General features: G+C 41.6%; 4 protein-coding genes across 10 annotated transcripts; 1 reads left to right on the top strand and 3 right to left on the bottom strand.

Annotated features, from left to right (window-relative positions):
* Positions 1–1,595: 1,595 nt before the first annotated feature.
* Positions 1,596–5,997, bottom strand: LOC307040735 (uncharacterized protein). Of its 3 annotated transcripts, none has more exons than XM_079683861.1 (8): positions 5,965–5,992; positions 5,205–5,296; positions 4,976–5,093; positions 4,526–4,642; positions 3,643–3,834; positions 3,245–3,397; positions 2,774–2,973; positions 1,596–2,621 (listed from the first exon to the last, which is right to left on the bottom strand). In XM_079683861.1, the coding sequence occupies exons 1-7, from the start codon at positions 5,975–5,977 to the stop codon at positions 2,774–2,776; spliced, it is 885 nt and encodes a 294-aa protein (XP_079539987.1). In that variant the 5' UTR covers positions 5,978–5,992; the 3' UTR covers positions 1,596–2,621. The 3 variants fall into 3 exon arrangements, with proteins under 3 accessions (XP_079539987.1, XP_079539988.1, XP_079539989.1); XM_079683862.1 differs by having other exon boundaries at positions 3,245–3,385; XM_079683863.1 differs by lacking the exon at positions 3,245–3,397 and having other exon boundaries at positions 5,965–5,997.
* A 19,396-nt stretch (positions 5,998–25,393) lies between these two features.
* LOC307039196 (general transcription factor II-I repeat domain-containing protein 2B-like) lies at positions 25,394–27,042 on the bottom strand. Its single transcript, XM_079681040.1, has 2 exons — positions 25,640–27,042; positions 25,394–25,516 (listed from the first exon to the last, which is right to left on the bottom strand). Coding segments are annotated over exons 1-2 (1,182 nt in total). The 5' UTR covers positions 26,821–27,042; the 3' UTR covers positions 25,394–25,515.
* A 3,683-nt stretch (positions 27,043–30,725) lies between these two features.
* On the top strand, positions 30,726–35,920 carry LOC307040633 (uncharacterized protein). 3 transcript variants are annotated; one of them, XM_079683670.1, is made up of 12 exons: positions 30,726–30,947; positions 31,863–31,980; positions 32,115–32,227; positions 32,348–32,657; positions 32,783–32,874; positions 33,274–33,315; positions 33,543–33,610; positions 33,694–33,786; positions 33,893–34,203; positions 34,640–34,812; positions 34,945–35,159; positions 35,271–35,920. In XM_079683670.1, the coding sequence occupies exons 1-10, from the start codon at positions 30,882–30,884 to the stop codon at positions 34,738–34,740; spliced, it is 1,314 nt and encodes a 437-aa protein (XP_079539796.1). In that variant the 5' UTR covers positions 30,726–30,881; the 3' UTR covers positions 34,741–34,812; positions 34,945–35,159; positions 35,271–35,920. The 3 variants fall into 3 exon arrangements, with proteins under 3 accessions (XP_079539796.1, XP_079539797.1, XP_079539795.1); XM_079683669.1 differs by having other exon boundaries at positions 30,730–30,947; positions 32,115–32,236; XM_079683671.1 differs by lacking the exons at positions 34,945–35,159; positions 35,271–35,920 and having other exon boundaries at positions 30,727–30,947; positions 32,115–32,236; positions 33,893–34,490; positions 34,640–34,777.
* Positions 35,921–35,999: 79 nt separating this feature from the next.
* Positions 36,000–39,946, bottom strand: LOC307040631 (uncharacterized protein). 3 transcript variants are annotated; one of them, XM_079683663.1, is made up of 5 exons: positions 39,822–39,946; positions 39,009–39,108; positions 37,728–38,469; positions 37,247–37,465; positions 36,000–36,783 (listed from the first exon to the last, which is right to left on the bottom strand). In XM_079683663.1, the coding sequence occupies exons 1-5, from the start codon at positions 39,885–39,887 to the stop codon at positions 36,567–36,569; spliced, it is 1,344 nt and encodes a 447-aa protein (XP_079539789.1). In that variant the 5' UTR covers positions 39,888–39,946; the 3' UTR covers positions 36,000–36,566. The 3 variants fall into 3 exon arrangements, with proteins under 3 accessions (XP_079539789.1, XP_079539790.1, XP_079539791.1); XM_079683664.1 differs by lacking the exon at positions 39,822–39,946 and adding an exon at positions 39,604–39,774; XM_079683665.1 differs by lacking the exon at positions 37,247–37,465.
* Positions 39,947–53,680: the final 13,734 nt, after the last annotated feature.

The following is a 53,680-nucleotide window of genomic DNA, read 5'->3' as shown; positions in this document are numbered from 1 at the left end:
CACATGCTGATGTAACGCAAATGTTTCCAACTTGGGATCAATAAAGTATATCTTATCTTAAGATGATCGATGGCTACTGCCATATTTGCAAAATTTGCCTCTGAACCTTGACAAGTGCATGTTTCAGGCTTATCAATTTACAACAGGAGGGGTCACAGACATAAGACGAGCTGTTAAATAAAGCTCTTCTGACCTTAGCTGCACATGACAGCTAAGGTCAGAAGAGCTTTATTATTTATATTATATTATATTATATATATTATATTTATATTTATAATGTATTAATGCTGCCCATAATGGGCCCCATTTATTAATTATATATTTTAAATGCGAGTGTTTCCTATCCCCTAAACCTCCAGGGATGTACACAGTTTAATACTGGCAACTTATTATTATGGCGAAATATGAAAACGTCTTTTAAAACTACAATTCCCAGCAGAGACGTGCCATAGAACATGTTGCGAAACACACAAGTGTGTAGTTACTACACAGTTACTACATTTGTAGTTCTGGGGACGGGGTGGGGGAGGGGGTGGACCCGTTCAAATCCAGTTTTGGACAGTCTGCCGTGGTTCCATCCCATTTCAAAGTGCTGTTCGACGCTCGGCCTAACCCTCGGCGGACATTCAAACATCCAATCAGAGCTTGAGGACTATCACGGGGTTTGTCCATGGATGGGTTTGTCAAGCGAAGCGGAGAGAATACTTACTTCCGGGTGTAAAATTCTCGAAAGCAAATGAGCTGCTCCGACCCTCGGTCCTGACGGACTCCAACTTGTGTTTATTAATCAAACAAATAAATACACACAAGGATACTTATGTGTTGTTGAGTAAATAACAGTGTGTGGTTTAGAAAAGAATACACAATTAGAAGGAAAAAACGATGAAACAATACAGATTTCAGTATTCTGAGCCCCTACTCTCCCCATAACTGACGGCAACAAAAGTCCTACATTATTCAATTAAAATAAAGAAGTAAAAACAATAAGTGTGGCTTGATATTGAGTAAGAAAAAGGTTGATAAACGCTGTGAGAATGGATCTGAGGAGAGCATTTCGCCGCGATCCCAACGTGTCTATTACCAACGTTCAGGGAGCTCTATGCAAGTCGGTGACGGGGAGGGGCCCTGACCGTCCGTCAACATGTGACGGGTTGGGAGTGAGAAGGTGTTGCTGTACAACAAATCACCTCTGGCTGGAAGAGAACTCTCTGCTCCATAGTTTCTCTCTTCACTGTACATTTGACATATTCAGAGTAATATTTAATATTCCATCTGTCACATAGTTATGTAAATATAATACCTTGCATATCTTGTTATTGCTCATTTGTAAATTCAACATTTATATTTTCTTCTTTATTTCTTGTCTTTTTATTTGTATTGTATAATGTGTTTTAATGCTGCTGCAACGCAAAGATTTCCCAAATTGGGATCAATAAAGTTCTATCTTATCTTAAACCAACAACCAGTGTTCCGGATGAGGATCATCTCTTTACAAAAATATTCAAGTGCTAACCCATATTGTTACTTCTAAATGAATTTATTTCCAAACGCATTATAATGCAGTGTGATGTAAACAACAAAAAGTACCACAGATGTATGCTTAATTTATATTTATTCATCAACCAACCACATCAATAACATTGTTTTTAAAACAATAAAATGGTCCTCTCTGGCAATGGTTTACTTATGTGTTTCACCACAATACAAGTAAAAGGCCACCATAAGGGTGTATGTCTTGACTCTAGAGCGTTGGGGTTAGTCTAACATGAAAAGCATGGACAACAGAACATAAAATCAAGTTATGCAAACGGTTATAACATACAGTATTAAGAAATCATACAACACAACCATTTTTTTATGATTTAACTATGTATATTAAACATGTACATTCTATGTGTAAATCAAATATAACAATCTATAACAATGTATTATTTGGTTTTGAGAACAACAATGAGGTGATTCACCAAATAAACTATTTGTTGTTTATCTCAATGTCCCTAATTATACATCCTAAAAGACTGTGCATTGTACATGTTGATTGAAGTACTTCAATCAATCAGGTTAATAGCTGGAGACCAAAAAGGAAATATAACTGACAAAGCAATTAAAGCAAGTAACGCAAAAGAAACAAAAATGAACAATTAGAGGAAAGCTGTTATTGGCCTGCGGTGTAACAGGTGCAGTCATATAAAGTTAATGACAGGTAAATCCTATAAGAGATCGAAAATAATAATGCATAGGCATCCCATTCTGGGAAAAAAGGGAAAGACCTCCTGCTCTTGGACAATGATGTGCTCACCAAGTTGTATGGTAACCAGCAAGATATACTTGGAGATTTAGGAATGTACATTCTAGTGTTTCAAAAAGGATCAAAAGTGAATGGTTCATTGCTCAGGATGCATTCCAGGGACGCTGAGCATTTTGTTCAATACAATTTAAGTTGTGTACAAGTGAAATGTTTGGCCTGATGCATAGGAAAAGTCATATGGTCAACATATTCAAGGGTGATCTTCCATTGAGGAGTATGAATACAATCTCTAAATATAAAGTCAGTAAAGTATTTACATTTCTGATAGCACATCAATTCTTGGCGGATATTCGTGCTTGAGAGCAGCAGCAATCTTGGGAAATACAGAGAAACAAAAAAGAGGGGCAGATCAGAAACCAAATTTGAGGTAATGTTTAGCGTTAATGAAGACAAAAGTAACAGCAACATGTCTAGGTTGAGGCTAAATCAACAAAGATACTGTACATTAATTCATAAGTAAATTACCTAAATTATGTTTCCTTCTTCATCCTCACTGGTGTCTGGACTGCTTAGGCCACTTTGACTTTCCTCTTCATGTTGAAGGAAACAAGCATCAGGACCTAAAGCAGTCTTGTACTGCTGCAGTACCACCTGCAACCTCTCCAACGCCTCAGCATGCTTCCTTCTTAGGGTGCACCCAAGTCCTCCATTCCCCTTGTCTACATCTGAAAATACACAAAATATTGTTATATGGACATACTATAAAGTAAGATTGCTTCACGAGGCCAGAGCACTTCAATGGAGTATATTCTCTCCCATGTACATATAAAGATGATTGTCACTGTCAAGGGACTTCATTATGTAAAATGGCCGGGTCGAATGGGCAAAGGCCATTATACTCCATCCAATTTCTGTGACCAAGAATTATTTGGGCTGACTTTTTTTCCTTTAAAACTCATACTTTACAAGGTAGGTTAAGTTTTGCTTTCAACTTACCTTCCTCAGCCACCTTATTTTTTAGAGCAACTGCCATGTTCTGCAACCATGTGCAATGCTGCGCCATCTCCCACAATAGGATGCCTTTCTCCTCTTGCAGTCTCCGTGTAAGCATGACTTGATCAAGTATATTTTTCTTGGCTGTAAAGTTAGCTAAAATACAATCACAGTTATGTATATACATGAATCACATTTTCTTTATAGCATAACAATATGTTTAAAACTCCAAACATGTACTTTCAAAATAATCAAATGTATACACAATAAGAAAACTTAAGATATACCCTTAAACTAAATGAACGTTCTAACACTCTACATGATATGTGCATAACTCAGCAAGGTTAACTTTCATATAACAGAACTTCAAATTAATTATTATGAAATATCTGAAAACTGACCCATGCCATGAACTTCCCACGGCCACAGCGCGGACATGATGCTCCCTCCAGAGAGGGAATGCTCCACCGCAGCAACATCTATGCCTCTGGCAGAGTCGTGTACCAGCTGGTTGTACTTCAGTACCTCCTGATTAAGGCGCTTTTTGTCGTCTGCAAGCTTCCTTCGAAGTCGATGGCGGAGCTTGCTGCTGTCTGAAAAAGACATGAAGTAGTGGTCTAGGGATATGTGACAAACTATATTTGCAAGTGCAACAAATATATATAATTCAGTAGGTTGAATCTGCAACCTAAAACTAGAGATGTCCCGATCCGATCACGTGATCGGGGATCGGAGCCGATCACGTGATTTTCAAAAGATCGGAATCGGGAGAAAAAAAATCGGGGATCGGGAATTTTTTTAAATACTTTTTTTTAAATGTTGTATTCAATGTTACAAAACAAAAATGACCATGTTCAAGTCTTAAAGTCATCCTGAGGCCTTAGTTTTGGTTTCAAATTACAGAACATCATGTATGTGTTGCTTCTTTGGGGCTTGTTTTCATAGACCTGGTTGCTTATTTCTCTCAAATCTGGTAACAGAGTGGGCAGGGCGCAGTGTCTAATTGTAGCAGTAAGCTAACGAGTACTGATAAGCTTTATTTTGTTTTGATTCAATGCTGAAAGAAAGAAGCTATATCCATGTTGGATAGAATATCCAATTTAAATAAGAAAAAATAACCTTAAGGGACAACTTGAATGCTTTTTTTTCTCTAAATGCATTGCATAAAGATCGGATCGGGAAAAATCGGTATCGGCAAATTGTCAAAATCAAATGATCGGAATCGGATCGGGAGCAAAAAAAGGTGATCGGGACATCCCTACCTAAAACATTATATTGTTATACCATTCTGTCGGTAAAGGGATTGCTTCCGCTGCCTCACACTCAGGTAAAGCCCCTCAATGCTTTGCTGCAGTGCTGTTTGAAGGAAGTCTTCAGAAGTACCCGATGTTTCTGATGTTCCTGTAGAAATAATATTGGCAATAAAATGTACTGTTACACAACACGTAACGGTTTTGAGAAACAAAATTGTGCAACATATTTAACAGCTTTTAACACAAATTGATGGTACAACTATGGGAACTGGAACATATCAGAGATAAACATGGACACATAGTTGGCTTGCTATTGCTTGAAGATTATGTCCCTGTCTACTGAAATCCAGTGAGGGTCCCATTACGTGGCATGAAAAATCAGCCTTATTGCCTTAAAATTGGCTGCTCTTTAGGATCAAATCTGTAAATTCAAACAGTCATGGACAATGATATGTAGCTGGTGTTATCTCGTCGTGCTTACCAGATGCCCATTCCTTCACGTCGGAAATCCACGTCGACACCATGTAATCTGAGACACAATGTAGCTCCGTCTTGAGTTCCTCAAGACTTACAGTCTCTTCCAGGAGGCTCTTACTAGTCTGATAAACAGTAGACGATGGACATTTATCAAGATTAAAACTTGCTATGATTAACAACAAGCCATGTGCAAATGACAAAGGACACAACAACACCTTTAATAGGAGGCTCACCTTCACATATCTTGTGGAAAGTGCCTGATGAAGGGAGTCACCTTTTTTCCTGTTCCATCCCATTGCATGCATTGTGAGCATGTCCAGTCGTGCTTTTGAAAGTGAAAGCAATTCTAGAACCCTGAAGGCAGGAGAGACTGAAAAGAGTCAAGGGAAGCTTATAAAAGTTAACAGCATTTAATTACACAAAAGATGCGGTGGTGTACAAAATGAAATGTGCGAGTGGAGGTGCTCTCCACATCCAACGACCGGTCAGTACAGGTCAGGGGGTAGAAGAGATCAATTCTTGGCTTGCTCTTCCTGTTGTCATCTGAGGTCTTCTCCTATTGGCCGGCGTTGTCGTGGGGCGGGTCCAATGCAATTCCTGCCTTTTTCTGTAGCTAAATTGCATCATTCTGGCGTCTGAGGTTATTTAAACATTCCCTGCTACACATTATTCAGCGTCAACAAATGAGTGCTAATCCCAGTGTGCTCAGTGTACAACATCACATGTCATTTCACCTTGGTTCAAGGTTTGAAATCGTATGATTCCGCCAGATGCTAAATACTAACCGGAAGTGACGAATTTTCAGAATAAAAGTGTTAAGCTAATAGTGAGAACTTCCGGTTTTTCAGAATAAAACTGATTTAAATCAAATAGTGTATTTAATTCAAATTACACCATATCAACATTGATTTTAATTTCTAACAAAAGCAATAATGAGGTTATGATGTGTCATCTAAAAAAGAATGCAATAATAGGGCAAAACCTTCCACTCACCTGCTTTGGACATGTATTTTGTTGTCAGGGCTCAACGGGACAGGTAGCTGTTGACCTGCTCCACCTCTTCCCCAGCGGTCATCCCTGCTCCCTCCTGGTTCTTCCCACTCCATATAATCTGATGGTAAAAGGTTGCTGGAATTGTTGTGCAAAGAGGCTACATACTACTATACTAAACAGTATAGCTTAGATATTTACTACTTTAGTATTATAAATATAAAAAATATAAATGTACCTGATACAAAAATATTTCACATACCTCGCATTTGGTAGCATGGGCTCGAGCATGCACTACACTCAGGAATGGCTTCATGGTGGTCAGCTCCTGGAGAGCAGGAAGGACACTTGCAGCTTTCTCCATGTACGGCCAGTACTTGCAAGCCACATCCATGGCGAAGAACTTGGCTTTGGCTGGCATGAGTTCCTTTTGAAGATACAGGGGGTAGGCGAATATCTCCCCCCTGTACATATTTAAGGCCTTCAAAAGAAACCCATGGCGACATACAGCCACCTCCATCCCTTCTTCATCCAGCTTAGAAGCCCTCCTTGACGTCTCCCTCGCTGCTGTCCACTGGGAGTCCCCACATGTGCCTCTTCCCTGGGTCTAAGACACACATTACATCATGACAAATCAGTTAAAAGCAATGGAATCACGATCTGCACCATTTGTTCTAATTATCTGATTTTGGAGTAGATGGTAAGGAGAAGTAGCTGAATTTGAAGAAAGTCAGGGTCGGATATACATGGCTATTTTTGTGATATACCTATAAGGCAAAATGACGAATAAAAACTTGCATTTTTCAGTGATCTCTGTATTTTGTCGACAAATGCAGCCACCTTCTGCTACAAAGAGCCCATTAAAAAAGGCGCTGCCATCAGAACTGAGGAAAAAAAGATTAGCAAATATATCCATGAAATATAAACAGTAATCAAAAAAGTTAAGTAACAACATTGTAAAAACAGCACCTTCCACTTCGCCGAAAGCGATACAGCTTCCTGTTTCCATCGGCAGAAACAGCCAAAATCTCCGGCGTGCAGGCAGGGCAGATGAAAGGAGCACCACAGCAGAGCAGGTCTTCCTCATACGAGGCATAGGAGAACTCCAGAAAGCTGCGCTGCAGTGCATCTCCGTTGACAGGTGCAGACTGGAAGATAATTACATATATTGCTGTGATTTTGTCTATTTACGGAAATGTTATAAAGTATAATATGGTAAAGAATATTTACACTTACTCTTCCTCCACACTTTGTGCGATGCTCCAGCTGCTTTGCAAAGGCCTGTCTGGAGAATCCCGGAGAGATGACCTTGAGCTCTTCAAAGGAGCTCAGGAGGTCCAAGGTGTAAAGTGTGGAAATACTGACCGAAGCTGGCCAGTTTCCACTCTTAAGGAGGACTTTCAAGTCGGGGGTCCACTGCTGCTGGCAAGTTTGACAGACATATAGTGGCAGATGCAAGTCATAACGCCCTTGGAAGAAGTAAATAAACATAATTAAGACACATTTTACAACAGTTCCATCTACAAATAGTCAAAGATTAACAGATATTACATGAAGTTTTTACTCCAAGTGGAAGCACAATGCCTCAGCCTACAACAGTAAACATATAACAATAATTCAATAGAAATCCAAATATATATATATATATATATATATATATATATATATATATATATATATATATATTTGTTTACCATTGATGGTAAGTAAAATCACTGGTTTGCCTGGTACCACAGTGAAGTTTGTGCCTTTACAGGAGCAGTTGGGTGCCTTCACAGTTGGCAATATGCAAGCTGTCAAAAAAAAAAGAAAAGCACTAATTACCATTATATGTTGGCCGAAGAGACATGTGAACATCAAAATGCAAGTTTGAGAGAGCATACCTTGGTCATGGGTGTCATATCCACCTTCCACTCTAACAATACACGTTGTTGGACTAATTCGTTTAAAAAAAAACATTCATTAAACTGTCCCTGTTGTGGAGTGGCTGGTTCTTGTGATGAAGTACATCAGTCTCCACAGAACCACTCCTCGGGGAGACACTCTCTACACCTTGGGAGGAAATACAAAATTATTCTAATATCCTAGAATTACTCTCATTTTCATGTGGTTTTTCTCTGGGTATCCAGTTTTCTAACATCCCAAAAGTCATGCATGTTAGCTGAAATAGCAGGGCACTGAGCATTAATACTGAAAAATTACAATTAGGTAAAGTAATTTAAATAAAGGTAAATGTTATCTCACCTAATAACAGCCGGCTCGTGGCAGAGGCCACACAGGGGATGACCAACAGCCTCTTTTTCTAGAAGGCATTGTAGTCTTTGTCTTTGTCGTCATTGTGGTCTCGCTTCTTTCCAGCGCTCTGAGGCTTTCTGCTGCCGAAAAGACCAGGATGAGGCAGAGCTTTTTTGAGGCTCAGGAGGAGGACATGAGGAAAGAATGTCAGAGAGTCTCTCCATATTCTTTTCTGTGAACAGAATGAGAAACTTTAACTGTAAATGACTATATTTAAGATGAACACTAAAAATCAAGGATAATTTCTTTGCTCAGTATGGAACTGGCCAATATCTTTACTGAATTACATTCCTCGTTCGAGTCCTGAACTGTCAGTTGTGTATAAGGTTATTTTCTCTCACTAATACAATTTATTTAAAAATTGATTTTAGTTTTAAACTTAAAGCCATTTTTGTGATTTACCAAATTCGTGTTGTGCTGAAGGTTCGGTACGCAGAACCTCCCCACTGGAAGACTGGAAGCCCTCAGTCGGGGGGGATGTGACTGTAAAACATCACACAGAGGGTTAACAACAGATAACTGATGATTTGTATTATCTACCTATTGTTTAAAAGCTTGTGAAATTAAAGAAAGCATAGTTCTTATGACACCACAGTGGGAATGTCTCCGGCTGTAGTGTCACTATGCGTTTATATATTGGAATTATTGTAGACCCTCAACAAGCAATTACTGTGTTTTAATTCGATTTTCCAACCATTTACTTAGTAAATTCATACAAATGTAAAATAATTGGGATTTCAACCTGTAGCTGAGCCTTGGCGTCGCCCTCCATGCCTCCCTCTCGGCTTGCCACGTCCTACACAGCCCCTTTTAGGGGACTGTAAAGTGTCTCCTACAGAGCGTGCCCGTTTCCTCTCCTCAGCTGCTTTCACTGACCAAGTAACAACTCATGTAAGGTTGATGTTGCTGATAAACTGATACCATATGACAGTGGACAAATAAAAGTAAATTCATTCACTTGAAGAACATTTTTGCTTCAAGTTTTTCCTACCATATACAACTAATGAAGTAAAACAAGTTGAACAAGCTTTATTTAGTAAGCCTCTGCCCCCCCATGTTGTAATGATGAACCGTTTTGCAAAGGCCCTATACATTGATTCAAAATCCAGTTACTCTTGCCTGTTCAGCATTTTTTGGATAACAGATAGTGCCAAATTCAAGTTGGAAATGAATGAGGTCATATGGGTTAAAACACGAACCTTAGCTTCAGCTAGCATGTGTTCATGCTTCAGCTCAAGACCCATGCATTTCTCTCCTTTGGATGTGGGATTATTGGGGTCTGGGTTGTGTTTTGTTGCCATTGCAACACAGCCAGCCAGCCAGCCAGCCAGACAGACAGACAGACAGACAGACAGACAGACAGACAGATAGACACAACAGATATGCAACAGCTGCTGTATGAGACAAACAGAGATAGAGAGACACATTGTAAGATTGAGATGGATAGATGAAGAAATAGATAATGAATGATAGAAAAAGATAGAGACAATAACTATAAGAAAGGTAGGTAGATAGTGTTGGAGATTTGGAGGATGTTTAAAACCAACCTCGTCTCCGCGTGTCGTTTGGTAAGCTGGGTAAATTCGTAAAAAGGAAGGGTTTAAGAAACACCAGAATGCAAGTTAAACAATAATCTGCTTTAATGGTAAAACATACAAATACATCACCGAATCACGAAGCACTCTGCAGAGTAGTCCGGGCTCAGGTTCTACCACCGTGTGAGACACGTCTCAGGAACGGCCAGTCAGAAACAAGAGCGCCGATCTTCAAAATGATCACAACATTTATACACAGAGTTCACTTCTGAGCGAGCTAGAAAGTGAGTTGGCAGTGTTCCATTGGTCGGTTTCCCTTCTGGGCGGGATCCCAGGTAGTAAGTCAGTTTGTTGATTCCATGTTGCTTCTGTGCGCGTGTGTGTGTGTGTGTGTGTGTGTGTGTGTGTGTGTGTGTGTGTGTGTGTGTGTGTGTGTGTGTGTGTGTGTGTGTGTGTGTGTGTGTGTGTGTGTGTGTGTGTGTGTGTGTGTTTCTGTCCCTCTGCCCTCAGGCAGATCCCCCAATCAATGATTTGGAGTCATGACAGAGGACTCTTTGACAGGACACATACTCATTCCCCCTAAACATCTTCAACACACACATCCTATCATGTATCTTTAACAGAAGTTAATTGTTCTTATCGCTTAATGGCTTCCCTGAACTTCCCTTCACCCCAAAGTCAGCTTACTAGGAATGAATACATTTTATTGATAAGCTCAAAAGGACCTTTATCTCATTTACTGCTGGGTGACCCAAGTCTCAAGGCCTCTTTTGGGGTCTGTAGGAGATAAACATTAATTCTACAAGACTTCAACTGTCTTGTATCTGAGGCACATCTCCCTTTGGGCTAATCAATACAGGTTTTAGCAATTAGCAGAGGAAGCTAGAGACTCAGGGCCCCTTCCTTGCTGGGAACTGCAAAGCAGATGTCAAAGGTCATAAAACCACCCTTTTGACTACACATGAAAAGTGGAAGAAAAGACTATTGCTTTAATTTATTATTACTAAGTAGTGGGACATTGTTTCAGGAATATATGAAAAGCAACAGAGAGATAGGTTGAGTTTGGCTCTTAAAAGTGCCGTTGGTTTTATGATGGTGTAGATCAGTGTATGGGTTTGTGGTGTGGGTACGGGAGCTGCAGGAGAGAACAGAAAAAGTGAATTATGTAGTGAAACTAGCTTTTTTAAATGCACATTGTGACGGTTTCACTACTTTAGACAGACTGAGTTCATTTACGTGTTTCCTGTTTCATACGCGTAACAAGCACATGGACGTCGACTATGCCCCTCCCCCCCAAACATATATTAAAATGTCGGCCAGAGTTAGTACTGTCATGTGTAAAACAAAAGCGATTAAGATAACGTATAACTCACACTTTAACACCGACGTATGTAGCCGTAATTAAGACAAATATTTTTCACACACCACTTATGAGCTGATATAAATGTAGCTAAACTAGTTTAAGCTTATGTTGAACGTGAGCTAGCTAGCTAGCCGCCCGCAAGAATAATTTCACATTAATGTTGCTTTGCTGATTATGGCGAAAGCATTTCTCAGACTTAGAACAGTTCAGTATGTGTGATGAACCATGCGAGTAAAGGCTTAAAAAAAAAGCCCCAATTATTAAATCTAAGCAAAACATGTGTCAGACTTTAGTGACCCAACTTACTTTGTCAGAGGATGGATCGCAATGCCGGTGGCAGCGTCTTTGGCCAATAGGTGGCGCTCTGAATGATGTAATTTCCTGTACCGATTATACAATAAAATATTAATACATTTCCTATATTTTGACGCGATAACTCTTTAATAACCTAAGTAGCCTACGGACAAAAACAAAAAAGTATATATTGCCTTATAAAATCCAGAAAAGTTTAAACATCTAACATGATAATAATAAATAAAAAATAATGATATCTTAAACCTAAACAAATAAAATGGAAAATTAACAGACAACAACAATTTAACATAAATAAAACAAGGATTAAAACAAGGATAAGTTTGACTCAATGTTGTGTAAAGTACCCGTTATGGTTAAAAAAAATATATATTTATTTTATTTTTTGAAAATAATACAGCTTCCAGCTTCCCGAGACACGAAGAGGAGACATGAACAATTCTTCCACTTGAAATGCGTTTAAACTGTGTCAGAGAGATGTTTAATCGGTTCATTTTAATTGGTTAATAATTGGTGTCTAATACTGGCAACTTCTAATTGTTGGGGGGGGGGGGGGCGGCGTTCAATCCAGTTTCGATTCCGTAACCTGTGCGCACTGCCACTCCAACATCCAATCCCGACTTGAAGTTTAATCACGGGGACTGTAGTCCTAAAGGATAGCTGGGGATTATGGGTAGTGTGGTGTCTTCGGCCATCCTAAACTCGATGATGCTCGAAATGTCCCTTATAGGCCTACGTCTGTTTCCGGTTATTTTTATTTTGAAATTCAGTTCCTGAAGTACGGCAAAAAAATCAGAGATTATAGAATCAAACAAATAAAAACAAGGATAATTGTGTGTTATTGTTGACCAAATAACAGTGTGTTATTTTTAAAAAGAATAACAAATTAGAAGGAAAAATGAGCCCCATTTATTTTCCTCACAGACAGCAACAAAAGTCAGAAATGATACGATTTTAAATAAAAGCAATAATCGTGGCTTGATATTGAGTAAGAACATGTTTTTATGAACCACACAGCTTCTGGTCTTCCTATAACACGTAATGCAGTGAGACTACCAACAGAAATACAATGCTTTTAAAATCGTGCTGTGGAACGCGAAAAAAAGGGGAAAATCGTGTTGGTGAACACGAATCAATAGATTAAAAATCGTGTTGGTGAACACGAAATGCCGTGAGACTGGGTTGTATAGTGTTGGTGCAAAACCTCTGCTCCGCGCGTTCCTCTATGAGTTTCTTTTAAAAGAAGGAAAAGTCAAAGCACCAGGATAAGGGTCAGTGGCGTTTTCTCCTGGAGGCCAAGGGAAGCCAGGGTTCCCCTGTTTTTTCGAATTGTAGTTATCATTTTAATAAATAAATAAAAACACTTCGTTTAGTTTCGGAAATTCTTTGTTGTGTGTTGCGGACGGCCCTTCTCTGCTCCATTCTCATTGAGTATTTTACAAAGAGTGAAACAGCGCCCTTCTAGTGGTTATGGTGAAACAGTAGATTGCACTCTCTGTTGCGAGAGGAAGCCAGCCGAAATTGGCTTCCCTTGGTGAAAAAAGATTGAGGGATTGACCAATCAGACAAGACTCACGTCATCAATCAATCAATCAATGTTTATTTATATAGCCCAATATCACAAATGTTACATTTGTCTCAGTGGACTTCACAGTTTGTACAGAATATCAGTATGACAATACGACACCCTCTGTCCTGAGACCCTCACATCGTACAAGGAAAAACTTCCAGAGAAAACCCACAGTTTAAAGGGAAAATGGGAGAAACTTCAGGGAGAGCAACAGAGGAGGGATCCCTCTCCCAGGACGGACAGACGTGCAATAGATTCCGTGTGTAAATTGAAAAGATAATACATTTGCAACATAGGTAGTCCAAATGTTTGGAAATGCATGTGTGTATAATAGGAAGATGAATCCACGAGGATATCCATCCAGGACTTATGATCCAGGAACACAGCCACGACTCAAGATCCAGGACTCGCGATCCATGACACAGGACCGCAGGATCATCCATGACTCCGGATCCCGGCGTATATAGACACCAAAAAGAAAGAAATGTGGGGAAGCTGGGTTAATCGGAACATGAGAGTAGCTACACAGGTATAGACAGAGAGAAGGAAGAAGTAAGATGTCCCCTGACAAACTAAGCCTATATCAGCAAAACTAGGGGCTGAATCTAATCAGCCCTAACTATAAGCTTTATCAAAAAGGAAGGTCTTAAGCGCACTCTTAAAAACGGATAGGGTGTCTGCCGCCCGAACACAAACTGGAAGCTGATTCCACAAAATTGGCCCTGCCAACCTGTGATTAGGCAGGGCCATGCCAAGGGAAGCCAGAGGTGGCTGGCTTCCCTTGCCTCACAATCCAATCAAATCGCATCAATTTAGTGACGCGTCGTAAAACATGGACGTAAGCCGCGCTCGGTTTCCCTCTACAAAAAAGCAATGGGATTTCTCCATAGGATTTTGGAAAATAGCTCGAAATAAGGTCAGTCGAAAATGAACCTGTTAGATAAATGCACGTCTTGTTCAGTCGGATAATATCCACATGTCTACCCTACTTTTATAATTTTCGAATCATAAATCCAATCGTTAGAAGATAGATAGCGTCACTGCACCACTCTCACCGCCGTTAGAAAGTAGCAAGCAACTGAAGTAAGTGCAATTATGGAGGGTGGAGATTTGGAGTATTTAATCAAAAATAATTGTACTAAAGTTCCGCTACAGCAGCAACAACAAATACAATCTGATGACTAATGACTGATGACCGAGAAAAAAAGAGCGAATCGGACGTAAAACGTTAAAGGTCTCCTGATTTAGTTTGTGAATGAATGCTTATTAGAGTTTGGGCTGGAGAGTGCGTGCGGACCTGTCGGTTAAATTACTCCTGTTCTGGCTGCCTTACACTGGCTCCCTATAGAACACAGGATAGAATTTAAAATTCTTCTTCTCGCCTACAAAGCCCTTAATGGGCAGGCGCCATCTTACCTTAAAGAACTCATTATACCCTATTGTCCTACTAGGGCATTGCGTTCCAAGAATGCAGGGTTGTTGGTTGTTCCTAGAGTCTCTAAAAGTACAATGGGAGCCAGAGCCTTTTCTTATCAAGCTCCACTTTTGTGGAATCAGCTTCCAGTTTGTGTTCGGACGGCAGACACCCTATCCGTTTTTAAGAGTGCGCTTAAGACTTTCCTTTTTGATAAAGCTTATAGTTAGGGCTGATTAGATTCAGCCCCTAGTTTTGCTGATATAGGCTTAGTTTGTCGGGGGACATCTTACTTCTTCCTTCTCTCTGTCTATACCTGTGTACTCTCATGTTCCGATTAACCCAGCTTCCCCAAATGTCTTTCTTTTTGGTGTCTATATACGCCGGGATCCGGAGTCATGGATGATCCTGCGGTCCTGTGTCATGGATTGCGAGTCCTGGATCTTGAGACGTGGCTGCGGTCCTGGATCATAAGTCCTGGATGGATATCCTCGTGGATTCATCTTCTTATTATACACACATGCATTTCAAAACATTTGGACTACCTATGTTGCAAATGTATTATCTTTTCAATTTACACACGGCATCTATTGCACGTCTGTCCGTCCTGGGAGAGGGATCCCTCCTCTGTTGCTCTCCCTGAGGTTTCTCCCATTTTTCCCTTTAAACTGTGGGGTTTTCTCTGGAAGTTTTTCCTTGTACGATGTGAGGGTCTAAGGACAGAGGGTGTCGTATTGTCATACTGATATTCTGTACAAACTGTGAAGTCCACTGAGACAAATGTAACATTTGTGATATTGGGCTATATAAATAAACATTGATTGATTGATTGATTGATGGTTAGATAACAGGCGTGTGTAAGTCCTGCATCTGTATGATACAAATATGTGTAAAATGATACCGTGTGCTGTAATCACTCATCTGGTTACGTTATTACATTGACCACCACACCCCCGACCCAAAAGAAAGGACATATTATTGGCTTCCCCTAATTTTTTCCCCACGCCACGCTACTGATAAGGGTTAAATAATAATCTGCTTTAATTGTAAAAACATACAATACATCACCCAATCACCTAATCACGAAGCACTCTGCAACAGCAGCTTCAGAATGAAGAATGCTCCGGGCCCAAGTTCTACCGCCGCGTGAGACACGTCTCAGGAACGGCCAGTCAGAAACAAGAGCGTCAATCTTCAAAATGATCAAAACATTTATACACAGGTGGGGAGGAGTTTTATCGCTTGCTCTTCCTTAGCTATTTGTTATTGGCGAGTTCACTTCTGAGCGAGCTAGCCAGTGAGTTGGCAGTGTTCCATTGGTCGGTTTCACTTCTGGGCGGGTGTGTGTGTGTGTGTGTGTGTGTGTGTGTGTGTGTGTGTGTGTGTGTGTGTGTGTGTGTGTGTGTGTGTGTGTGTGTGTGTGTGTGTGTGTGTGTGTGTGTGTGTGTGTGTGTGTGTGTTTGTGTGTGTGTGTGTGTGTGTGTGTGTGTGTTTGTGTGTCCCTCTGCCCTCAGGCAGATCCCCCAATCGATGATTTGGAGTCATGACAGAGGACTCTTTGACAGGACACATACTCATTCCCCCTAAACATCTTCAACACACACACACATCCTATCATGTATCTTATCACACAACAGTCACCTGTTTTTCTTTATGAAAGCCATATTTGTATAGATTTACCAGTCATCATCTCATGACATCTTTAGGATTAGGTAAATAACAAAGCCTAACTGTTCCCATGGCCTAAGGCCTTCCCTGAACTTCCCTTCACCTGAATTATTATTTGAATTATTTGAAGGATTAAAGTAACGTGTTATGGCAGGAAAGTTCAATCTGGTATATTCATTTTAATGTCACCTTATATAGAATGTGTGTTAAACTTGTGATTTCTGCATTGAGTGACTTCTGCCTAGCAGATACCAAGAAGAGGCCCCTATGGTCTCTCTGTTAATTATCAATAGTCCTTGCAATTAACAGGGGAATTCCCGGATACATTTTCAGATATAAGGCAGTTAAAGTCTTGTAGAATTAATTATTTATCTCCTACACATCCTGCAGGCCTTGAGACTTGGGTCACCCAGCAGTAAATGAGATAAAGGTCCTTTTGAGCTTATCAATAAAATGTATTCATTCCTAGTAAGCTGACTTTGGGGTGAAGGGAAGTTCAGGGAAGCCATTAAGCGATAAGAACAATTAACTTCTGTTAAAGATACATGATAGGATGTTCGTGTGTGTTGAAGATGTTTAGGGGGAATGAGTCCTGTCAAAGAGTCCTCTGTCATGACTCCAAATCATTGATTGGGGGATCTGCCTGAGGGCAGAGGGACAGAACACACACACACACACACACACACACACACACACACACACACACACACACACACACACACACACACACACACACACACACACACACACACACACATACACTGTGAAGCAAACGATGGAATCAACAAACTGACTTACTACCTGGGATCTCGCCCAGAAGGGAAACCGACCAATGGAACACTGCCAACTCACTGTCTAGCTCGCTCAGAAGTGAACTCTGTGTATAAATGTTGTGATCATTTTGAAGATCGGCGCTCTTGTTTTTGACTTGCCGTTCCTGAGACGTGTCTCACACGGTGGTAGAACCTGAGCCCGGAGTACTCTGCAGAGTGCTTCGTGATTAGGAGATTGGGTGATGTATTTGTATGTTCTTGCCATTAAAGCAGATTATTGTTTAACCCTTATCCTGGCTGCTTTGAATTTTTCCTTCTTTTGAGAACCCGCTCATATAGGAACGGCGCGGAGCAGAGATTCTGCCCCAACAAATGGTGTTTCCCCGACGTGATGACGTCATAACGTGGTGACGTCATGAGTAGGGTTTTTGAGAGGAAAATCGGCAGCCAGCGGACGAATGGTCCGGAGAAGAGGCCTAGAATAATCTCTGACAACTAAAACGAGGATCCTACAATTGAAAGGTGAGCAGACGAGCCTGTTTCTATCGAAGGTCTGTAATTGGCTAAACTAAATTTTAGAGTTGTCAGAGACATATTCCGGTGTCATAGTTGTTGCGGTGGAATATACAAATACATATTTTAGATAGGTAGGAAAGTTATATAACATAAAAGTGAATCAACGAGGTATGTAAAACGAAGGTGAAAGGCCCCGTAATTTTTTCAGAAAGGAGACGGCTGAAGACTCGTTGGGGGATGTTCAGTGGCTGTTTTCAGACGGCATCCGGAACAAATCTGAGTAACTATTCTTAGGTTCATAGGAATCGAAGTTGAGTTATAAGTAAATCCAAAGGAGAGTAACGCCACCTTCAAAAAGCAATTTTGAAGTGACCGGACCTCATTAATCCTTTGTTCTGTGGGGGTTGAATCTATAAAGCCAAACGTCACGATAAAGAGTTCTGTAAGCCTGGTTTACGACTCCATGTCAGCATCACATCGTTGAAAGACAGTGTTGAAGCACGCTGAGAGGCTCGCTAAACTTGATGGAATAAACATCGGACAATAAAAGCTGAATAGACTGTACGGGGTATTTTTTCTGTGAATATTTACTGGTAACAAAGACAGTAAGTCAGATGAATAGATACGAAGTCATAATGAAGGTAGAATTTGAACGAGAGGAGCGTGAGTTAAGAGCTTTTTTCTCTAATGCCTGAAGTTGGAAGGAAATACATTGAAAATTAACAGATCAAGGTGTGATTTGAAGTGGTAGATATATTGAAATAAATAAGAAACAATGATTTGCTGCTATTTAAACATAGTCTTTGAGAACTGATTGATACCGTTGCATTGCGTTGTGAATTTTATGGTATTTGTCATTAACTAAGGATTGTACTTAATTATACTTCAAGGAAAATTATATTACATACAGTAACCTTAGGGGAAAGTAAAAAGAGGTTTACTGAGTATATGAAGTACATTAAGGGTAAGGTTTTATTCAAATTAAATATGATAGGTGGATTTTTCCACCTAGAATAAGACATGGAAAGAGGAGAATTTGTTAGACATGAAATAACAAACTCATTGGAAGAAATATATATTGTAAGGTTATTTAGGAGTTGTTATCATATACAGTTACTCTCAGTTGATGGTTGTTTAAAGTAGATAGGAAACTGAAAACGTAAACGATCCACCACAATGGTGCTTTTAAGTTTATGAAGAAGGAGTAGAAAGTAAAAAGAAGGTTTTTGTAAGTTTGTCAGAGAGAATCTGTTAATGTTTAAGCATGACAGAGGTGCTGCACGAGGCTAAAAGCCATCTCACACAGTTGGATAACAAAAGAGGTTTTGATGAGAGAAGCTTGGGCCGGCAGCTGCAGGGCGCAGAGAGGAAGAGAGAGAGAAAAGTCAGATGGTTTGAAGAAGTATATAGAGAGTACAGGTTATCTAGAGTTACTACTATTCTGGAAAATGTCATATTGTTTTGTGAGTAACATAAAATAAGAATATATTTACTAGATATAAGAACAACAGGCTTATCTAGGTTAACAGAAAATTGCTATTAACCAGTTTCAGCTGCAACTATCCTGTCTTTGTTCTAAAGAGAACATACATTGCATTTACAATTAATATTAAGAAAAGTTCACAATAGATACCATTAAAGACCGTTTGGGATTAATAGGACGAGTTTGTCATAAACATTCGTGCTTAGATGGAATAAGAGTTTTGAGAGATGTTCTCAAAAATGGGAGTTTTCACAATGCTTTTTAGTTTTTATTGAAACAATTAAGTAATAAGGACAGAAAAATGTTCCGTGATGATTTCTTTAGGTTTCAGCTTTAGTAATAATGAAGATTACATTTTGTAATAATTCCTTTAAGTGTTCCAAAAATATATTCATTAACTGTAGTCAGATTACTTGTTTTAAATGTATAGCGCTGAATACAGTTAGTTTTGTATTCTGTTAAAAATCTAACCATGCTTGTAACACACAACTTAGATAAACAATTTGAAAAAGAATAGAATAAGCAAGTAGATAAAAGATGAATCTATAGTGGTTAAGAAAGGTGTCTTTGTTTTGCCTATTAACTTAGAACTGAAGTAATGAAGAATAGGAAGACTGTTACCATTAATGGGTTTAACATTCACATGTTTCAGCATTCCTGACCATATAGACACTCAGCTGTTTTATTTTGTCACCCGCTGGGGGAGAGATTTACATTGAGTTTTTCTCAGTAGCTGATTTGCTGTGATTACAGCAGCATTGGATAGTTGTGCGCCACCTTTGGGTTCTACTCTGAATCAGTGTGTTGGTGAAATGTTGCTCATTGCAAGCAGAAGAACTGCGCAAAGCACGCATCTCTGAGGAGGTATTGACTGTTTGCTTGTGCCTCGTTGTCAAGGCAACAGTGGTGTGAAGAGGTACTGCAGTTTTGGGGGATTTCTGCTATACAGAGGACAACTTGTGTCTGCTGATTGTATCACATTGATCCAGAGGTCCCTTCCCCCTCAGGACATCCCAATGCCAGAGAGAGTTTCCTTGGAGCCCACTGACCAGGGCTGGTTCTAGCTTTTTGGGGGCCCTGCCACTGACTACAGCTGAAGAGGACAATGAATCATTGACTGTTCTCAATATGACAAGATCAAGAGACAGGCTGGTCTCAGTCTGTTCAGACTCTGAAGAAATCATGCAATGATTTTACAGCATAACTGTGCAAGAGTTTACCAGAAGGTGGTGTAGAACGATCTGCTTAAGCGTTTGGGAAAGGAGGCTGATTGTTTAATGATGGTCTGGAATACTGAAAAGATTAAAGTTTAATATCCTTGTTTGGCAAACAAGACATCTGATTATTATGTCACACATGATAATCTTGACATAGTGACTAGCTATGGGTAAACGTGTGGACGTTATACCATTATTATCATGAACTAAAAATAAATACGGAAATAGTATCTGGTTAAAGATGAATGGATTTCATATCCTAGAGAGGGTTAGTTATATTGTGAATACTTCACAAGGTATTTACTAATGTATTTTGAAGAACACATAACAAAAACACAGGTCCAGTTTTGTTTTGTTTTTAGATTAAATTGTCCATTACCAAAACTGTTCAGCTTAGGTCTAGCTTTAGACTTTGATAGTAAAAGAGTATTTAGGCTTATTTTTGTATATCTGACATTTTTTAAATATGTTGGCTATTCACTAGATAGAGAGATGGCATTACTCTCCATTTGTTAAGAACATTTCTGAAGATTAAATATTTGTTTCATTTCTAATATTCCTATTTAGGATGTAATTTTAGAGTAACAAGGCTGATGCTGAAATTGGAAAATATGTTAGTGGTTTGCATGATGTAAACAAAAAATGGTTTTGTTTGTTCAACCTCCAGTTAGATCTGAAACAGTAATAATGATTGATTTAGCTAAAGCTTAGTTTAACATCCTGATGTAACATTATGAGGTATGTTCACTTCTAAGGGTAAACAAATTGATAAAATGGATTATTGTTATTATTATTGATTAATTTGGAATATTAATTCAAAAGGCCGTTTTCTGCAGGTTCACTTAAGAATGCCGTGCATGAACATTTGTCAGGTATTGTGTTTCCTAGGGGCGGTATATTAATAAAGTGTATTGATCATTTGTTTGTTAAACATCTGAAGAAAATGGTGCTGCGAACACGAGAAAAAGTTTGTTGCATTGGTTGACATCAACACAATGATGTCACTAGTACAACCACATTAAGGGTAAGGTTTTATTCAAATTAAATATGATAGGTGGATTTTTCCCTCTAGAATACGACATGGAAAGAGGAGAATTTGTTTGACATGAAATAACGAACTCATTGGAAGAAATATATATTGTAATGTTATTTAGGAGTTGTTTTTATCATATACAGTTACTCTCAGTTGATGGTTGTTTAAAGTAGATAGGAAACTGAAAACGTAAACGATCCACCACAATGGTGTTTCCCCGACGTGATGACGTGATGACGTGGTGACGTCATGAGTAGGGTTTTTGAGAGGAAAATCAGCAGCCACCGGACGAATGGTCCGGAGAAGAGGCCTAGAATAATCTCTGACAACTAAAACGAGGATCCTACAATTGAAAGGTGAGCAGACGAGCCTGTTTCTATCAAAGGTCTGTAATTGGCTAAACTACATTTTAGAGTTGTCAGAGACATATTCCGGTGTCATAGTTGTTGGTGGGTATCAGATTTCTCCACACAGGCGCCCTGAGGATTCAACAACACGCAAGGATGCTGCTTTCTGGCACTCAGGTTCGCACTCTGATAGTTCCTTCACTGACATTGAAAGTTGTGTTCTGTTCACAAAGCTATACTGTTGGGGAGCAGACACAGTGGCAAGGAATGACAGTAGCTGTGTTTCAAATGTCTTATGTGAGTTGGTCTCGTGGGGCGAGACCAAAAGGGGGAATTGAAGTATTATTTGAATTTTTTGAAGGATTAAAGTAACGTGTTATGGCAGGAAAGTTCAATCTGGTATATTCATTTTAATGTCACCTTATATAGAATGTGTGTTAAACTTGTGATTTCTGCATTGAGTGACTTCTGTCTAGCAGATACCAAGAAGAGGCCCCTAGGGTCTCTCTGTTAATTATCAATAGTCCTTGCAATCAACAGGGGAATTCCCGGATACATTTTCAGATATAAGGCAGTTAAAGTCTTGTAGAATTAATGATTTATCTCCTACAGACCCCAAAAGAGGCCTTTAGACTTGGGTCACCCAGCAGTAAATGAGATAAAGGTCCTTTTGAGCTTATCAATAAAATGTATTCATTCCTAGTAAGCTGACTTTGGGGTGAAGGGAAGTTCAGGGAAGCCATTAAGCGATAAGAACAATTAACTTCTGTTAAAGATACATGATAGGATGTTTGTGTGTGTTGAAGATGTTTAGGGGGAATGAGTATGTGTCCTGTCAAAGAGTCCTCTGTCATGACTCCAAATCATTGATTGGCGGATCTGCCTGAGGACAGAGGGACAGAAACACACACACACACACATACACTGTGAAGCAAACGATGGAATCAACAAAACTGACTTACTACCTGGGATCCCGCCCAGAAGGGAAACCGACCAATGGAACACTGCCAACTCACTGTCTAGCTCGCTCAGAAGTGAACTCTGTGTATAAATGTTGTGATCATTTTGAAGATCGGCGCTCTTGTTTTTGACTTGCCGTTCCTGAGACGTGTCTCACACGGTGGTAGAACCTGAGCCCGGAGTACTCTGCAGAGTGCTTCGTGATTAGGTGAAGTATTTGTATGTTTTACCATTAAAGCAGATTATTGTTTAACCCTTATCCTGGCTGCTTTGAATTTTTCCTTCTTTTGAGAACCCGCTCATATAGGAACGGCGCGGAGCAGAGATTCTGTGTGTGAGTGTGTGTGTGTGTGTGTGTGTGTGTGTGTGTGTGTGTGTGTGTGTGTGTGTGTGTGTGTGTGTGTGTGTGTGTGTGTGTGTGTGTGTGTGTGTGTGTGTGTGTGTGTGTGTGTGTGTGTGTGTGTGTGTGTGTGTGTCTCTACCCTCAGGCAGATCCCCCAATCAATGATTTGGAGTCATGACAGAGGACTCTTTGACAGGACACATACAGGACTGTCTCAGAAAATTAGAATATTGTGATAAAGTTCTTTATTTTCTGTAATGCAATTAAAAAACAAAAATGTCATACATTCTGGATTCATTACAAATCAACTGAAATATTGCAAGCCTTTTATTATTTTAATATTGCTGATTATGGCATACAGCTTAAGAAAACTCAAAAATCCTATCTCAAAAAATTAGAATAGTTCCTCAGACCAAGTAAAAAAAAAAGATTTATAACAGCAAAACACAATCAAACATTTGAAAATGTCCATTAATGCACTCAGTACTTGGTTGGGAATCCTTTTGCACGGATTACTGCATCAATGCGGCGTGGCATGGAGGCAATCAGCCTGTGGCATTGCTGAGGTGTTATGGATGCCCAGGATGCTTCAATAGCGGCCTTTAGCTCATTAGCATTGTTGGGTCTGGTGTCTTTCAGCTTCTTCTTCACAATACCCCACATATTCTCTATGGGGTTCAGGTCAGGGGAATTTGCAGGCCAATCGAGGACAGTAATGCCATGGTCAGTACACCAGTTACTGGTGGTTTTGGCACTGTGGGCAGGTGCCAGATCATGCTGGAAAATGAATTCCTCATCTCCATAGAGCTTTTCAGCAGACGGAAGCATGTAGTGCTCTAAAATCTCTTGGTACACAGCTGCATTTACTCTGGGCTTGATGAAACACAGTGGACCAACACCAGCAGCTGACATGGCTCCCCAAACCATCGCTGACTGTGGGAACTTCACACTGGATTTCAAGCAACTTGGATTTTGCTCCTCTCCAGCCTTTCTCCAGACTCTGGCGCCTTGACTTCCAAATGAAATACAAAACTTGCTTTCGTCTGAAAAGAGGACTTTGGACCACTGTGCAACTGTCCAGTGCTTCTTTTCCTTAGCCCAAGTCAGACGCCTCTTCCGTTGTCTTGAGTTCAGAAGTGGCTTGACCATGGGAATACGGCTATTGTAGCCCATTTCCCGGACACGTCTGTGAACAGTGACTTTTGATACCTGGACTCCAGCTTCAGTCCACTGTCTTTGAAGCTCCCCCAAATTCTGGAAGCGACTCTTCTTCACAATGCTGTTAAGGCTGCGGTCATCTCTCTTGGTTGTGCAGCGTTTCCTGCCACATTTCCCCCTTCCAACAGACTTTTTGTGGATGTGCTTTGAAACTGCACTCTGTGAACAGCTTGCTCTTTGAGAAATTTCTTTTTGTGTCTTACCCTCCTGATGGAGGGTGTCAATGACGGTCCTCTGGACAGCAGTCAGATCAGCAGTCTTCCCCATACTTGTGATTTAATTTACTGAACCAAGCTGAGTGTTTTTCAAGGCTCAGGAAACCCTTGCAGGTGTTTCGAGTTAATTAGACGATTCAAGTGATTCGTTGAACACCCTACTAGTATACTTTTTCATGATATTCTAATATTTAGAGATAGGATATTTGAGTTTTCTTAAGCTGTATGCCATAATCAGCAATATTAAAATAATAAAAGGCTTGCAATATTTCAGTTGATTTGTAATGAATCCAGAATGTATGACATTTTTGTTTTTTTAATTGCATTACAGAAAATAAAGAACTTTATCACAATATTCTAATTTTCTGAGACAGTCCTGTACTCATTCCCCCTAAACATCTTCAACACACACACACACACATCCTATCATGTATCTTATCACACAACAGTCACCTGTTTTTCTTTATGAAAGCCATATTTGTATAGATTTACCAGTCATCATCTCATGACATCTTTAGGATTAGGTAAATAACACAGCCTAACTGTTCCAATGGCCTAAGGCAGGGGTGTCAAACTCATTTTCACCGAGGGCCACATCAGCATAATCGTTGCCCTCAAAGGGCCAGATGTAACTTATAAATGTAACTAAATGCAATGTAACTAAATGCAATGTAAAATAAATGTAACTACTCCTTAATGTTAAATAACTCTGAATTTATTACTTATTCAAGTTACAAATATTACATATATATTTGCATAGATGTAAAAAATATGTTTGCTTGTTGCTCTGTTATTATAACATAAATCCTTTTAATTTGTCAGGTTATGAAACCCATATTACTCCATCAATCAACGATCAAACTATCCAAGTGAATAAAGAAAAATAACATCAAACACAAGTTATGACATTAACTTTGTTCAAAACTTGAAATAACAAATAACTGTAAAACCAACAATTGTGAGCTGCTAAGAACATGTGTGACAGATGTAGCATTTTACAAAAACAAATGGCTGCACACAGCCTTGCAGGGGGCATACATCCAACTCATGAGAGATGGTTTGATTACAGTAAACATTTGTTTGCATAAAGACATAAAACCTGCAAACACTAAATACATTGCTACACATATAAAGTAGTATATGTAATAAACTCAAAATAACAAAATAAGGGTTGTCTCAGTCCACAACTATATTGGTCAAGGTTTTAGGTTAGTTTTTGATGAGGAGATGCTGCCTGTCCTTGAACACACCATGTGGATCCCCTCTCCACCATCCTCATCCATTGATCATGTTCTGTAAATAACAAACACAAAACAAAATGCAAACACAATCATTACATTGCACATAGTTTAACTATTGTTCTTCTTGGTTGAATTGCATTTTATTATATATTATTAGGTTTTTTCAAATGCTTACCAATGTGTTTTCTGACCAGATGTCTGACACCGTTTTTCCGTGGCCAGTGTGTCAATGTCTGGTTTTAGGTCCTGTGCTGTAGCAATCCGTAGAACAGCGTGGAGGTTGTCGTCAGTGATGCGTGATCTGTGCTTGTTTTTGTTTAGATTCATTATTGAAAACATCTGTTCGCACAGATAGGTGCTCCCAAACATAGACAGAACACGGGCAGCATGAAGTCGAAGCTGTGGCATGAAAGCAGGGGGCAGTAGACGGTAAAAGTCCTGGATTGTAACATCCTGGAACTTTGCTCTCAGGCCACTATCGCTTTGAAGCTCTATTAACTCCATCTGAAGTTGTTGGGGTGCAGTGCACACGTCGGTGGTGAAAGGACTAGCAAAGATGGCAAATCCAGAGTGCTGTGCTCTGAAGTCAGAGAAGCGCCGATCAAACTCATTCATCAACAGGCTCAGTTTGGTAGCTAACTGAGCACATGAGAAAGTACCGGGACATGAGGCTGAGATGCTCTGAGAAACAGGAAAGTGGGCAAGATTGTCCTGTTTCACTTGGCACATCCGTAGGTCAAGTTTACGCTGGAAAGCCGTGATCGTGTCGGACATCTGCGTGATGACTTGTTTGCGTCCCTGCAGCTTCTGATTCAGTTGGGCGAGATGTTCGGTTATGTCACACAACATAGCAAAGTCACACAGCCAGTTTGGATCTGACAGTTCAGACAAGGGTTTTCCTTTACTCTGCATGAAAAGAGCAATGTCTTCCCTAAGCTCAAAAAATCGTTTGAGGACTTTGCTCCTACTCAGCCACCTTACTTCTGTATGGTACGGCACGTCTCCGTGCTCCGAGCCCATCTCCTGCAAGAACAGCTGGAACTGAGGATGATTCAGGCCACGCGCCCGAATGAAGTTCACTGTCTTCATGACCGTGGTCACTATATCATCCATCCCCAGCACCTTCCCGCACAAAGCTTCTTGATGGATAATGCAATGATACGTTATCAGAGGCGTGTGACAGTTACTTTCTTGCATTTTCTCCTTCATTAGTCCAACCAAGCCCACTTTTCTTCCACACATTGCAGGTGCACCGTCTGTAGTTAATCCCACCAAGTTTTCCCAGGGCAATGCGTTTTTACTGACGGACTTCTCCACCGCATCAAAAATGTCCCGTCCCGTTGTGGTCCCATGCATGGCAGCCACATCCAACAGCTCCTCAGTGACAGAGAGGTCCGACTTCACGCCTCTAATAAAAATAGATAGCTGCGCTGTATCCGTGTTGTCTGTGCTTTCATCAACAGCTAAAGAAAAAGCTATGTAGCTGCGTGTCTCTTCGGCCAGCTGTGTTGCCAGGTTTCCTGCTAGTTCCTTAACTCGGTCCGCGATGGTGTTTCTTGATAAACTGACATTTTTAAAAGTCTGTATCTGGTCGGGACACACCTGCTCACAGACCTTCGCTTCAAAAACGCTCCCTCTGAAAAAGACTTTGAAGCGCGGGCGATTTCTTCAGCCACAACAAAGCTAGCTTTCACTGCCGCGTTGTTTTTGGTTGTGGCTTTCGCGAACACATTCTGCTGCGATCGCAGTTTGCCTTTTAATTCTTGGGCAATTTGTTGTTTTTCTTGATGGCTAAATTTGGCATACTTACCTCCGTGTTTGGTCTCAAAATGCCGACATAGATTGTACTCTTTGACAACCGCCACCGCCTCATAACACAAAAGACATACCGGTTTTTCTCCTTGAAGCACAAACATGTATTCGCCTTCTCATCTTTCTTGAAACACCCTTCCATCTGCATCAATTTTTCTCTTCCTGGACATTTTGTGATCATTATTTGTATTTCTCAATTCCACTTGTTGGGAAAATCGCATCGATGTGGAAACACTGCAGTCTAGTGGCGGGATGCCATCACTTCGCGGGTAACATAATCGGCATGTATTGTGGGAAATGTAGTTTTTGGTCACTGCACGCATTTGACTTATTTATTTTTAGACAATCAGACCTATTAAGCTCTCGCGGGCCACATAAAATGACGTGGCGGGCCACATTTGGCCCGCGGGCCTTGAGTTTGACACGTCTGGCCTAAGGCCTTCCCTGAACTTCCCTTCACCTGAAGTATTATTTGAATTATTTGAAGGATTAAAGTAACGTGTTATGGCAGGAAAGTTCAATCTGGTATATTCATTTTAATGTCACCTTATATAGAATGTGTGTTAAACTTGTGATTTCTAAGGCCTTCCCTGAACTTCCCTTCACCCCAAAGTCAGCTTACTTTAGAATCAGAAGGACCATTGTCTCTCTAACTTGTGTGTGACCCAATCATCTCCTGATCTGATAAGAGTCTTGCAGGAAACGCACGTACATTTCAACACCCCAACATCCTTATAGTTTCTTAACTAATGCATGCTGAACATGAATCACTAATTAACAGGACTTTAACTGCATTATATTTGAGGAAAATGTCCTTTGGCTTAATCAATAATGGTGTTAGCACTTAACAGAGGAAGCCAGAGACTCAGGGCCTCTTCAGAGGTCTGGGAACTGCAAAGCAGATGTCAAAGGTCATTTGTATTATGCCTAACCACCGATAGCCAAAAAACCACCCTTTTGATTACACATAAAAGTGGAAGAAAATACTATTGCGCTATATTTATTATTACTAAGTAATGGGACATTGTTTAAGGAATATATGAAAAGCCTCTCTATATTTAAAGAGGAAAAATGTACTTTGTCCCTTCAAATTTAACACACACGAATATATGAGGTGACATTAAAATGAATATACCAGAAATACACTATATCAAACTTTCTGCTATAAACACGTTATTTTAATACTTCAACTAATTCAAATAATACTTCAATACTCATGCACACATTTATGAGATTTAACAATGGCCAATTATATTTCTTAAATGATATGTAGCCTATTCCCAGAGCATAATTCATGGGGCAACAAGGTGAGGTGTAAAATGTGTTTTAATATCATACATTTTACGCCAGCAAACTTCTTGTACGGACTTCGGCAGTAGTGAAGACTCACTGAACTAATTAAGTACAAAGACGAATCGTTCGCGAACGTGCAAACCACCAGAAGTCGTTCGCGAATCGGTGACCGAATTAGTGAACGAATCTTTAAAGTGAACTGAATCAAAAGATTCGTGTCCCCGAAGGGATTCGAAATGGCCATCACTACAACACACTCTCACTCCATAATCGTCCAGGAGCGACGCTTGGTCAGGGTCCCCGAGGCGTGCAGTTGTGACGCTCCTAGGCTCCTTCAGCTTCATAAAGGGACGCAAATAGCTTTCAACTGATTGCAATGTATTCCCATCTGCGGCGGGATTTGACGCTCATGGAAGCACGGCATTCGTTTGTGTCGGCTGCCCTTAAAGGCAATGTGAGCGTCCATTCCCATTGGATAACGGAGAATTGTACACCCGGAAGTAAGTATTCCCCTTACTGTCGATAGATTTTACAGTGATATACTCATCGACTAAAAAACACCAGATTATCCTTGTTAATTACACAACATTGATTGGTTTAAATTGTGTGCAATGCTTTTGTATTTTTCCCCTTCGATATGGAGAAACAAATATTTCTTTCGGAGTAAAGGATGGCAGAACTACACTACCCAGAATCCCCAGCTATCGTTTAGGACTACACCATGTGCTCTGTTTGACAAACCCGTGATTAGTTCTCAAGATCTGTGATTGGTTGACCTCCAACTGCATTCCATATACAAATAACGTTTCGTAAAAGAAAAAATCATACTTTATTCAGCAGTGCTTGCTTTACTCTTTGAAAGTCATCACATAAATGCATTGTAATAAATGGTTCGGCTGCATTAAATATTACACATCTGTCCTAGTTCTTTATTTTTATTTATCTACAGAGATCGGGCTCAGAATAGACCGGAAACTATTCTTTTACCATTCAGTTTGAATTTCACAATAAAGTTAGTAGTAATATTTTGTTTTGATATTATTGTTTTTTATTAACTACTAGACCGCTGGGTCATGTTAAGACCATCTTTTCTGTGTTGCTGTGGGTTTTTTCCATCGCTTTTGTGTTACAAATATCAAAATAATCACATAATATATCCGTCGTAAATTAAACCAGAAACAGCAGTATATTTTATTTTGTTAACACTGTAAACTTGACAGCTTTTTAACCCAAACCACCTACTGGTTAAAGCACGTTATTACACGTTTAGAGTAATGCAATGCAGGTAGATTGTGTTGCTTTTTAATGACTGTTTAAAATGCCTTTTTCTTAATGTCTTTCATTTTTGTAAAGCATGTGTGTAAAGAATGTGTTATATTTTATGAAAACATTTAAATATTAAGAGTATATACCAAATAGGAGGAAAGTAGAAGGTCAATGATATAAATATAGAATAGATAATATCAAGAAGATACGGTAAATGGTATCTAGAATAATAATAATAATAATAATAATAATAATAATACACAGGACTTGTATTGCGCTTTTCAAGAAACTCAAAGACGCTTTGACAGAGAATAAAAAACAAACAAAACAACAAAAACAAAGAAATACAAAAAGAGATAAACAAAACAAAAAATAGGGGGGCGGGGTGGTCAGTGTTGAACAGGTGTTGAACAGGTGGGTTTTGAGTGATATTTTGAATGCTGTGAGGGAGGAAGAATCTCTGATGGATTGGAGTAGTGAGTTTCAGAGGGTGGGTGCATCAACGTTTAGTGCCGGATGTACAAAGATATTAATAGGAGGCTGTGCAAAACAGACAAACTAATTAGGCTTTATTTAAACATTAAATAATACTTTAGGTTAAGGTCTTCTTTTAAATACATTTAACAAAAAGCTTTGGGGGTATCTATATTAAGCCTGACAAAGTACTTAACGTTTAATATATTGCATGGTTTGCTTGGGACTTGACAATCCAACCCAGTCTCACAAAAAAAATTGTAATGACTACATTGGTCCACAACGTAGGACGTAGTATTTCTACAAAAACGCCTCTGAAATTGTAGGATCCCTAAGTTTTTTTTCACCATTCATTCCAATGGCTGTGGTCTATGTGACGGTGGCCCTGAGAGGCCAGGGTGCTGCAAATAAAAGAACGCTGCAAATAAAAAAAACGCTGCAAATAAAAAAAACGCTGCAAATAAAAAACGCCGCGATGCAAATAAAAAAGCCACAACGGAAGTGAATTACCGGGGACTATTATTGCTGATGCACATACGACGGAAGTTAATTACCGGGGACTATTATTGCTGATGCACATGCGTTTTTTTATGCGAGAGAAGAAGAAGGCTGGGGGATCTCCGGGAAACATCTCATGGGTAAGTTTATAATGTTAAAGTTACACAGGATGTAGATAATATCTGTCGCTGCCGTATTTATGACTTTAAATGACGTTATTTTGTGTGTGGGAGCAGATTATGTGTGTAGTGTATAATGTTAGTAGAACATAGCTTTGATCAAAACTGCAGAAAGCTATTTTCAAGTTGTTTGCTTGTCTGTAAAAACTATTTGATTCTGCTCGATTTATCCGTGCAGCTTGAACCGTTTCAAATCTAGACCACACACACACACACACACACACACACACACACACACACACACACACACACACACACACACACACACACACACACACACACACACACACACACACACACACACACACACACACTCACAGTATTCTTGCGTGTTTAACTGCCTGAAACTTGTCTTGCCCTTGTCAGTGGGGAATGTCGTGATTAAGACACACTTGCAATCCATTTTGGGAGATTCCTTGTATTAAGCCAGCGTTGAAAGTAGTACTGATTAGTCTTTCCAAATGTGTTAGTGTTATTTAAAAACTAGTGCAGTGCCCGTTCGGGGCATGGCCGTTCAAAGCTTGTGCCTGTACTAAGCGGACCGATTGTTTGGCTCCCATAATTGCTGCTTGCAATGTTGTCCGGGGGGCGTACCCGATCGGAGCGCGTAGATTCGTCAAAAATAAAGGTTTAGAAAAATGAATCCCAAAAAATTCTAAATGAAGGATGCAAATCATCATGCAATCCGCAAGCCATATCCGAAAGCTTAGGTCGATCTGACAAACAGTCAGAGAGATATGCGAGCCACAGACACACACACAGACACACACACACACACACGGACATTTCTTGCTTTAGATAGATAGATAGATAGAAAGATGTTCATGCAATTGAAGCGCAAAGCAACCTAATGATACTTTATTTGTTTTCTTGCAGGTCATAATGTATTGTCCTTTTTGTGGACAGCAGCAGGACTCTAAATCAGCCTTTTGCTGTTCATGTGGCAAGGACCTCAAATTCCTGTGTGATGTTGATAAAACAGGCACAAGTGGAGGTAATTTTTATTTTTTTATTTTTTGAATTAGGCTTAGGCAATGTACACTCTATATCTTATGAGTATGGGTGAGAACACTCTATGTCTCTCTGTTCTTTGTCATTGACGATTGATTGGACTCTTATTTCAAGCAGAGGCTACAGGAAAAAGCACACTGGAGTTATTCCGGACTTTCCGGAGTGTAAAAGAGAAGGAGAGACGAGCAGGTTTTAAGAAAAAAAAAACACCATCAAAAGACAACCTGAAGGTTGTGAAGGTACATTTTTTTGCTGAGATAGACTAATAATTTGCCGACAGTCCATTCTGTCATGTATTTATAGTGTCACTGAACTAGTTAACAGTCGCCTATTTCGTTGTTTCTCTGTAGATTTCAGTAGGCCTTATGAGGCTGAAAGATGGTGTACTGAAGACTGTAAGAGGAACAGTACTTCCCCTTTTGATGCGACCAGAGTCGGATGCGGACGAATTGCAAAGAGCTGCTGAGCAAAAAATGAAGACCTTCGACAGAAATTTACATGGTGGTCCCTACGTACTGCTCTACCCTGACGGTACAAAGATAACTAATATACCAGGAACAGAAGTACCCTTCACTCTAAACGAGTACAAAGAGGTAGTGGGGAAGGCCTACCAACGTATCACACTGTACATTTGTACAGCTGAAGATTTCTTTACATCTTGTAAGTAATTGTGAAATTAATTACCAACCAAGAAGAGCTTTTTAAATTGATTTGTTTGTCAAGGAAAGCACTCTGTTGTTCTGAGTAGTCTAAAATCCTCTTATACCTGTTCTTGTATTTCACAGCTCAGGAAACCAGCTCTGAATCCAACTCATCGGATTCAGAGGTGATCATCATGAGTCCAACTTCTGCAGAATTCAATGCAGCTGATACATTAGTGAGTACTACATTTGTTGTATCTTAGATCGCTTATATTGTAAATTCTATCTGGAAGTGAAAATGTTTCTAGATTTCACATAGACGGCATATTTTTACGATGAAACATGTCCCAAAATAGCATTTTAAATTGCGGTAAATGTTGCAGCGTCCTGGCTTACACATATTATACAAACTTAAGAAAACAACTTTATTTAGTGCAGATCCCTGCAAAATCACACCATAATAATGTGTATGTTTTTCACTGAAAGTAATAATGTAAGAAGGATCATTCCCCCTGGCGCAAATCACATACACTTTCTGTTAGAATAATAGAATTCAATATTTATGTTCAAATGTGTTAAGCTCTAGTTCTGTCAAATTTGAAGTGTCACACTGATATATTGTTTTTTACTTCCAGGTATGGGAACCTGCAGAGTCAGGCAGTGATTCAGCAGCTCCGGTAATTGTGGCTCCAAAACATTGTCTTTTGTTCACATTTAGCCTTGTCTGGAAATATTGTCACACAATTAATGTCTTAAACTACATGAAATAACGTGTCACACTGACCCAGAGATCCACGTTTGTATACATTAGAATAGTCTTTTCTTTCTAAATCAGTCCTCAGATAGCCATGATTTAAAATACTTCAACTTACCTGTCCTATCCCTGTTATGGTTTGTGATTCAGGTCTTATTTTCTGACTCACAAGACGGCCCAGGAACATCAGGAGGTGTGCTGGAAACTGCGTGCTATAGGTATTATACTTTCCTTTCTACAATTCAAGTATGTTTTATATGAAAACATCAACAATGTAAACTTGTGTATGTCAATTTCTCAGCAAATATACTCAGCTGTATGCGCCCATTGTAATAGAGGATAAGGATGACTCAGACAGTGTTGAGTGCAGTCATGACATTCCAGAGGATACAAAGTAAGAGAAAAGTTACCCTTACTTCAACTGTGGTTGTTATTTTTCCTGATCAAAAATGTGTGCTATGGTGTACCATTTAACATGGTCATAATTTATCTGATGACAGGGTGGACCAGCAATCACTTTCTGAGATAACTGCAAACCTGGCCCTAGAGATTGACCATCGAGCTGTCAGCAGATTTAACATCTGTCGCTCGAACATCTGGGATGGAGCAGTCAGAGGATTCAAAAGGGCAACATTCTCAGAAAAGAAAGACATCCTGGTGAAATTCTCTGACGATGAAGGGAGGTTTGAGGAAGGTCTCGATACAGGTGGCCCCAAGAGAGAATTCCTCTCCCTTCTCATGAAAGAGCTGAACAAACGGCCCATATTTGATGGACCTGTGGAGAGCCGCTACCTGGTCTACAATTCAACAGGTTCTGTTTTGTGTATAATGTTTTAAAAGAACCCATATTTCAACCTTGCAGTGTTTTCAAATATGGAAACTGATTTAATATTTCTTTATTCTGCATTATCTTGGACAACTATCAGAGAGGATGAGTATTATTTAGCAGGGAAGATGATTGCTGTGTCCATTGTGCATGGTGGACCAGGTCCTAATTTTCTGTCAGAGGATCTGGTCAGCTACATCTCAGGGCAGAGCAGTTTCAAGGCATCTGTCGGAGACATTACAGATGAGGAGATAGGGAAAGTCCTACAAGAGGTATGAGAAGGGTGTGAAATTCTAGAATAGGTAAAGAGAGAGTTTTGTCCACTTAAACCATTCTTTGAAGATATACTTCTGGCATTACCATTTTTTATAATTACGTGTCATATTTGAAATGTGTGGGACTCTGTTATCTCTTCTTTTAGATTCAGAATTCACCCTCAGTGGAGATCCTTCAGGACTTGATGATACGGAACAGTGCCATGTTGCAGACTGCTGGGTGCTTCAGACATGTCAGGTCATGTGAAGAAAAAAGAATGATAGTAGAGGATTACCTGAAGTGGTACATAATCCACAGGAACAACACTGCAATCGAAAGGTAGGTTTTTGTATTTCATTGTTATTGCTAAAATAATTATGAAAAACGTGTTGCTGTTGTCCCATTTTCTTGCTTACTTACTTCTACATGATGCACATGTATCTTTGCATGCATCTTTTAATTGTATTTTAGATTCAAGGCTGGACTTGAAAGTTTGCAGTTTCTGACAGCTCTGCAGCAGCATCCGACGGTCCTGACCCCTGCTCTCTGTCATGCCGATGTGAAGCTGTCTGCTGCAGAGATGGAAAATCTGTTCCAGCCTGAATTTAGTCAACAGGGAAGCAACAGAAGGGCTCAGGAAGAGAAAGCTATGAGTTACTGGGCAGACTATCTTCTCGATTGTGAAGGTTAGTCAATTTGCTCTTGTCTGATTTTTATACACACAGATTATAAAGAGTTCCGGTGTTGATGTAGATAGTATTTACTGTCAATTGATTCCAATGTTCTCTACTTTTTAGAAAATGACAGCTCAGTGACCTTGGAGGAGGTGTTAATGTTCGCTACAGGTGTGCCATGTGTGCCTCCTGCTGGTATGAGTCCTCTGCCACGCCTTCAGTTCCTATGTTCTACAACGTCAACATTCCCAATGGCAAATACCTGTGCCAACATTTTAAAGCTTCCTCTTTTGGACACTTATGGTGCCTTCAAAGCCAACATGAACTTTGGCATTAATAATTCCCCCGGCTTTGGGTGCCTTTAAACAATTAAATAACTTGTGGTAAAAGTTAATGTTCCCACACACAGTAGCTACACAGTCCGTTGTTTTAATGTTGCGATCTGTCAGACCAAAATGTTGTGACGTAAGAGAGATGAGTATTTTTCATGGCAGATTTGTCCTATTTCATATCTAACATGTGAACAACACCACACATTTGTATTGTATTATATTCTCGTTAGGTAGGTAAGGTAGACCGTGGTTAAATCAAGAGTTCAGAACATGTGTTAAGATGTTTTACAAATATTTACATAAACAGTAAATAAAGACTGCAAAAGGCACCTTGTTGTGCAAATGTGCCAATTTTGTTTTGCCCATTTTATCAACATGTTTTTACATGGACTTTGTGAAAGAGTAAAGCTGAATGACTCTTCATTAAATGGTTTAAAAGTGTTTCATTTTAACGTAAGGACTTGTTTTTCTACGTATAGCATATATGTTACACACTCGCTACAAAGATGACACGGCTGTAGCTGGTTCACAAGATTTTATTCTCAGATCCACTGTGAAAACAGAAATAACAGTAGCATATGTGACTGATGCAATGAATGAATGTTATTGTTGATTCATCAATTTGTTATGGGCTGTGTCTGAAATCACTCAATACTCCCTATATAGAATTCCCTATATAAGGAGTAGGGAGTAGTGAATGAGAGTGATTTCGGACACACCTTGGTCTTTAAAATGTCAGAAAGTGAAGCCTCACAGAGAACAAATATTCACATTTTAGAGGCTGGAACCTGCTTATATTCAAAATTAAAATCAATTACCAAAATATTAGGTGTATAATCTTCTGACGATCGACCATTCAACTGATAACACGGATGTAACACTAAACATGTTTTACAAAATACATGAATATGCTGTATGTTTATTTAAACAAAGAAAGGTTTCAGTCTAATGACTTATGCAAAGATACAAGCTGAATATTTCACTGGACTTATCTACTCAGAATTGCAGCATTCTAAATAATATTCAACCTACATTGGAAACTTGTACACACAAAAAAGGTTCTGGGGGGCTGGTGGGGCAATGTATTCTACACTCCAGACATGTTTTTCATGGAAATGTAATTCTGAACAACAGCTGTCCAGTTCACTGGTGGAGCCAACCCACTCCGTCTTTGCAAGTCCACAAAATGCATCTCCAGATTCTCATCACCACACAAATTGTACTGGGATGATGCTTGCATGATGCCATCAAAGTGGTGTAGGGCTTCCCAGGACACTGGAAATCCACACTCCCTTCCGCCAAACCTATGACCAGTCATAAATTGAAACATGAGTCAAGTGATTACAAATGGATCATTTAACCCCCCAAACATGCTAGATAAGCATTATAACTAAAACTCCATTGAGTCAGTTCTTCGTTAATTAAATCCTAAACAAAGAGCTTTGACTTGAGAAATTAATCTCAGGTTGACAGCAGCTCTTTCAGTCAAATATGGTCATTCTACTCACTTTCTAACACAAGGTACTTTTTGGAATTGATTAAGATAAATCGACAGAATAGCTTTGGATATCTTCTGATTTAGGTTTTGTGTTGGAATTCATTTTTAGTCGTTTAAGACTTGAAATCATTTTTGAAATAATGAGTTTTCAGACTAAATGAATCACGTTATTTATCAAGTGACAAACTTGTCATATTGGGCTGATACACCAAATTATATGAAGTCAGATATATTTTAAAGTAATATTACCAAACAATTTGAATACAAACCTGTGAGGCAGGTGGTACATGGCATCAGGTTTACCTGATGGACACTGAGACAGGCGAACAGGTCGGATGGTGTGGTTGTTCCACAGCTGTCTGTACTCATCGAGGTCTTTTTGGAAGATGCCCAAAAACACATATCGCAGCAGACACTTGTGCTCATGGCTCCCATTGAAGAGGTGCCTCTCTCTAAGGTCACTGAAGAGGTCGATCCAGAACTGAGTCCTAATGGTGGAATTCAAAACTTTTGTATTTCATGAAAAAAAGACAACTTCAAGTAAAAAGTCACAATATTTCTAGAGATGTTGAACATTTCTTGGTGCGCTCCTACATTATTTCATTTGGGAGCACAAACTCCCTTGGGAAAATGTTAGTGTACAGCTCTAATGTAATTTCACAATTTTTTTCATCCAGATAGATTTAAAGTATTTGGGCACACACACACGCACACACACACACAATTGGACCTGACCTTAAAAGGCTATACCTTTGCTTTCTGAAGAAAGACCACCAACTCTCGATGCGCTGGTTTGCAGTTGAGGTACCATACATGTGACTGAGGGCTCCTGCAAAATCATCTGTGTGTTGAGATCGTAATGTGCAGTTAATGGCTGCCATAGTGCCGTTTTCAGTTCCACAGTCAGTGCGAAGGCGGGCTGGAAGTAGTCCAAACTCCGATACACACTGCAGGTAGTACTGCGCAATGATGCCCGGATCGTTGTTAGTGCTGCCACTCCTGAGCCACATAACTTTCCTTGAAAAGCCGTCGATGCAGCCACTGATGGCAATACCAAAGGGTTTAAGTTTATCATATCCATCAGCGTGCCACACTTGGTTTGGTCCTGCTGTGACGTATCCCCTTCGGACAAACCTTCGCCTGGAACGAAGTTGAACACCAGATGGATCTAGTCTGGAAATCGTCTGTCTAACATCCTCCCTTTTTACTGTCAGGTGATACTTTTGTTGCAATGTCTGCCACATAGCTCTGTAACCCAACAGCCAACCCGAGCCTCTCAGTTCATGTGCAACAGTTTGGTGTACAGTGCCAATGGGAGTGTAGTCTGTCCTTCTTGTTAAGCCAGCGTTCTGTAGCCTCCTCTTTAAGGTCCTCAGACTAAGAAAAATGTTGTGTCTTTTTTCTAGAAAATCAAGTATCACTTCATAAGCGTGTCCCTCCGTGAAGTACTTGTGGATGAGGCCTGCCTTGATTCCTTCATTAGATGCTGTGACTGAAGGGAAAAGACAACAGTGTCATTAGGAATGAAACTTAATAACAAAAAACCTATTAAGAAAAAAATGAAAATGTATCAGTAATGAGGAAAATACCTGAAAAGTTTGATGCATAAGTGTATGTTTTCAGTATGTTCAATGCGTGAACAATTCCAGACATGAGGAGCAAAAAAGAAGAGAAATAAACAGGCAAAGGACAACATATTGGGATACTTACATAATTGGTAAGGATAAAAATACATATCAATCTAGAGGTAACAAACAAAAAGGTACCCTTTTAATGCCTGTATTTGTGCATAAACGCATCAGAAGGCTCAACCCTCAGCACATGAAGGAGCACATAATTGGTCAACTTTGGTATTTCACCTGATTTTTTTACTTGTTGGCATTTTTTTTATCAGTAGTTCTAAATCATGTTGAAATTGCCATGACTGACAATAATATGTGTATAGCATATATTAAAATGGCAACAAATCATATACAAATAAGACATTATCACTGTACTGGTGAAATTCTTGACTTTTAAGGAGGAGCTTACCATCTTCGAGAAAGGGAGCCAAACATTCAATGTTGCTGCCACAGGAGCCGCAAAACCTCCCAAAACACCCAGCAGTCCCACAATATGGACAATACATTGCCTGTGGAAAAAGAGCAATGTGAATGTTATTCATTTGCAATTAAGTAACAGCTACTTGGTAAGCTATTGCAGCAGGTAATGTTACCTGCAAACAGCTGACACTAATTTAACAGCAGATATCAGCTGCAATCACTTAATATCTGAACCATGCATCTACAATGTCAAAATACATTAAAAAAAAAAGAAAGATTTAAAGCCAGTACACTTCTCAAAGGAAGCACGTCTTGGATAGGATAGAGACCCTTCTCTATCTCTAAGCAGGATAAGAGACCCTCATTTATCTCTAGACAGGCACATTTAGATGACATGTTGATGGAGTCAAGATTGACTACAGGATGTTAGTGAAGATCTGTACTTGTATGTATTCAATATAGGGCTGGGCAACGATTATAACGCGTTAACTTGCCCAGCCCTAATTCAGTAAAAGTTGTTCCTTCAGAGCATGTTGAGGAGAGGACCCGAGCTCGTCTGTTGAATAAAGGCATATTCAACTTACTTTGTGTGTCTTAGCATCATCTTTAAGTCCCGGTCGGCTCAGATCCGTTTGTTTAGAAAACAGCTAACGTTAGCAGATAAAAGTAGCTATGTTCTACTAACATTATACACTACACACATAATCTGCTCCCACACACAAAATAACGTCATTTAAAGTCATAAATACGGCAGCAACAGATATTATCTACATCCTGTGTAACTTTAACATTATAAACTTACCCATGAGATGTTTCCCGGAGATCCCCCAGCCTTCTTCTTCTCTCGCATAAAAAAACGCATGTGCATCACGTCGTATGTGCATCAGCAATAATAGTCCCCGGTAATTCACTTCCGTTGTGGCTTTTTTATTTGCATCGCGGCGTTTTTTATTTGCAGCGTTTTTTTTATTTGCAGCGTTTTTTTTATTTGCAGCGTTTTTTTTATTTGCAGCACCCTGGCCTCTCAGGGCCACCGTACATGTGATCTTCAAATTTCTCCCTGCAGAACAAAAAAACATGGCCGAATTTCGTTTTATTCTCGGTGGAAAATGCCTATTTTAAAGTTAGTTTGGCCATTGAAATGCGTTTTGATTTCATTTGATGCAAGAAATATGAGTTATTATTTCAGATTATGTGTGCAGTGGATGTACATGATCTTTAGTTTGCTAGTTATTACGAAGATTACTTCAGGAAATTGTGTACATACAACGTTTTCATTGTTACCAAGGTGGTTGCTAGGGACGCTGCTATCGATATTATTTCTGTTATGTTGTGTAACTGTTTAATGGTGTTATCTTTATTGCTACCCCCTTCCCCGTCAATTTATAGTGTTGGTCCACAGCGCAAACTTATTAGTTTAACAAAATCTGCATCTACAATTGTGGCATAGATACATTATTTTCCCCTGTGCAATTCCAGTCTCACATCTCACATCACATTGTCATTGACAAATACCAGAAACAGACCGAACATTTTTTTTAAAATAAAATAATACTTAATTCTGAGTGTTCATGCTTTTCTCTTTGAAAGTCATCACATAACGGCATTGTAATGCACGGTTCGGTTGCATTAAATATTACATATCTGCCCGTAGTTCTCTATTTATAGAGCCCTGATGAGAAGACTTCTCGACAAACATGAGGAACTCCCGCCAACACTGAAAACGTGACGTGGATCATAAATATATCAGCAATTAAACAACATCTTACATTTCTTTTCACACAATATGTCTCCTGGAATTATCAACACTAATTCGGCTGACTTTTATATTTGATCCAATTGGTAGATAGGCTGTATTTACCCCATAACGCTGCACAGCTGATATAAAGGGACACCTAGTGGTTAAAGCATGTTATTGAATTTCATTATTTTTATTACTAGATATTAATAGGATCCCTATAAAATATATTCATTACTCGTTATTCTCTACTAATAGTTAATTAAAGACTGTATGACTATTTTGCACATCCCTTTCAAGATTTCAAGATTTTCTAAGGTTTATTGGCATATCATATACACAAACGGTGTAGTTATGCAACGAATGAAAAAGTTGGGTCGCAGGTTCCTCAATAATGCATTACAAGACATCTATCAATATTTGTGCATACCTCCAGCAATGTTAACTAGGTTCAAGCACATACTTTAACTGATATTATACTTAAGCAATAGCTCACGACAGGCCGTGGTATATGCTCATTATATCATAGCTAAGGGGCGTGGTTCGGCCCGACACAAAGCGGAGGGTCGACAACCCCCTTAGCTGTGATATAATGAGCATATATCACGGCCTGAAGTGAGCTATTGCTTTTATAAAACGGTTACCAAGTGTGGCAATATGAAAGAAAAATACACACTCTAATTTAAATAGTTTTTATTAGTAAATAATGATGTTCAAAATAAAATAGTCCCTCCGTTGCCTTCTGCACGAAACATAGTGTGAGGTGGTTGCTATGCAACAACACTAACAGCTAGCGAACATATTAGACAGAGAGCGTTGATCCATTAGTTGGCTATTTATTTACATTCATTTGTATGTTGCCGTTTATTGTGCACCCACTGAAAAGCTGTCCAGCATCAGTAGCATCGCTTACGGGGTTAGATGTATAGGTTGAGGTTGTTCTAGGCTGTTGCTTGGCGTGGCGAGAATATTGCTCCACTTTCTCCGGTCCCCGAGATTCGGCTTCCAGTAGCTCTGGAGAGAGCTTTCGCACCTGTGGCCACTAACGCTCATAATTTCTCTGCTTTGTTTCAAGACCAGCATCAGAAAGCTTTTGAACGGTGGTACTTTTCCAGTTGGTCTACCTGCTCTTCACGTAGCTCTGCATGTCGTCGTTTAGGTGCTTTTTTTTCTGGAGATAGGCACTGCTCAATCCACTCCTCCATAGTAAGACCCCCCCGGAGCTCGAAGTTAATCTTAAATGTTTCCATCTTATGCTTTGTTAGTTTGTTTCGTAACGGAAGACATTTAAATATATTTATAAAACTGACAAGTCAAATCAAGCAATCTGATTGGTCGATAGCGTTTTTGCGGACCTCTTTGATTACAGATTTGAAAACATCGTTGCTTGCTTTAAAAGTAGCACAATTCATTTTGTCAAACCTTGGAAAGTATCTAGATATCCCTTCCCTAATGCCAAAGGAACTGCTGCATAAAAAAGAGGGTTTCTGCCCTGTTACTTCTCCGCTGCTTTCTTGTTCCAGTTTGAAAAGCTTTTCAGCCCAACTGTATACAGTTTTTCTCAGGCTGGGAGGGATACTGACTTGTTGTGAAAAGTAACTTACAATTCTACCCGTGGTATACGCTCAGTATATCACGGCTAAGAACCAATCAGATTGCTTGATTTGACTTGTCCGTTTTATAAATTATACTCTTATAAGATTATGTAGACATTTCATCTCCGGCCTTGTCAGGTATTGAACAATCAATAAATAAAGAACACAGAATTATTCAATATAAAACACAGAATTTGTGTGATTATACAAAATTATTTACAAATAAACACCACTGCATATTTACAACTGTTACACATGCTGATGTAACGTAAATGTTTCCAACTTGGGATCAATAAAGTATATCTTATCTTAAGGTGATCGATGGCTACTGCCATATTTGCAAAATTTGCCTCTGAACCTTGACACGTGCATGTTTCAGGCTTGTCAATTAACAACAGGAGGGGTCACAGACATAAGACCAGCTGTTAAATAAAGCTCTTCTGAACTTAACTGGCATGTGGGTATATTATGGCAGAAGACACTACACTACCCAGACTCCCCAGCTATCGTTTAGGACTACACCATGTGCTCTGTATGACAAACCCCGTGATTAGTTCTCAAGCTCTGTGATTGGTTGACCTCCAACTGCATTCCATATGAAAAAAAACGTTTCGTAAAAGATACAATCATACTTTATTCAGCAGTGCTTGCTTTACACTTTGAAAGTCATCACATTAATGCATTGTAATAAATGGTTCGGCTGCATTAAATATTACACATCTGTCGTAGTTGTTTATTTTTATTTATCTACAGAGATCGGGCTCAGAATAGACCAGAAACTATTCTTTTACCGTTCAGTTTGAATTTCACAATAAAGTTAGTAATATTTTGTTTTGATATTATTGTTTTTTATTAACTACTAGACCGCTGGGTCATGTTAAGACCATCTTTTCTGTGTTGATGTGGGTTTTTTCCATCGCTTTTGTGTTACAAATATCAAAACAATAACAGAATATATCCGTCGTAAACTAAACCAGAAACAGCAGTATATTTTATTTTGTTAACACTGTAAACTGCGTGATAGTCCTCAAGCTCTGTGATTGGAGAGTGTGCTCCGAGGGATACGCCGAGCGTCGAACAGAACTTGAAATGGGATGGAACCACGGCAGACTGTCCAAAACTGGATTTGAACGGTCCATCCCGTCACATTGCTTGTGCCCACAATGGGCAGCATTAATATATAACATATAGAAAAATACAAAAGCATTGCGAACAATTTAAACCAATCAATGTTGTGTAATTAACAAGGATAATCTGGTGTTTTTTAGTCGATGAGTAGTGCAGATATCACTGTAAAATCAATCGACAGTAAGGGGAATACTTACTTCCGGGTGTACAATTCTCCGTTATCCAATGGGAATGGACGCTCACATTGCCTTTAAGGGCAGCCGACACAAACGAATGCCGTGCTTCCATGAGCGTCAAATCCCGCCGCAGATGGGAATACATTGCAATCAGTTGAAAGCTATTTGCGTCCCTTTATGAAGCTGAAGGAGCCTAGGAGCGTCACAACTGCACGCCTCGGGGACCCTGACCAAGCGTAGCTCCTGGACGATTATGGAGTGAGAGTGTGTTGGCAAGCGCGTTCACGTGAAAGGGGCGGGGTTAGCTACATTTTGACCAATCACAAACAGGGACAAGTGTACTGACAGCGCAGCATCATACTTCATTTATGAAAAGTAAACTAATATTAGACAAATATGAACTTTAAACATCCATGACTTAAACATATAATCCAGGATACAAGCCACATAGTTGCACCTGCAAGGAGAATACAGATTTAACTGGTTTAACTGGTTTAAATAATATATATATATCGAGTGTTTGAAAGCGTAGAACGGTTTTATGATACTGCCCCATCTAAGACATGAGTGGATCTGACTTTAATTACATTTGAGTTGAGTTTTTCGTCAACTTAATGTGTTGCTTAAAATAATACGTCTGCATACAGTATGTGACAATGTAAGTGTTGCACTTCCAGATACGGCTCAAGAAGCTGACTCAGATAAGGAAATATTGTGATATTATATGATCGATGATCTGATTGATGATGTGATATCAGTGTGATATGTGTTAAGCATATTTGTATAATAACAAAGTCTTGTTTCAGTTCATGTGTATGACACCATCAGAATGTGCCTGAAACGTGGTGATGCTAATGAGCATGCACAGATATAATAAACGGTCCGTACTCCAGGCCAAACTCTGAGCGATGTGGTCGTGTGTTTTTTCTGTCCGTTAGCATACTTACAAACTACTTTGGTTGACTGCAAACGTGGAGACTTCTGCTGAATATAATGTCTCACGCAACAAGTTATGGGCCCAGTCAAGGAGGCCAAAGGTGGTTTAAGTTGTTATTCGACGTTGACGACAACAACTTTGAGTTATAACACTCACAGGCTACGCCCTCTACTGGACTCTATGGGTACTACCTTATCCTGCGTGCATTCCCCCACTGAGACTTCTATAGACGTAGCCGCCCTAGAGCGGGCCTACCTGAATGCGCGTGCATCACACCGTATATAAGGAGGCCTCGCCTCCTGCCCATCATCCTTTTCTCTTCAGCAGTGGAAGTGATTCCACGAGAGACTGAGACGTATCTGAAGTGAAAGTGAAAGAGAGAAAGTATGGAGCCAGTACTGGACCATAGGACCTGCCCGAAATGTCCGAATCTGATTGCGGGGGCTGATCCGCACCCCTTCTGCTTCATGTGTTTGGGGCCCGACCACGCGATGGACGGTATGGTGCTCAGCCTGCCAGGTGATCCCGCGGCGCACGAGGGAGCATCGTGGGCAGCACTTCCTGGAGAAGTTTACCCCGCAGGAGGAGTCGGAGGAGCTGGAACTCGACGTCGTGGATATGGGCGATTCGGGAAGCGAGGAGACATCGTTCCGGTTCTCCCTGCCGTGGGGCCAGACGGTCCCGGTTCCGATGGGTGACGACGAGGACGCCTCGCTATCCGGAGGTCCAACTCTCAGCTCTGCGCGGATGGATTTCTCGGCGGTGATGACTCTGGCGGCGGAGCGTGTAGGTTTACCGCTCCCCCCACCGCTGCCACCGAGGCCTGTAAACCATCTGAGATCGGGGTTTATGGCCTGGTACATCCGAAGCAGCCGACATTCGTTTCGCCCCAGCTGCCAAAGGTATGGCGGTGTGTGGAGGCGACATGGCAGCAGCCATTAAAAACGGGTTTCATTAAGGTGGTGGATCGCTCGGACACGACATGTCCGGGTGTGCCCCCCCCTCGATGAGAGCCTGGCGGCCCATCTGTTCCCGCGGGCGGCTGGTTGGGCGGAGGGTAAACGCCCTCTGCCCCTGCTGCCCCTGGACCGAGACACCCTGGAATATCTGGATAAGATGCTCAAGCTCGGTACTCAGATGGCAGCTGCGGCCACTAATCTTGGCGTGTTGGGCGTCTCCCTGGTCACAAAACCTCAGGCAGATGACCCCGCCCTCTCGCCTCAGGACGAGAGCGGTTATTCGGGCCGCGCTGTGGGTCAGATGAATAATCTGATTTGTGGTAGTGTTAGTCCTCCAGCATTTCATGCCCCTAATTCAGGGGAGACATGTGATGGTCAGGAGCGACAACAGCACCACAGTGGCTTATATCAACACAGGCAGGGCGGAGTTCGCTCCGCCGCCCTGTTGGCCACAGCGGAGGAGCTGTGGTTATGGGCCTCAGAGGTGGTGTTATCTCTGAGAGCCCTTCACGTTCCGGGACTGGAGAACAGGGGCCGACCTCATGACGAGGGGCGGTCCCCTGCCAGGCGATTGGATGCTTCACCCGGAGGTGGTGAAGCAGATCTGGGCCCAGTTCTGGAGAGTGGAAGTGGATCTGTTCGCCAGCCGGCGCAACAGCCACTGTGCCCTGTGGTTCTCCATGGCCCTGAGCGACGACCCGCCCTTGGGGGTGGATGCGTTTGCACACGAGCCATGGCCAAGGAAGCTGCTCTACGCCTTTCCACCACTGCATCTTATTCTCCCCCTCCTGGGGAGGGTGAGGCGAGAACATCTGTCATTCATTCTAGTGGCTCCGGACTGCGTCGGGGCGCCGTGTTACTCAGAAATGACACCGATGAAGGTAGGCCAGCCCTGGGCGATTCCCCAGGTCTGGGGGGTGATGTCTCAAGAGGCAGGTGGGGGCGTTACCCACTCTCCAGTCCTGGCTCCTGAGAGGGACATGCTGAGACAGGGTGGATTATCTGACAGTGTTATTCAGTCTATCCAGGCAGCTAGGGCTGGATCCACCACAGCCTGTTACAGGCCAAAGTGGCTGGGGTTCCAGCGATGGTGTGAGGAGCGGAGAATAGAGCCCCTATCTTGTGAGCTAGGCTCTATTTTGTCCTTCTTACAGTCATTGGTGGACAGAGGGCTGGCGCATTCCACAGTGAAGGTGTATGCAGCAGCCATCTCGTCCTGTCATGAGGGATTTGGTGGCAGGTCTACCTTTAGTCAACTACAGATGTTGCGGTTTTTACAGGGGGTTAGGAGACTGCGCCCTGTGGTGCACGTCTCCACCCCGCAGTGGGACCTGCCCCTAGTGCTCGAGGCTCTGGCCTCAGGACCATTTGAGCCTCTGGAGCTCTCCTCTCTTAAAGCATTGTCGTGGAAAACAGCTTTGCTTCTTGCCTTAACGTCAGCCAAAAGAGTGTCCGAGTTAACTGCTCTGTCGGTGCACCCGAGTTCTTTGCTAATTTGGGGTGACCAGAGCGGCGCAACACTTAGACCGAACCCCTCCTTTGGGCCTAAAAACTTAAGGAGTGCGTTCAGGTCAAGGGCTATTCAGTTGGGGGGTTTTAGTCTCTCCCCCCCATGGTGGGGCCAGGGAGGCTAAACTGCAGCTCCTCTGCCCGGTGCGTGCGCTAGCTTGTTATGTGGAGCGCACAGCTTCCCTTAGATGCTTCGGGGGCGGGGTGATCGGGAAAGCTCTGTCCAAGAAACGCCTGGCAGGCTGGCTCTGCGAGTGCATTGCACATTCAACGGTGTGAGTGTAGAGGACATAGCACGGCGGCGTCTTGGTCGACACCAGGCCCCTATTTAGAGGCAATGGACGTCCACTCTCAGGAGACTTCCGAGAGTGGTGCGGTTACCCAAAGTGATAGACCTAATTTTAACCTATTTAGAGGCAATGGACGTCCACTCTCGGGAGACTTCCGAGAGTGGTGCGGTTACCCCAAGTGACAGACCTAATTTTACCCAGGGAAAAGTGGTGAAAATGAGAAAATGTATCCGAAAATAGTGCCTCATAATGCCGGCATGTGGACGGTAGCCAGAGACTCGCAGGCACACACACATGCAGAGATCCAGGGCGGTGCACATGGCTTTTTTACCGAGCAATAAGTCTCTGAGAGGCGGGGAGACTCCACGGATGGCGCACACCCAGAGCAGTTTGAAACAGGTTTTTTCACACCTCCAGGACAGAGACCGGGAAAAGCACCTCTCTTTGGCACCTCACAGAGCCCCAAAGGACGGCCTAATGACCTCCAGCCTCTCTCCCTCACATGGAGCTCAGGTTATTTCATAACTCCAGGAGAGGGACCGGGAAAACCACCTCTCTGTAGCCCCTCACAGAGCCCCAAAGGACGGACTAAGGACCTCCGGCAACAGTGGCATTTCCATCACCTCGTGCACCGTGAGTCCCCGGGCCCCCAGACTTAAGCACTCCCCCACGGACTAAACCCAGATGATCACACCCTACAGAACCTCATGCCCCTAGTAACCCTAAAGGGGGGGGATTTTGCGGTGCTTTACCGTCCGCACATCGGCATCCATATTCTGCCTTATTCACGGCACCCCCCTTTTACAAGCCAGGGAAGGTGTCCGAATCATGGGTAAACATTGTTTAAATAGTCTGATACCTGGCACTGTATTTGCCCCTGGGAACCTTCAAGGTTATACTAATGTTTTATTATTTATTTAATTATCACACGATTTTTACAAAAACAGTATTCAAAATATACATAATAAACATAATAAAAACATGATTAGCAGGGGCCTGGGGGCCATATTAGCCGTCTAACTTGTACGGTGCACCGGGGGGAAAAGGTTGAGTCCACGGCCCCTGTCCCCTCATCAGGAGTATCAACCGGCCCTGAAGAAGAGGTATCGCTGCTCTCCGCCCCTGATTCCTCTTCGGAGGTAGCTGACGGTGGTAGACCTCCTTCTGATGATGCTGCTGCTGCAGCTGCTGCCGCCCTGAACATGGAGTGGATCTTCAATCCCTCCTTTATTCCAGGCGTATTCGCGTAGAACCGGTCTGCAGTGCTTACGTCGTGACACATAAACCTAGCGAGAATCGACCTGCTTTCTGGATCTTGGTGATGCTTGATATAGTCAGCCAGGGCAGTGCGCAAGATGGTGAAGGTGACGGCTGTTTCTAGCCCAGCATCAGCCCAAGCCCTCTTCAAGTGAGCGTTCAGGTTCTTGGAAGCGTGCTTCCCCGTTGTGAAAAGGAATAATTCACTCTGAGGACCTGACAAGCCCTCTTTTATCCCCATCCACCGCATGACCCAGCTAAACTCCTTTATTGTAAGCACCAGCTGTGCTTCGCCAAATGTCTTGGCAGTCTTGTGATCCTGCACGTGGATGATGTAGCCCTCAGCAGTGCCCCTTCTGTCCGCCTCAAAGACCTCCGTGTTGGTCATGTTTGCGTACACACCCGGACGGTGGCCATACAGGAGGCTCCAATGGAGGGTTAGATAGCCATATAGCAGGTACTGGGTGATTGAGGTCGGATTGCTAGCCATCAGGTCAAGGAGATCAGGGATGCACTTCTCAGTGGCCGCCATGGCGGCGAGAAGCTCCGCCTGGCTCGGCAGACGATCCAGCTTGTTCCTCTTCACCTTAAACTGGTGGACAGTGACAGACTTTTTCAAATCGTTCATGTTGGCTTTCACCTCTCTGATGATGTGGGTCATATCAGACTGGGTGAGCCTGCACCCCCGGAGCTTTGACGCAGACAAATACCTCAGGAAATGGTTCACAGTCTTCAGGAACAACAGCGATGTTGTGACTGCCCGGCCCGACTTTGAAATATACTCGCCCCAGCCACGGACCCTCTTTGTGTCTTTTAGAAACAGCCAGTTTGACAGCTGGTCAACACCATGGGCCATGAATACTAGGAAGTTCTTTATCCGGCTGACATTGGACATACAATTCTCTTTCCGTTTTACTGTCGGTGCGACACCCTCAGAATGACCTCTGTATGTCTGAATGTACGTCTCCATGCTTTTAGGCAACGTGATTTCACGCATGGTATTCCCCCGTCCCTTCCCAGTGGACCAGTGATTTCGGGGAGAGGGCCAGTCCTTAGCCAGATTAGCTTTCAGCTTATTGGAGACAGACGCACGGGTCTTCTGGCATACAGGGGTCTCACTACCGGAGGCTTCTACGGACCGCATGACAGTCTTCATCTGGGTCTCACTACCGGAGGCTTCTGAGGACCGCATCACAGACTTGAGAGGGGTTTCACTACCGGAGGCTTCTACGGATCGCATGACAGTCTTCACCGGGGTCTTGCTTCCGGAGGCTTCTGGGGACCGCATCACAGACTCGAGAGGGGTCTCACTACCGGACGCTTCTACGGATCGCATGACAGTCTTCACCGGGGTCTTGCTTCCGGAGGCTTCTGGGGACCGCATCACAGACTTGAGAGGGGTCTCACTACCGGACGCTTCTACGGATCGCATGACAGTCTTCACCGGGGTCTTGCTTCCGGAGGCTTCTGGGGACCGCATCACAGACTTGAGAGGGGTCTCACTACCGGAGGCTTCTACGGATCGCATGACAGTCTTCACCGGGGTCTTGCTTCCGGAGGCTTCTGGGGACCGCATCACAGACTTGAGAGGGGTCTCACTACCGGAGGCTTCTACGGACCGCATGACAGTCTTCACCGGGGTCTCACTACAGGAGGCTTCTGGGGACCGCATCAAAGTCTTCACCAGGATCTTGAGAGGGGTATTGGTGTCGGAGGCTACTGTGTTCATGCCGGGGGTACTTGAGATTGCTAGGCCCTTAAATCGTATACAATCTTCGTCTTCCTCAAGCAGAGCAGCAGTGGCACTCTGCTTCCTGGGTTTTAGACCCTGTTTCAGCCTGGAGCGCAGGGTCTTCACCTCATCAATGAGGGCATCCTTCTGAGCCCTCAATGCCACATTTTCCAGTCTCACCTGCCTGCAGTCCTCTTCGTCACACTCGGTATGTGGGGAGAAGGGTGGAGGGTGTACCGGGTATTCCTCCTCATTGTCTATATCCAATGATGTAGCCATTTTCAATGATGGGATTAGTCTCTCGGAGGTCATGGAGCAACTGCCTGGCCACACTATGCTTCAGCCTTGCCATGACCTGATGTGCCTCATCTCGGGAGAACTCAGGGTGGTCACGAGTTACATGACGGTGTAGTCTCTTCCCAGCATACGAACACCCTGTGATGGGGTAGGGAATGTTCCGGTTTTTGGACAAAATTAACATGGGATCACTCCGGTCAATGTACGTACTTCGTCTCACTGGAATATTAATGGCCAGATTGAATACAACATCGACCCAAATTCTCCGGTCAATGACAGGAGAGTTTTGAAAGTGACAAAACACTGTTCCACACATTTAAAAACACTTAATCAATGTTTACCCAGGATCCATGCACCTTTCCTGGCTTGTAAAATGTGGTGATGCGCCCTGGAGGTAGCGGGCAGGCTCTGTCCGTGGTGCTGAACCCCAGCCTGTCTATGTGGAATACAAAAACAAACAAAGACAAACACCTTTAAGGTCACCAGGGGCGTGAGGTTCTGGTTCTGGCGGTGTGCATGGAGGGGTTTGACCTGGCCCCCTGACACAATGCACACAGCCTGGAGCAGTGGAGCAGCGGCTGGGCCGTGTTCCCCCTTTTGTCCATTTGCCTATCAGTTTGTTAACGAAATGGACAGAGCCTGTTTTTCCCCCCTAAAAGTGACTTTTAATGGTGGTTTTTGCATTTAAATGATGGGTCTTATCATTCACAAGGGTCCCCAACACAATGCACATAGTCTGGAGCTCGCTGGGGTCCTGCATATGCTTTAATCACACTTTTGTCCATTCGCCTATCAGTTTGTTAACGAAATGGACAGAGCCTGTTTTTTCCCCCTAAAAGTGACTTTTAATTGTGGTTTTTGCATTTAAATGATGGGTCTTATCATTCACAAGGGTCCCCGACACAATGCACATAGTCTGGAGCTCGCTGGGGTCCTGCATATGCTTTAATCACACTTTTGTCCATTTGCCTATCAGTTTATTAACGAAATGGACAGAGCCTGTTTTTTCCCCCTAAAAGTGACTTTTAATGGTGGTTTTTGCATTTAAATGATGGGTCTTATCATTCACAAGGGTCCCCGACACAATGCACACAGCCTGGAGCAGTGGAGCAGCGGCTGGGCCGTGTTCCCCCTTTTGTCCATTTGCCTATCAGTTTGTTAACGAAATGGACAGAGCCTGTTTTTTCCCCCTAAAAGTGACTTTTAATGGTGGTTTTTGCCTTTAAATGATGGGTCTTATCATTCACAAGGGTCCCCGACACAATGCACATAGTCTGGAGCTCGCTGGGGTCCTGCATATGCTTTAATCACACTTTTGTCCATTTGCCTATCAGTTTGTTAACGAAATGGACAGAGCCTGCGTTTTCCCCCTAAAAGTGACTTTTAATGGTGGCCCTTGCGTTTAAATGATGGGTCTTATCATTCAAAAGGGTCCCCGACACAATGCACACAGCCTGGAGCAGTGGAGCAGCGGCTGGGCCGTGTTCCCACTTTTGTCCATTTGCCTATCAGTTTGTTAACGAAATGGACAGAGCCTGTTTTTTCCCCCTAAAAGTGACTTTTAATGGTGGTTTTTGCATTTAAATGATGGGTCTTATCATTCACAAGGGTCCCCGACACAATGCACATAGTCTGGAGCTCGCTGGGGTCCTGCACATGCTTTAATCACACTTTTGTCCATTTGCCTATCAGTTTGTTAACGAAATGGACAGAGCCTGTTTTTTCCCCCTAAAAGTGACTTTTAATGGTGGTTTTTGCATTTAAATGATGGGTCTTATCATTCACAAGGGTCCCCGACACAATGCACATAGTCTGGAGCTCGCTGGGGTCCTGCATATGCTTTAATCACACTTTTGTCCATTTGCCTATCAGTTTGTTAACGAAATGGACAGAGCCTGTTTTTTCCCCCTAAAAGTGACTTTTAATCGTGGTTTTTGCGTTTAAATGATGGGTCTTATCATTCACAAGGGTCCCTGACATAATGCACATAGTCTGGAGCTCGCTGGGGTCCTGCATATGCTTTAATCAGGCGTCTTAACACTTTTCCCCACGAAAATGATTTTTAATCATTTTTTCGGGGCTATATAAATCAAATTCCGGTTAATGCAGAGCACAATTGTACCTTTTACTATTTTAATGTATTTACATTATATATCTTTGGGCTATAAAAGCGACATATTTGGATGACTTTGTCAGTTTATGGAGCTTATCCCACAAATCCCGGAGGATCCGGGCCAAATTTGGGAGCTCATAGGCGGCCTGCCATAGGCCCCCACCCGTGGAAAGAAAAAAAAATGAAAGAAAACGGTCAATTATATGTTAAAATAATCAAAAAATGAACTTTTGAAATTACAACGGAGAAGGGGCTCAGAAGAAGGGGCTCCGATGCTCAAGTGTTCGGGGCTTCGGGACGAAGCCCCGAACACTTTTCCCCTCCCCCGTTGCAATGTACAACGGAGAGGGGAATCCAGACTTCCCCTCCTCCGTTGTAAAAAACCGTTCATGTTTTCCAAGCTACTGTCTGCACGAAATCTGAAACCCGGTTTTTGAGAGGACTCAGAAAAAAAACGGCTGTGTAACTTCATGGAGGAATTCATCCGCTGTATGTGCACTCTGGCTCGGATACATTTTGTTGCCCGGAGACCCCCCAGCATGGTTCTTACCAAACTTTAAGTTTTTCAACTGGGCTCCGGAGGAAGGCAAGGGGAGTTGACAGGGGACTCGATCCGCCTCATGAGGCACTATTCTCGGATACATTTCAACACTTTTAGCCATTTTTGATGGTTCTCCAAAAAATAACTCTGACTTTTTCAGAGTGTGGAGGAATGCAAGGGGAGTTGACAGAGGACTCGATCCGCCTCAAGAGGCACTATTCTCGGATACATTTCAACACTTTTAGCCATTTTTGATGGTTCTCCAAAAAATAACTCTGACTTTTCAGAGTGTGGAGGAATGCAATGGGAGTTGACAGGGGACTCGGTCCGCCTCATGAGCACTATTCTCGGATATATTTCAACACTTTTAGCCATTTTTGATGGGTTCT

Source organism: Notothenia rossii (genome assembly GCF_949606895.1).
Source record: "Notothenia rossii genome assembly, chromosome: 5".
NCBI classification, from domain to species: Eukaryota; Metazoa; Chordata; class Actinopteri; order Perciformes; family Nototheniidae; genus Notothenia; species Notothenia rossii.
This window is presented reverse-complemented; position numbering and strand designations above follow the sequence as displayed.

Excerpts from the sequence above, each read along its gene's own strand:
- LOC307040735 (XM_079683861.1), bottom strand. Across the intron at positions 3,835-4,525 it reads ATCCCTTTACCGACAGAATG|ACAGCAGCAAGCTCCGCCAT; the intron begins GTATAACAATAT and ends TGTCTTTTTCAG. Across the intron at positions 2,974-3,244 it reads AAATAAGGTGGCTGAGGAAG|ATGTAGACAAGGGGAATGGA; the intron begins GTAAGTTGAAAG and ends GTGTATTTTCAG.
- LOC307039196 (XM_079681040.1), bottom strand. The coding sequence starts at position 26,820 with ATGCATGGGACCACAACGGGACGGGACATTTTTGATGCGGTGGAGAAG.
- LOC307040633 (XM_079683669.1), top strand. The coding sequence starts at position 30,882 with ATGCACATGCGTTTTTTTATGCGAGAGAAGAAGAAGGCTGGGGGATCT. Across the intron at positions 30,948-31,862 it reads CTCCGGGAAACATCTCATGG|GTCATAATGTATTGTCCTTT; the intron begins GTAAGTTTATAA and ends GTTTTCTTGCAG. Across the intron at positions 33,316-33,542 it reads GCAGTGATTCAGCAGCTCCG|GTCTTATTTTCTGACTCACA; the intron begins GTAATTGTGGCT and ends TTTGTGATTCAG.
- LOC307040631 (XM_079683663.1), bottom strand. The coding sequence starts at position 39,887 with ATGCACATGCGTTTTTTTATGCGAGAGAAGAAGAAGGCTGGGGGATCT. Across the intron at positions 39,109-39,821 it reads CTCCGGGAAACATCTCATGG|GCAATGTATTGTCCATATTG; the intron begins GTAAGTTTATAA and ends CTTTTTCCACAG. Across the intron at positions 37,466-37,727 it reads TCTTTCTTCAGAAAGCAAAG|GACTCAGTTCTGGATCGACC; the intron begins GTATAGCCTTTT and ends TTCCACCATTAG.